A 72,089-nucleotide genomic window follows, 5' to 3' on the forward strand; every position below is an offset into this window, starting at 1 on the left:
AGGAGAACATCCATCACGACATCATTTATTACCTGCACTACAACCGAAATAACATACAAGGACATACATACACATTTTATTTAATTAACACATCTATTAATTCACATATGATATTACCCTAAATAATCTGCATGGCTACAGGAATAAATCACATGGCTGCAGGAATAAATGACTTGGCTGCAGGAATAGACTGGCAAAGGTAGAACATGATTTAATAAGTTCAAGCTTAACATATGGAGTACATATAGTCAACTTCCAATACATTACTACTACTATGCAAACCAAAAGATAACAAAAACTCAAGAGTTCTGAGGATAAAAATATAACAAAGTATCAACTCATCACATAGCGCCCTGGGATAGGACTAGGGCGTGGCGCCCTAGTCCCCAGGGTTTCGCAGTTTTTTGTGCCAAATTTGTATCTCAGACCCTCGGGACCTTAGTTTTAGAAATCCAACCTTCTATCAACACAAGGACCAAGACACCCAACGTCTTGGTCCTGCCAATTCTGCTTTAGTTTCTAGCATCAGGTGCACTTATGAGTCTCTTTTCCAATCCTATTTTTTGTATCTCTGTTTTAGTGTGCACAGAATCTGCATTTTCAGTTCAAGTTTACTTTGTATCTCATCTCCTGCTTAGTCGATTGTTGCATCATATTTTTGCATATCTACTCATCATTTACAACAAAGGAATAGAAACCCTAAGAGATATTCCTTGACTCTCTCTTCCCTACAAGAAGTAGTCAAAGCGAGATATATGCCTAAGCTCTTTTGTATTCCATTGTGTGTACATGAGAGTGGAATTAGGTCTTAGCTATTTGGTTCCATTTTTATGCTCCACACAATGAAGACTATTTTATTTTCATTGTATAGTTCTTTTACTTTTATTTGTCATGTATTAGTACAAGTCATTATATAAATCCTTACATTTAAGTGTAGTAAATTTATAGTCCACTTTGATTGTACATTTGTTCCCTTAAATAATGTTTGATTTTACTTAAGTACCTATTTGTACCTAAATTAGTTTATTTTTAGTACATGTTAAAATTGTAAGTTTCTCTTAAAAATTTTGATAAGCACATGTGCTTGTCATGACATATGTATATGTATCCTAATTTTTGTTTTATTGTCATAGATAATTTTTATATTTCTTGTAATGTTCATGTATATGGTAATATGTAATAGATTCTTGAATGCAAATATATTTATGTATATATGTAGGTGGTCTAGATCATCGATAAATTTCAAACACCCCAATCCCCCACCTCAAAACTCACCGCCTGCATCCTCTGGATCTGATGAGGTTTGTTTGCAAGAAAGGATTAATGAAAACATGAACATTATCCAAGAAAAGATTAATGCAATTCAAAATGAGCCTTTCACCCTCCTCGTCTATTATAGTTTACAACTTCAATACAAGTCACTGTCGATTCAATTTGATGCAGAATTAGATAGCTTTCATGGATGGAGAGGATATATGACAATTTCATGTTGATAGATACTCCTATAAGGAGATCAATGATCTTCACATCACCAAAGCACAATTAGCCCCATTTTTCATTGACCCTAACACCAATCAACCCATTTCTCCTACCAAAAAAAGAATTTCAATTAGGTGGTGTAGGCATCTATAGATAGTTGCACATTTTTGGGAGGAGTGCTGGATGGTATTTGATCATCCATCACATCTTAATTGTGAGATGCCTTTATATTTTTTGAAGAAATTATATGCAAAGTTTGAATTGGGTGTAAAACTCAATTATTTTTTATTTAGATCATTTCAAGGTATTGGTGGTGTCATGCCACAACATAGGCTAGGGGCATGCGTCAATGCAAATCGACCCGTTCCTACTCCACCCATTATCACTCCTCCCACTCTTGTTATTTCCACACCCATCTAGCATTGAGCAATGGTTTCAACCTTAGGATAATTGAGTACCCTCTTGAGTAATCTCACTAAGCAAGCTACCCACATGGTAGTTGCTCCTAGCGCTTCATGGTCCATGCCATGTATTAATGTAAAAATTGTAATTAAATATGTGTAGGCCCTACTCATACTCCAAAATGCACCTACATCAAATGATATCATATCATATGTGGATTTTCTATGTGTTGATGATCACCCCGCATAGGTATACATATATGTCATATATAAATTAAGTATGCTTTGTTAAGTATAAATAGATTAAAAAATTACCTTTTTAATATCAAGAATTTTATATTAAATAACATTTAAAATATTCAAATTGTTTGGTGTACAAATGATGGCCTCAATGACATCAAGAATATTAGATGATCAATTATATTTTGTATTGACACTAGTACAACTTGGCACACCTTTCGAGGTATTTACCAATATGTAGATTGAACTATATAAATTATCATGTTGAATTTTGATAGTTATAAATTAAAAAATTCAAACCTAAGTAATATAATTTAGTCTTGAAAATGTAAAATATTTTTGCTACTCCAAGGCTTGGGTCATGTGGCTTCTATGTCATACTGACCAAAGGGCGCCACAAGTGCAACTCATCCATCAACTATTGAGAATGAGTCATCCATTGTATGTATTTTTTTTAAAACAATATTTACAAATTTGTACAAGTTGAATTCAATAGATTAAACATATGTATTAAATATTTTATTATGTATGTTTGCAAGTTGATACCACTATTAGGACAGGTATTAGTCAAGCTATTGATCAGAACCAATTTTAGGAGTCATCGACGTCATTTCAAGTTATTATTTAGAGAAAATTTTCTATGTGCAATTTGTAGGTCTTTTATATGGATTAACAAAATTGGTACTTGAATATATTTTTTAGTTTAATTTGTACATGCATGTTTTATTTGACCTTGTATACGAGTTAGCTAATGTGACTTTTTTATCTCGATTCTATTGCACCTATTTCTCCTACACAAGATATTATTGAAGGAGATAAGAGACCTCATACAGTAATTTAAATCTTTATTGTTTAATCAATTATAAATAAATTTTAATCAAATTTTAATCACACGTGTGCACATTCTTCTTTATCTTGTACATGATGACACATGTTCTGACTATATAGTACATGTAGACAAGGTTAGTGGAGGTGATTGACTGGTCTCCACTATATACATAAGGTTTGTGTAGTGTGTCATACACTCAACATGGTCGAAGTGCCCAATGGAGTAACCTAATGTCCTAAGTAGAGGCTCATTTAATTAACGACTAGGAATGTAACTCTTGGATGATGCTAACAATATATGTGCACCAAAAGATTCTTAATATTTCTATCATTGCATGAAGGAAATACTAAGGAAAGCGCAACAATGCTGAAAATAAAAATAATATCATACAATAATTGTTGTGAGTTACTTGAAGAGTGACTTAGTAGTGCTTACTAAGATTGAGCACCAAGAGGATAAATTGGGTGATATAATGTTTGAATGAAAAGTAAACGAGAAATACTATTGGTCAAGAATGAAAGATAAGCTAAAATTGCTTGATCCTCTAGAGGGCAAGAAACAAGACCATGATAAAATTTGGTATACTTGGTGCAACTACCAACAAGCTAGATAGAGAATTTATTGCAGATTGGATAAAATCTATATTAACAAAGAACACTTCAGCTTCAACAAAGATGGGGAGGGTAATAGCGTTAGAGTGTCCCCCTATACTCTATCTGATCATCACCCTATTCATGTTGAAATAGTTGTTAATAACTCTAATAGTCTGAATCTAGTTAGAAATGTTAACTTCTTCCTTAACATTAGCCTATTGAATGATGAAGACAACATGTGTACTACTTACATGATAAAGCAACTTAATAAATAGGGCATGTCTAAATCCTTAACTATTAGTAAATGGAACCAAAATTTTAGTAGTTGGAGGATTCTATTTTAAACTATTGGTAAGAAAAAGGATTTATGGGATTGTAGAATACTAGAAGATGAATTAAATGACAATCTCCTCAAGTGTGAATCACAACTCCAAATGGACCCTTCCAATATATAATTAGTGACAACATGACTCTTATAAAGGACTCATTGAGGAAGATTTAGACCAAAAGGATCCAAGGGATGAGGATCAAGGCCATAATGAACCGGTTGCAACAAGGTGACAAAGGGACCAAGTTTTTCTTTAGGGTATTAAGGAAAAAGGAAGTCAAAGAGAAGATCAAAAAGTCTGGGAAAATAATGGACCGAGAGGAAATTAATGAGGCTTTCCTCCATTATTACAAAAACCTATTTTCCGCTTCAGATAATACCTCTAAGTCTCAAAAAGCCAGAGAGCTATGTAGGAAACTTATTCCAAACAAGCTATTAGAAGATGACATAAACTTCCTAATGCAAGATATTACCCTTGAGGAAGTCCAAAAATCCATCAATGTTCTTAACAATGATAAATCACCAGGACTTGATGGGCTCCTAGTAGAATTCTACAAAAAAAAAAGACTTGGATTAGTGAAGATTTGCTTCAAATACACAAAATCTCTTGATAAAGGTTATTTAACAACAACCATAAACAAATGAGTTATTAAATTACTTCCCAAAGATGGTGATAAATCCCTCATCAAGAATTGGATGTTGATCACTCTTTTGAATGTTTCCTATAATATTTTAGCGAAAATTATTGCTCTTAGATTGCTAGATATTCTTCCTAAGTTTGTGAGTAATACACAAACTAATTTTATCGATGATAGGTATATCTTAGAAAATCTTTCGATTGATTGGGAAGCTATGAATTGAGATAAGACCTCCAATCAAAATGTGGCTATGTTTCTACTAGAGCTTAAGAAGGCATATGACAGGGTAGAGTGGAATTTTTTTATCATGATGCTAGAAGGCTTTGGACTCCTTGTCAAGTTCTATCATATGGTTTAAACACTCATGAGAAATTCCTTTGCTCAAATTGAGATTAATGGATCATGTACTAAATAATTTTCCCTATAGAGGTCTATTAGACAAGCCTTGCCTCAAATTTATATGTCATATTATCTGGTACTATTTATTACTTGCTCATAGATTCCTCTATTTCTTTGACATTGAAGTTCATATATCCCTCCCAACAAGGAGGACCTCCTTAACATCTAATTTGTAGATGACACAACCCTTTTCCTTATAATTCTCTATAAAGCCAAATTTGTAATTTAGTTTAGGGGTTCTACTCTTGGATTTTGGATACAACATATCCAAATTTTGAGAAATAAATTCTGTTAGAGATGTCTCATTTTGGGTTTTAGTGAGAATATTCTCACATCGTAAATAAATTTCTTCATGATGCTATTCTTTTCAAGTTAAATAAAATCACTTTTTGTTATTATCTCCATGGTTGAGTGTGCATTGCTTTCAAACTAATATGACAAGGACATTGATGTTGGTCTTCTTGGTTTTTATGAGTTACATTTTTCATTTATTGCATTCATACATGGAATGGTTTAATCTTCTCTAAATGGAATATGGAATAATGTATGTTAATCTTTGGACTTTTAAGAAGAAGAGTAGAATGTATCTATAGTGGGTGTATTTCTATAATGCAATGACACTAGGGTGCCCCTTGGATATGAATTTGTGGTGTTATGAAGAGTCTTTTGCATTGTTTGGTATTTGACTCTGCAACCCAAATGAAGCACCGATCTAGAGAAGCTGCTTGCTCTAAGGTCTAGGTAGACAGTGGATTCAGAAGACAAATCATTTGATAATTTTCTATTTCAATTTTGTTTTCAACTTTTTCTAGTTTTAGGAATTTTATGTTCTCTAAGGCAAACAATGAGATAAATCAAGAACATTGTCAGTTTGAGATTATTTTACACATTTTGGTTTCATGAACGAGAACATATTTGCATGTTGCAAACAATGATATTTTAGTTGTTATTGATGTAAGGGAATACCCCCTAAGTTTGGAAGAGCCTAAAGTGTAGGGGAGATAAGTGAATACAATCTCTCATTCATTGGATAAACCATAATTTGAACCTAGTCATAAGACTTGGCAAACCTTTAGGGTTCAATGGGTGCAACTTTGGAAAACACCAATAGAATGGCAACTCTGTTGGGGGCACAAAAGTTATTTTTTTGGAAGAGTTGGGGAAGTTTATGGTCTGATTTGAAAGGTCGTAAAGCATGTTTGAAAGTTTGAAAGGGGACTCTACTAGAAAGAAGAGCCTAAAGAGGATGATTGCAGATATATTTCCTCATCAAGTGGTGGTGACTTTGAAAATTATTTGAGGCTGCAATATACTTTAGGTACTTGACTTTATTTTTATATTCAAAATAATATAATGAATGGTTTAAATGCTATAAGACATAAAGCATTGAATGTTGATAATATTTGTGGTTACCCAAATGCGATTCCAAACAAAACTAGATAATATTTGCTAGACACAATGGTGAAAGTTCAAAATCGGTTGATAATAATTTTCAAAGGTTTTGTAACTTATGAATGATTTTGAGATAGATCATGAGAATGTTGTTATGAAATTATTTGCACAATCTTTGCAAAGTGATGCTAGGGACTGGATTTTGTTCTTGCCTAAATGTTGCATTTCATCCTGAATGAATTTAGAGTTGATCGAGTTGATAGAGCAGTTTGGTAAAAGGGTAAATACAATTTCATTGTTAAATAATTTAATAAATATACATAATGAGGAAAATGAATTGGTTTCAGCTTTTAACCAAAGGTTTTCCAAAGTAGTCAAAAGCACACCAAATCACATGAGACAAAGTGATGCTTTTGTTTGCTCATTTACCTTGGTGTATTTAATAAGAAGATGAGTTACTTATTTACCAATCTTTTGGGTTTGCAAGGGATATCAAAAATAATTTTTAGTTTGGAATATCAAAAGGCTACATGGCTGAAAGAAGAGGATGCTATAAGGGAACATAGGCAATCAATTAAATCAAACAAGAAGGTATGAGTTTTTTTTATCTCAGATTGTTGATAATGTTGATTTTTAGAATGTTGTTCGCAATCTTCATGTTGCTGATATTGAGGAGAGGTATGACATGGTACATAATGTCCGAGAGGAATTGATGTAAAATGAGCGTGTAAATGACTATGAAAAGAATATAAATTATGACCAATCTATGATGGAAAAGTATGCAGGTATGATAGTTTGTTGGAAGTGAAGTTCAACGGATTCCTTCCTTTGTCGTCAAAACCTTTGGCTCTTTGTCTTTTGTTGTAAAGCTCTTTAAGAGCTTTTTGAATATCATTGTTGTGGTGTATTTTGAAGCTGGTTACAGTTGTGTATGTACAAACCAGAATTGATCATCAATATAATTGATTCCCCTGCTTTAAGGGTGGACATAGGCAATCTATCGAACCATGATAAATTGGGTGTCTCTTTTGTCTCTGTCTGTGAATTCATTGTTCATTTTTCTGCTCTTCTAATTCACTTTAAATCCTAACATAGTTCACATCATAAAATAAAAGATGTGTTTAAAGTTGTGCCTTGCAACAATGTTATCACTGAGGAATTTGATGTATGTATGCATGACAAGTCTAATGTTTTAACTTGTAATAGTAATGGTGTTATAGCTGATTCTGTAGCAGATTTAGAAGCGAATGATGAGGACGTTGATTAAATTGAAAAATCAGATTGAAACATGGAGTTGTTGGATGATGAAATCAATGCTAAGTGTTTCCTTGTTGATGACCACATGCACATTGTAGAAATAGAAGCATTTGACTTCAGTAATGAATGCATCGATGTAAATGAGCATTTTTCATATGTCTATGTTGATGCAACAGTTAATTTTATTGGACATGGTGATTGTGAGTCTTCTGATGATAAGTTATATTCAGATTTATTTGACCATTCATTGGAAACATTCCAAGTTGAAACTGATAATAATTTTTTTGAGCAGATTGTTGAACATGAACAAATGTCATGTTGAGTTTTTTCAGTTTGCAGTTTGTGAATATGATTTTGTTTTTTGTTTAATGATGATTGTCAGCATGCTACAGTTGTAGAAGAAGATGAAATTGAAGACAATTGTGAATTCTCAAGTGAACGGATGAAACAAATAGAAGTAATGCCTATCTATGAGCATTTTGTGTTTAAGATTGATGATGATTGCCAATAGGAGAAATTTTTAGGTGCTAAATTGTAGGGTATGTATGACTCATTTATTTTCATTGTTGTGAAATCGGTATGGGATGTGGATTGTTTACAAAGTGATGATGGGATTTCATTTGATCATTGAATCGAAAGATGAATTTAGTGATCTAATTGGTTTCAAAAGGTTTGGTCTGTTTCTGATTAGTGGGCTAGTGTTTCAGATCTACAAATAAGTGATGTTGTCTCTAGTAAAAAATTTCGGTTATCCCTTATTTGCAAGTTACAATTACATATCCACAATTACAACAATCAATGCAATGGTTCAAAATGGGGTATCATTTTTTATATCAGTAATCAATCAGTCCAGTGGTATGTTTTCAGATTGAGTCAAAGCTCGAATATAGAGCTTATAATGTTTGACAAGGGAAAAGAAAGGTTTTTCATTTTTGGTGGTTTGGGATCACTAAATGAAAATTAAGTGATATTAATTGGGATTTTTTTTAGTCTGGAGTCAATTTGATGTGTTTGACAAATTTGGTGAATTGGTCAACAGGTTCTCGTTGTGTCTATAGGAGGCACACGTCCTTAGATAGAGTCATTGTTGTAAATAGTAAAAAAAATTCCCTCCTTGAAATTTTTTGTCATAACTAATGATCTAGCAAAAAATTCAAATTTTTAAAAAGGGAAATTCACCATATGAGAGAAGCCAAACGACGGACATTAATAAATATTATTTTAATACTTATTATGTTTACAAGTTTACATTACTTGTAATGCTACAAAGTATATATCTTGGGTGAGGGTGGACTAATTTTGTTTCCCAAGCAAAATTTCCATTACCTAGGATTAGGTTTGTGACTAATATTTTCATTTTTACTTATGATGGCCTCATATTTTGTTCGCCATTTCGTAGAGTTAATATTTTATTATTAGCTTATATAGTGTGAGCCCAAACTCATTAAGGATGTAAAATTTGACAATTTGTGGGCCAATAGAAGATCGTAATAAAATATTCTAAGGCATCCAGAGGTATTGGTGGGCCTACTGGATAAAAAGGTTCTTTATAAATTTCAACTTTGCAGTTGCATGGATTCAAAGGGTAGGAATATTATATGCAAATTTTATGTGTGTGTGTGTGTGTGCGTGTGTATGTATATGTATATGTTACACATGAGGTAAGGAAAAAAGGGGTAGGGTGCATGTTAGAAGGAGGCTACATGGTAGAATCAAGGGAGCATGAGAGCCAAAATGGAGGAAGAAAGGGAAAGGGTATGATGCCGTGACCATCGTTGGATCTCATGAAAGGAAGGAAATAAGGATGGTGGGATCCTTAACTCAGATGGCATATAGTAGTTGCACCAAACGATAAGGATAAGGTACGCTATATGGACCGTCGATGCTACGTAATTGGTTCATGAAGAAATGGAAAGGAGTTCGCTGGTTTTGGGTTCAAATAAATGAATAAGGGACAATAAAAATTAACTCCTAAGATAGAGGAACGCCTTTAACATTAAGCTTTAAGCCCAATGATCGATCTGCACATGCAAGCAATAGAAATTTTTTAAATCAGTTTCTAGTGGCACAGTGAAGAGGCAATATGAGCATTGAAAGACTATTCTTTTAAAGCCACAATGTATATATGCATAGTAGTCTTCATTATGGAATCAAGCATGATTATTTTATATTGTTGTGAACTATCACCATTGAACCCGATTTAAAGAAGCTATGCACCAAGTTTATGAAACACGCTAGAATACCAACTAAACTCAAGACATGGTGATGTCAAACCATATGTAGAACCATAGAATATAATCTTGACAAACCAGAGGAATGCAAGGCATTCTTCCTTTGAAACATTAATATTATTTCTTGCATATAGAAACTTCCACTACACCAATCTTCTAGAAACACTAGAACATCTTCATCAATACCAAAACATTCAACATTGTGCATAAATACTCTTTCTTGCATATAGCAACATTTTACTATTCTCACTTCCATATCAATACAAGATAGGTTGACATTAATGAAAAACAGTTACAACAACTCAAGTTTTCAACAATATTCCCCTTTATCATTGATGACAAGACATGTGTACCCTCAGTGGTTAATTGAACACAACCTATATATCTCCTCCCCTTTGAAATCAAAGATAAAGGGTACCATACTGAATCTTCTCCCCCTTTGACATCAAGGACAACAAAAACAACTCTGAATAGTCCTTCCTATAATTGAATTTTTTTTCTCCCAATGAGTATAACACATAAAATATAGCAAGAGACAACATTACTCCCCCTAATAGGGATATACAAAAAATATCATCCTTATCTTCTCCCCTTAGGGCAGAAACAATGTACCAAACTAGAAAACAAAAGTAGAGCCAGATGGCTCCCCCTGATAGATACACCTTTCCTTTTTGTCATCAGATTTTTTGAATATTATCTTTAGTCATTTCTTCCTCTGTTATGCTTGAATGACTTCTAGACTGCTCCATTCCAACAACATCTAAGAGCCCAAATAACTTCTTTGTTTATATGTATGAACAATTCTTTGTAGACTTTTGGAACCTCACAAATGAAGAAAAAAACACAATAATCTTTTCCATGCTAAAAATATCTTTAGCAACATAATATTTTTATTTTGATCTCCCCTTGAAACAATGCATATCCATAAAGGGTGCAAATCCATCCCCACATTTTTCTTCCACTTCTAATTATTTTACCCACATATTTTGCATCTTCTCCTTTTCTATATTGATATCAATCTTCTTTATTGAACCAGTCTTCCCACTTCTTTCTCTACAGAATTTAGAAATGTGTCCAAGTCCTTTATAGTTGTAACATATAGGACTTTTCTAATAAGCACTTTTATGTATTCCAACATCCCTATCTCTTTTGATGCTTCCACTTCTTTTGATAACTCTTTTGCACTCAATGTCTTTATGACCCAAAGTATTACAAGTATAACAAAATCCATTGAAGGGAACCACTATTTGAATTCCTCATTATTCCACTTTTGAACTTATTAGCCTTTATGACAAACTTTCTTAAAAAATGTAACACTGACCATTAAACAATTGAGATTGGATTTGATTTATGCATTCACTAGCTCTATGTCCAATCATATTGCATGAAAAATAGTTTCTATTGAATGTTGATGAGTACTTGATTTGAGTATGAGATCTCCTGGACACATCTTTGTTTCAGATCTAAGGGGAAATAGTTTGACTAGTATTCTTTGCTTCATTTATGACTTCTTCTTTACAAGGTTCATTATGATTATCTTCTACCAAATTCTTGTTAACAAGGTTAGGCATTGGTTTCGTTGTCATACCTACATCCTCGATTTGATTACAAACGTGTGCCAACAAACATTTACCTTCATTATTAGTTTTTACACAGTAAACATTTCCATTAGTTCTTGCACTTTCTACAACCAATCTTTCAGAGATTACCTTTCTAATTTCACATCCAATCCCATGAAATTTGACCTTATACCCTTTGCTACACATTTGATTCAAACTTAATAGATTATGTGTTAGACCTTTAACATTGTTTTGGGTGTAATTTGGAATTAGGATTTCAAGTAGAATAATAAAACCACTAACAAGACAAATTAGCCAACACATTGAAAAAGGGGTGAATCCAATAGATCTAACCACAATCCAATAGATCTAACCACAATCCAAATTTAAAAAGGGCTTACATTTTGATTAGATTCATTGGTTATTTGTTTGTTACCCTCTTTCTTAGTTGAAATTGGAAGGTAATTATGAAATTAAGGAAAACAATGAATAATTAAAGGAAATTGTCAAAAACAAACTGCTACAGATATCCTACAGAGCCACAAAGTAAGATTTGGGCAAAAGTAGATGTTTAGAACCTGTTCCCAAAAGTTTAGCCTGATTTTTTAGGCTAGTTAGTACAGATTCTCCTTAATCCTCCAAATTTTGCTTCATCAAAAGTTGAACCTATTTGTTGTCGTCGAATCTGTTGAGATCCCTCAATACAACTCCTTGACATTCTTCCTACACCCAAAAAGAAAAGGAAAGATGTTGTGGATAGGAGTTTTTCTTAGGTCAAACCCTGGTTTAGGAATTAAACTTTAATATGAAAAGGAAATTACTACACTTGATGCTTTCCTTTTGAGGGAAATGCTAGATCTGAAAAAAAATGCTTGTAATTAAATTATAACTTACAAAGTTTTGTTTGATCCTCATACAAGGGTTTAGCGTTTCATGTAGAATTTCTTCAAAGAAGGTTGATAATGGATGCCATCTTGAATGCATAAACTTGACTTCACTTCTTCTCCAATGCTTTATGAATGATTGATCTTGTTTGCTCACTTGAATTTGCTAGAGTGTAATTCAATTGGCTTAGAGGATTAGGTTTCAAATCAGAGGGGTAGACCTCCTTTTATACTTGACTTCCCAAAAATTGATTGATGACCTTCTTCTCATCCTTGAGGGTTGTGTGGCTAGTTGTATACCTTGAAAAATAGACCCACAATACAACAAATTTATTGATCACCTTCTTTCCATAGAAGAGATTGATGAAGCCCTTATGTGTATGGAAAAAGAAAAAATAATAGGAATTGATGATCTTCTAGTTGAGTTTTATCAAGCTTTTTAGCCTCATATTCATGAAGACTTTTATTATGTGTATCTTGAAGGAATTAAAACTAAAACTTTAGGCCCTATCATTATTCAAGGCTTGATCAAACTTATTCCCAAAGGTAAGGATGAAAATACTATTAATAGATGGCGACCTATAACCCTCCTCAACATTTCATACAAAATTATTGCTAAAGTGCTTGCTTGAAGAATTAAACAAATTACTCATGGCATTGTTCGTCCTAAAACAACCGACTTCTTGGGAAGGAGATGTCATCCTTGATAACTTGATTCTTGCTTGAAAAAATACTAAATGGGCACAACAAACTACCCATGATGCTCTTATTATTAAACTTTATTTTGATAAAGCCTATAATCGTATTCATTGGCTTTTATCTTTAAATGGTTTGGCTTCGGTCACAAATTTTGTGAGAAAGTTTACATGTTATTATTTGATGCTAATGCAAAAGTGGTTGTTAAGGTAGCTCTCTCCTCTCAATTCCCTTTGCAAAAATCTATTCGCTAAGGATATCCTTTTGCCCCATTTTTGTTTGTCCTTGTCATTGATGCTCTTGGCTATCTTTTCCAACATGCTCTATAAAATCAAATAATTCATTTCATCTCTCTTTCGGATAATGCCAAAGTCCTCAACTCCCACTTTGTTGACGATAGCATGCTTTTTATCTAGAACTCAACTAAGGAGGTGACTCACACATTAGACATTCTAGAGGTCTTTTGTACTATTTTTGGTTCTATGTTAGCCATGCATAAGACTGATTTTAGCATGAATCATCCTAGCCCTCAATCTTCTTGGATTCCCAATTATTGGCATGAAGTTAAACATGACTCTATCACTAGATATCTTAGGATCCCCTTTGGCATCGTAATATCTCTTAAGGATGTATTGACATGGTTCATGAATAAAATAAAAAAGAAGTTCATAAATTGGACAAATCAATTTTTATCCATGGCTAGATGAATACAAGTGGCAAACAAAATCCTCCTTGCTAGCCATGTCCACATCTCTTCTTGTTGGCTTCTCTCCAAGAGCTACTATAATAAGTTGACCCATCAAATTAGGAGCTTCCTATGAGCCAAATGGGGAAATAAAAAAGGCCTTCCCACAACCTCATTGAACTATTGCATTCGGCCAAAAGATAAAGGTGGCCTAGGCATTATTGATCCTTATACCCAAGTCATATGCCTTACTACAAAATGGATTGTTAGGGCTTTAGATGATGAGGCTCCTTGGAAATGCATAGTTTGACACCATATCCAATCTACTACTGTCGAATGATCTTGGAGAGCAGTTAGTTGGAATGTTAAACTACTTCTTGCTCTCTTTTTTTAAACCCATGGCTTTGCCCCTTTTAATTCCATTTGGTCTGGTTGTCAAATAAATTCCAGCGAGTTGTCTTGGTTCGATCAAAGCTTGAGTTTTGCTACCTCTTCCATCTGGTGGAATCACTTTTTCAAACAAGATGCCAAACCTCTCGATATAGTTAAGAACCTCAAGGGGAAGTATTTGTTCAAAAAAGGAATTCACATTTTTAATGACCAATAGGATCCTGTTAATTTTAATTGGATGTCCTTGTAGTGCAGGTCAAATCACAGTTCAAGTTGTCCTCTTCTAACAAAAATCCTATTCTAAAAATCCAACAACTGGTGAATCCTTAGCTTTATTGTTTGTTGTCCATCTATTGCCATGACAACTTCTTAAGGGATTGGAAATGGCCCAACATGAGAAGTATCCGATCTTTTCCTCTTAAAATCATTTATAGACAACTTCTTCCAATTGTTTCTTAAGCAACTCAACTCAACTCTAAATTGAAATGCAACCTTAATCGTGCAAAATGGAATAAGTTAATTCATCAAATCTAGAGATTAAAAGCTGATGCTCAGTCACAATTAACAACTTGAAAAGTGCTCCACATCAAAATGCCAATCAATGAGTGCCCCTCCTTCATTTTTCCACCCCCTATTTGCCCCTTTTTCTCTAAAAATGAGTCTATAAAATACGCTTTTTGGTTTTTTGCACATGCTCGCCAACTATGGTGCTTCTTGATTGTCACCCTCCCAACTCTTTTCACTCAAACATGGTCCTGGGAAATTGCACTTCTTGGACGTTCGTCTCGCCATAATGTAATCACCCAAACTCTAAGGCAAGTTATTATTAACTTCATTTGGAGGTTTAGATGCCTTGGTATTTTTTCTTAGCCCTTTTTCCCCCTTCAAGTTGAGGTCTAGATGATTTGTTTGAGCTTGACCCTTCATATTAACATTTTATAGAAGGCTCCTCAGTTAAACTCATACTATGTTGGAATTCTACATAACATTCAAGCTCAAATTAAGAAGTATCAAGAGAATTGCAACGATCCAATTCTGAAGATAGTGCCAATTGCTAGGCTTGGTGACAATAGTGTGCATGCTTATTGAGATTGGTTGGATTTACAGAGGTTGCTAGATCCCTTTTCTTGTTGGCAAGAAGATGATGTTGTTGTTCTTTTTTGCTTACTATAGCTATTGTGATGTTTCCTGTAGCTGCTGATTTTATGTTGTTACTATGCAACATCTTGCTACTTTGTAGTTGCTTTGCAACATCTTGTTGCTTTCAAGTTGTATATGTTACCAGTCTGCAGGAGAACACCAACATTGTTTTTGATAATAAAAGCAGCAAAAAACGAGGGGGCTGACCCATGGGTACAATTAAGAGAACAATGGAAGGACCATTGTCCACAAACAATCAACACAGAAGTAGCCTTTTACCTCTATCAAAAACAAAAACCATCATACGAGAGTTTATCAGCAATAAAATACCACCAGTCAGAGTATACTTCCAGTGCCACGCAGAGCTATAAGCATTAAAATATAAACATAAGCCGAAACTAGACCTATCCAGCCTACTACACCGCATAGACAAAAAACTTCTCCACATGCAGAAATTTAATTCTTTTTCCCACAGCTCTTCTTGGGGAGCAGCTTCTTAGCCCATTCCTTAGTGAGGAACTTGAACAGGCCTTTAAAGTCCTCGTCCTCCTTGCCTTTGCCTTTGTCCGCGCTATCCTGCAAAAGGCACAGAGTAGTGGTCGAACATCTCATGACATTCAGAGCGAATTTAGACAAATCATGCATCTTGGACTCCGTCGCATCCAGTCTGCTCGTAATCACCTGCAAGTTGTCAGAGAGGGCTTCTATCTTTTTCCCAAGCTCTGCCAGGTTGGGATCTTCTTCCTTCACACTACTGGCCTCTTCAACAACTAGCAATTTCTCGATCCTGGAGGTCGGGGAAGGGAAATTGTTGCCTATTATTGTTTGCCGAATAACAAATATTTTAGTTTTTTAATATTGTAATTTCTTTTTCTTTATCTAATGAAAAAAATGATTCTTAATTTATTTATTGTATATCTTGTTTATAATGATTAGTATCATAAGATCCTAATTTTTAACTATCATCTCACTAATATTTTTATAAATCTATTATTAATATTAATAAATTATAGAAAAATACTTCATTTTATACATTAATCATTATATTTTGTCAAACTAAACTAAGTTCAAAATATAAGAGAAACTTCTCAAGTGCATAAAATATTCAGCATTATTCATGGACTATGGAAATGTGATAGATCTAAGCATTATTCATGCCAACAAAAATGTCACAAATTGATATATATATTTTTTTCATATGGCAACACCCTTTCTAAAATAAAAAAAGTCGCATACAAATGCACTCATATTTTTTTGGTAAGAAAAACCAAAAATTTGAAGTAAAAAATGATTAATTTTTTATTTTTACTTTTGTTATTTTGTTAATTATTTAAAAGAGAGATTTTTATTTTATCTTTATCTTGATTTTTTATTTTATTTTTATAAAATTCGTTGGAACAGGAAAAAAATCAAACTCGTGAGATGGACCTAAAAAAATAATTGAAATGCCCTGACCCCAAAAAGTCATAACAGATTGATACTATAAACAAATTTTATTTTAAAAAATTAAATTAAGATATAAAATTTACATTGAACCGCTCTAAGTCGGCAACAGACACGGGACTAAAAATTTAAAGAGATTGTCTGATAAGAGAAAAGACTGAAATTACGATTGGAAAATAGATACATATAATTAAAGATTCTGCCCAAAACATTTTTAAATATTATCATTAACATCATAGCTCTCGTCTGCAATCGAGCTTTCTTCAGTTGTCTGTATCATAAAATTTCATCATGACGATAGGTAGCTCTTGTTTATCACGCAGTGTACACCCACCTCTTGAGAATTGGGAATTGTGGCATAGAGAAATAAATTCAATTGAACAGCAAGCTCTCAGTGCTTGGCTTCAAAACAAAAATCTTCTGAGTTAAACATCATGGAATGGGTTTTCTGGGTTGTAGCTCTAGTTTCAGCTGGTTTAGGATTACTTCTCTTAAAGGTTGCAAGAGATATATGGTGGACACCACTGCAAATTAAAAAGTACTTTGAAGCCCAAGGGATTGGAGGTCCTCCATATAAGCTACTCTATGGAAATGCTCCTGATATTGTTAAAATGGCCGCAGAGGAGAGTTCTAAGCCGTCATTGTCTGGACACAATATAACTCCTCGAGTTCTTCCTGCCTTTCATCAATGGGGGAAAATCTACGGTTTACATATTCTTTCCATTGAAAACTTTGAATTTTTGAGTTCTAAGTGGGGAGTGTCTCTGGGTGCAATCATAGTAAAAGGGGGGAAAACATGAAAAGATCATGAATTTAAAATAATATTTGAAGGAAGTTCTTTATATCATTGTTTTCGGGAAATTTTTTAGCCCGAACATGTTTCAATTGGTTTTTTGAATGGCGTGTATTTCATTTTTTAAAATTAAACTATCATTGGAGTGGTAGATAAGAAGAGGAGGATCTGAATCACCCAATTTATTAGGCGTGCATTTATCTGTAATACAGGTAAGGATTATGTTTACTGGTTTGGGACTGAACCCAGACTTTTTCTTCCTCACCCCGAGCTTGTGAAGGAGGTATTATCCAACAAGTTTGGGCACTACGAAAAAATTAAATTTGCGCAAGCGGGAGCCCAGGGACTTCCAGGTTTAGAAGGGGAGGAATGGGCAAAGCATAGAAGAATCCTTAACCCCGCTTTTCACATGGAGGCCTTGAAGGTAACCTTGTAATTTCACAATCCTCAGAAGTTGAATAAATATAAGATCTATAGGAACTGAATAGTGCTCAATCATAAAGCTTATAGAAGATATAGGATTACTTAGTTGACATGTTTTAAGGTTTACAGGTAGAGGTATTTTTTTCAATGTGTCAAATTATGTTAGCAATATATTGTGTAATTTTTGAGTTAAATTTATTAATTTATATTTTATGAATTGTGATTTACACAAATTTATTTATTACAAAAATGAATGGTTCAAGTCATAGTAGTGTTGGAATGATGACTTCTTAGAAAGTCTCATATTTTATTCGTGAACATCACCACTAATGAACCATTCATTCTTATGAGTTTGTTCAATCACAAATCAGTACTCATAATGAACCATTCATTCTCATGAAAAATGAATTGAAAGAAATAAATTTGTTCAACGACAAGTCAGTACTCATAAATGAACTTTTTCCTTGTGCTTAATCTTTATGTGATTTGTACGCTGAAAGTCTGAGTGCTTTCACTTTTATCCTTACTGTTGTAGACGTGGTACTTTTGAAATCTGATTTTCTTCTGCCAAGAAATTACATTATGTCTTAACTCATATAATACATCTACCATGTCAGGGCATGATTCCCTTGATTGCAGAGTCTGGCACCAATATGTGCAGAGAATGGAGAAATTTAATATCTTCAGGTGCCAATGAAATTGACGTTTTCAAAGAGTTTTCTGTTCTCACATCAGACGTTATTTCACGAACAGCATTTGGAAGCAGCTACGCAGAGGGAAACTACATTTTCCGTTTACAGGCCCAACAAATCTTCCTGATCTTCGAAAGAATTCGCAGAGTTTATATCCCAGGTTCCAGGTAACATGATTTAGCCTTATTCTGACTGTAAAGTTTGTTTTAGAAAGTAACTGTTGCAAGGTATTTGCTAGCAATATTTTCTTAGGATGCTAAAACTTGTGGTTGTTTTCGTTGCATTTCCATTATACTTAATTTCTCAGAAAAGTTACACAAAAAGCTGTAAACAGAGATTTTCTTTTTCATATGGTTATCGCAAGGCTTATACTTTTTATTGCATTGGCTTCAAGAAAATTCCCAAATGATATATTTTTTTTTGATAATATTAAAGAGAGTTCTTGTTGAAATTATAGCTAGCTCGGATTATGTTTCAAATTTAAATGTTGCATGAATGCAATTCAAATTTGGTGTATAACTTGTGCGATTAAATTACTATTGGACTGGGCCCAAAATCACACCAAGTAACTTGTGATTAAGTTAAATGTAAGGGAGACTCATAATGTAACTTGTAATTGAATCCAGCCCCAAATGAAATGTGTGATATGCAATTATTTATATAACTTGTAATCAAATTATTGGGTTGGGCTCAGTTGGAAAATGTAACTTGATTTGGGTGCCAAACTTGTCAAAAGGAAAATAATATGAAGAAGTCGGCCTAATGAGGCTAGGCCGACCTATGTAAGAGGATTGAGTCTTGTATATAACAAGACTCAATCATGGCAATCAGATATATACATTCAATCAATCATTCCTAGCAATCAAATATTCTGCCCTAGCGAATATCCTCTCTGCTCTTCTTCAACAAATTGGTCTTCACAAAATCAACGAATTGCTTCATAACAGCTGGGCGAATTTGTATGCCAGACTAGGCTGTAGATCTCCTTCACATATGTGCTAAATATTGTGCATGTTTTCAAGCTCCATTTCAGTTTGGATCTGTGCATCTTCAGGTAGCAAACTTATTGGCAGATTTGTTGGGTGATATCAAGCTGTGACAATCATCTACATTACAGCCGAAACCCTGCCTGTGCATCTTCAGATTAGGGTCTGCACATAAAGGAATTCATATTGACAAAGCACTAAGAGTCTTATCAGATAAGTGATCTAATCCTTATGTAATTGTAATTTGCTCATACTAAAGGGTTTTGATCTGGATCTTTGATGCTGGGTTTTTCCTCCAAGAGGGAGGTTTTCTCAGGGTATATTGTGTTTTGTGTCTCCTGTATGTTTACATTTAAGTTAATTTCCGAGTTTACTTAAATCTGATCACTAAAACTAACATGGTATCAGAGCCATGTTCCTTCTATGAGGCCTAACAACTTGAAGGAAGAACTTGTATTTCTTCTTTTGCAAATTAGGGCTGAAGAAGTCTACGATGAATCAGAAAGTTCAACAACAATGTCTGCTTGACAAATTGAAGGCATCGATGGGACGATAGCAAGAATAAGATTTCGGGTGTTCTCATTCCTCTATTCTCAATTGTAGGGTCCACTTGGTTTGGAGATTTGCATCTGATTGCCTTATTGTTATTGGTGTCTTAACTAGTGCACAAGGTTCTCTTGCTTGTTAACTACTTCATTTGAGGGTGCTTTCATATGTCGGTTTGTGCACTTGTTTTCAGATCTTAGTATTCCTTTTATTCCTTTAAGGGTTGCATAACTATCTTCCTAGGGTTTGTAACAATCACCCTAGTTCGAGCTTTGTTCTTGTGTTAAGAATTTGTTCTAATCCAGTTTGAATTATTGAAGTTAGTATATGGTTATGCCCTACTCTCTATTTTGAGTATGTTTATCTCTCAACCTATTTGATGTGGTTTGCTATGAATATGTAATGATCCGAATTGATGAATTGATCTAAATACATCCTTGGCACTTAAGATTTCAGCATATGTATTCAGATATAAAACTAGGAGTATTTTGATGGATATAACAGCAAGCACAAATAGGAAGATTGAAAGATGAATAAATTTATAGGAGATTCAGAAATATGGAACTTTAGTTGAAAACATATACTGTCCTCTAATCATTGGTGTGGTAGGCATGTAAAGGTAAGATGCCTTAGTCATCCTATTTAGTATCTATGCCCAAAGATGACCTTACTATCTTCTTCTGATGATACTTGCTGCATAGTTCTGATGCATTATATTCTATCTAAATCTTGAAATGCTTAATAGTCTTGCTGCTCTGGCATTACATACTATCTTGGTGTGTCTCCTAACATCATACAGACTGTACTCTTTGTTCTATAATAAGGTTGGCATGTAGACTGGGACTGTGTAACACTTTGTTCTCTTTAGCTCTTCATAAAAACTCTCATGTTCTTTGTTATACATTTATTATAACCTTACTCTGCTCCTCGTGTAGAGGATTGCTTTTAGCTTTAATGCATTTTTTGTCATGGCTTTCACTATCCTCACATAATATTCATTGTGATATTATCTCTTCAATTTGAACATATTGCCTATTACATATTTTTTTGAAGTAAGTATCTTCTTGATGATGAAACCTAAGATGAATGAGGTATCTAACTTATTGAAGTTGTCTTTTGATCATACGCTTGTGCTCAACTACAATGTGTATCCTTTTGAGTGGTTGATACTCATATCTGATTTTACGCATTTGGTGGAAAGACAATTTGGCTTATATACCTTGCTTATGGATTTTGTAAAATGTTAGATTGTCAAGATTTTCTGAAGTCATACACTTGCCTTAGTTTTCTGATATGATCAGGCACAACTAACTCTCTGTTATTCAACTATGGAAAACAATTTTACATTTAAAAAAATGTATGATTGAAGTTGATCTTAGACTGGCAATATCCTTTTGAGCAATCTTGGCATATGTTGTCAATGGTGGAAGTCTAGTCAATAAAGAGATAAGTTATTTTACATGTTAATTCATTCTATTGGGATATTTAATCATGTTGATGCTTCTCTTCAAGATATTCTTGAATTACCATGCCTTCAAGCTTAAGAGGGAGCTTGGTTTCTTCACTTGAAGGTATGCCATGATCATAATGATTGTGCTATGGGTCCATTTCGTAAAAGCGAAGTAAGGAAAAAATTGGCATTTCTCATCTTTGATTTATGGTAACTTATGTTGGCTGCCTTCCTTGATTGATTCTTATATTATGCAATCTTCATGAGACTTGGTTACCACAATTTTATATTAAGAATCAAGAGGGAGTTCCATATGGAAGTTTTTGAGAAAATATGAAGCTAGATGTGTAGCTCATAGTTATAAGGAAACATTTGCTCTTGTTACTAGATATACTAATATTAGAACCATTATAGCTAATGCTGTAGGTTGGAAGTTGGATATAAAGACTGTTTTTTTAATGTTGTTTATATTGGATAACTAGAAGGTTATGAGATTCAAGATAGAGAATCTCGTGTGTGTAGATTAAAGAAAAACTCTTTACGGCCTCAAGCAAGCTTTTTGAGCTTGGTATGAGAAGATTGACAAGTATTTGATTAGTTTAGGATCTTGCAAGAATGATGTTGATTCTAACTTTTACTTTAAATTATTTTTTTGGTGAAATGCTAATTTTGGATGATTTATTTCTAACTAGTGAAAATAGTCTCATCTCTACATGAAGAAAGAATTAGCTTCAGAGTTTGAAATGAAGGACTTAGGCTTAATGTATTACTTTCTAGGGTTAGAAGTATGGCAAGATCTAATGAAATGATGGATTGCGAACCTATGTCTACTCCTATGGAAACTAACTTGAAGAAATTGAGTTCATTTTTTGTAGATCCATCAAAGTACAGACAGTTGATTGGATCCTTGATGCATTTGTTATCATCCAGTTTATGAACAAACCAAAGCATGTTTATCTTGCTGCAGCCAAGCATATTCTGAGATATTTGCCAGGAACAGTTGGCTACAGGCTGAAGTATCCAATCAACACTGTCATCACCTTAGAAGGCTACCTAGATTTTGATTGGGCAGGAAGTGTTAGAACACTTCAGGAATTTGCTTCAACTTGAGTTCTTCTCTAATCTCTTGGGCTAGCAGGAATCAGTCCTTAGTTGCATTGAGCACTGCTGAAGCTGAGTACATTGTGAAGCAGTGTGGCCTCAAAAAGCTTCTTGCTAGGTTGTTTGGGCAACCTTGGGAACCCTCAGTGATTAATTGTAACAATTAGAATTTTATTGAGATGTTTGTTAATCTTGTGTTTCAGGACATATCAAAACATGTGAAAACTCATTATCACTATGTTCATGATATGGTACAGAAAGGTGCCATTCAGCTGAATATGTCAGCATCGATGAGCAAATTGCAGTTGTTCTCGCCAAGCCTCGTGTTCAAGTGAAGTTTGTGTGCTTTAGAAAGAGACTTGGAATTGTGGAGAGCACAGCCTTGGCTGAGAGGGAGTCTCAGTCCTAGTGATGCATTAAATTGCATCTTCCACCCTCTGTGGGCAATGCAAGGTGGAGTCACCCTTTGCGGGCAATGCAAGGTGACATTGGATCTTTCTCTTGGAGAAGGTTGAGGTGAAAGACCTCCTCCACCCTCTGCGGGCAATGCAAGGTGGATCCACCCTTTGCGAAAAGCAAGGTGGTAGGTTATTCTTCTTAGTAGAGAAGTTTTGAGGTGTAAGACCTCCTCTCACCCTCGGCGGGCAATGCAAGATGGATATCATGAACGAAGTTCATGATGTATATTTGTATATTCTTCTTGCAGGTGTGCACTCATCCTCAACAGGCAATGTAAGATGAATTTCATGGAAAAGTCCATGATGCATGACTACACAACGACTTGGATAGTTGGTTGAATCCTCCCTAGCTAAGAGGGAGTGTTGAAATTATAGCTAGCTCGGATTATGTTTCAAATTTAAATGTTGCATGAATGCAATTCATTTTGGTGTATAACTTGTGCGATTAAATTACTATTGGGCTAGGCCAAAAATCACACCATGTAACTTGTGATTAAGTTAAATGTAAGGGAGACTCATAATGTAACTTGTAATTGAGTCTAGCCCAAAATGAAATGTGTGATATGCAATTATTTATATAACTTGTAATCAAATTATTGGGTTGGGCCCAGTTGGAAAATGTAACTTGATTTGGGTGCCAAACTTGTCAAAAGGAAAATAATATGAAGAAGTCGGCCTAATGAGGCTAGGCCGACCTATGTATAAGAGGATTAACAAGACTCAATCATGGCAATCGGATATATACATTCAATCAATCATTCCTAGCAATCAAATATTTTGCCCTAGCGAATATCTTCTCTGCTCTTCTTCAGCAAATTGGTCTTCACAAAATCAACGAATTGCTTCATAACAACTAGGTGAATTTGTATGCCAGACCAGGCTGTAGATCTCCTTCACATATGTACTAAATATTGTGCATGTCAAGCTCCATTTCAGTTCGGATCTGTGCATCTTCAGGTAGCAAACTTATTGGCAGATTTGTTGGGTGATATCAAGCTGTGACAATCATCTACATTACAGCCGAAACCCTGCCTGTGCATCTTTAGATTAGGGTCTGCACATAAAGGAATTCATATTGACAAAGCACTGCCCTAGATTGGGAGTCTTATCAGATAAGTGATCTGATCCTTATTGTAATTGTAATTTGTTCATACTAAAGGGTTTTGATCTGGATCTTTGATGTTGAGTTTTTCCTCCAAGAGGAAGGTTTTCCCAAGGTATATTGTATTTTGTGTCTCGCGTGTTTACATTTAAGTTAATTTCTGAGTTTACTTAAATCTGATCACTAAAACTAACAGTTCTATTGGAGCTCTCACCTATAAACTTCAAAAAAGCTTAATACAATACCATAATAGTCACATTGATCGAGCAAATTAAAATGAGGTACAAAAAACACTCAGACATGGGTGACTGCTAGAGATGAAACCATAAAGAAGAAAACCAAAAAAGTATAGTGAAAAAACCGAGCAAAGCAAAGTGCAGACAAAATACAAAAAATAGGGCTAGGAAGCCCGTGAAACTTCTTGACCTTTCACACCATGTGCTGAGCTGCCAGAATAACCATCCACATCCGATGCCACCACCCAACCCTTGCTGCCACTACTATAGATACCAGTTTTGCGACTTTAGAGCCATAATACTTTGACATGGCTTCGAATTAACACCATGAATCATTTCCTCATGGCTTTGAAAATAATTTGGCAATGGAAGACTCTGTAGCTTCTTGTGTTTGCACATTAAACATAGCTTCAACTGAACCTCCCTTGTCACCACCACTCATCTTCCTCTTTCCTCTTGTGCCAACTCGAGTACTACCAATAGTGGATGATGTAAGCAAAGATGATTGTGCACTTGCAAAAGAAGGTGCTAACATTGCCATACCTTGTTTTCCCATTTCCGCCTCTATGTGAAATCTATGGCACTCTATCTTCTCCTCTTCTTTTAGTGCTGGACAAACTTTAACTCCGTGGCATGTTACACGCAAAAAATGAGACCTTACCCTTGTGTAGATGCCTCTAAAATCTATCAAGCAAACACAACGATTCCACATCCTACTCCCCCTGATTTTTTTTTGCTTTTGATCCTTAGGTGTAACATATTGGAGCAAAGGTTTTTTCTTGTTGAAAGAGCCCTTGGCATATTTTCCATAATTTTTGAAGGGCACTTAAATAGTTTTGGTTGCTGTATACTACTACCTTCAACACTTGCATTTTTATTTCCACCACACACTTCCACTTCATTCTCACTACTACTATAACCTTCACTGCTACTCATTTTTTTGATATTGAATGCAACTTTAAACTGAAAAAATGCAAAAAAAAATAAAAATTAGACATTTCATGCTTCGAGCTTTGAAAAAAATTGGAAAAAAAAATGAAAGAATGAAACTTACCTCTTTCAAGCTTCAAGCAAGATAGTTGCCCTAGATTGAGCCTCTTTTCCTTCTATCCCCTATTGCTTCTCCTCTTTGAATGGCTTGCTTCAAATCCTCTTGCTGCTCCACTTTTTTCCTCTCACACAAATGAAATGAGTCAAAATGTTTTACCTAGTCACCTTTAGGGTGAGTTGGGACGTAGGGGCCCACAAAGTAATAAAGAAAATGCTTTTTTTAAAACTTAAATGAGTTTTTTTTTAAATTGGCCCCTTGACGCTAAGGACATCAGTCCTCCCAAGGACGTTTGGGGCATGTCCTAGATGTAACCTGTCGTCCCCAGGATGACCATATGTCCCCAACATCAAGGGGTGCCGTCCTTGGGTTTTTGGGAAGTCTCCTGTAAAAATGCCTGGTCGAGGATAGGGCAGGGACGTCCCCGAGTCATCTTCGCGTCCTCGAGATGAGGACAAGGTTTTTAGGCCCAGGAACACATCCCCGGGTAACGCAACTTATTTTGTAACAACACTACAAGAATTGTAAAAGGAATTCTTTGTGATCATATTGTGCAATAATATTTTGAATTAATGAAGTTGTTAGCAATGTAATGACTAGGAAATTTATGCTATGATAATTATTTACTATATCTTTTCAAAACAATTGAAAAACCAAATCAGAACAACTAGCATGCAAATTGTTTGACGAAATGTTTGAACACAAAAACTATGAAAATCGCAAAATTTTGGTTTAAATATTTGGCCTATCATATTACAGTTGAATTCTTTGGTTGCTTGGAATGGTGAACCCATTGGTCACTGTAAAATTAAAGCCCTCAAAGTCCTCGGCTCTTAAGCCCAACTTAGCTATCAAATCCTCATCAATGAAGTTGTGGGTTGCTCCGCTACTAATCAAAATTGTCACCCTTCATCCCTGCAAGACTCCTATAACTTGGAGAAGATGATATCTAGGTGCTTCTTAAAGTGTTGCAAGTTTATCTCTTGAAGCATCTCCCCCTTCTCCTCATGCTCCAACTCGTCTGCTACAATCTTAGGCTCAGACTCCTCAACTTTAGAATCCTCATTGGGTGCTACTTCAATGTAGTGTACTTGTCCCTTCCCCAAGCATCTATGGCTTAGCTCCCATGGCTCTTTGTATGTGAAACACAACTTCTTCCTTCAAAGATCATTCTTATACACTTCCATCTTGCTTGGCTTAGGAGGTAGTGCCCTTGGTTGCAAGACATCCTTGTGAAAATGTCTCCCATGTGTTCCAAACGATGCATTCATAGGGTAGGACTTGCTCTTGGTTGTAGTATCTTCCAAACTCAAGGTCCTGCAGATATCCTCCTACGTAGATGTAGGCTCAAGCCCTAACCAAGCCTTGAAGGTACTCAAATATTCTCTCAATGAACAGGAACATAAGTCTCATCTTCGTAATATCTGTCACCATGAACAAAACTCACTAGAATTCTGCTATGTAGTCTTGTACCGAAACATGTTGTCTCAAGCGTGTCAACTCTTTGAAGTGAGCCTCAAGATCCTTCCTATCAAACCTTTCTATGAACCTCCGTGTGAAACTAGTATATGTCACAACATTGCGGTTTCATAATCTGTGATGCCAACACTCATGTTGTACCATTCAAATGAAGAATAGCAAATTTAATAGCTTCATCTTCCATCATAGGGCTAAGGAAAAGATTTGTATCTAGCTTTTGGACCCAAGCCCGTGCAGTGACCTTCCCTAAGCCATGAAAAGTTGAGAGAGTAAACTTACTCACCTTTATTGGAGATCTTTGTTAAATTGTTGTATGAGCTGTCTCCTCTCAATCCACTTGCATTATTTAATTGTAAAAATGGAATTTGATGCCTTAACTTGAGATCAAGTTGTGAATAGGCCTCTATACTTGCATTGAAATCATTTTCTATAGGATTCAGCTCTTCTTCTTCATATGTCGGCACAACTCTAGGCAAGATTGAAGGCTTTGTTGGTCTGGGATCTCTGCTGTTCTAATTTTCAGACCCATTCTTATTTAGATTGCTACCCTTTGTGCCTTTGTTTTGTGCAGAACTAATAGAATTGTGATGCCGGAGCATCCAGGTGGACGTGTTATCCACATCACCCAAAAATAGAATTTGGTTTAATTTGGATTTTAGTTTCTTGTTTTGTTTGGTGTTTTCCTTTGCAGGTGGAGGTTAAATTTCTTTATCTTGAACTGTTCCAGATTTGTAATGGCAGAACCTTATTTGGTGTATTTCTTGAAGTGGAGGCTGTGTGGCAGGTGGCGGCTCATTTAAAACTGTTGTGCGACTAATTTTGGTGGCTGCGTATACCTTTTGAGGGAGCCAGCTCATGTGTCAGCAAGGGAAATGTATCAATGAATGGTGGCGGCTCATGGAAGGCAAAAAGGCAATGCATAACATAGTAACGACGGCATATGAATTAAAGGCGGCACATATGTCTGGAAAGGCAACGCATAGTGTAAGAGGGAAGAAGTGTCTATTTTTGTTTTGAAAAATATTTTGCTGTGAATCCTCACTGCAGAGGAAGCTACACATCGGGAGAAGTAGCATAGGAAGTATATGATAGAGAGAGCTGATTTAAGGAAGAGAGAGATGTTACCCCTTTATAGTGTGTGTAAACAAATTTGAATTCAATGGAATCGGTAATTTATTCTATAAATTATCATTTGTGTGTGATGGTGTCATTCTTCCGTAGTGCCTTTATTTAAAATTTCAAAGTAATAGATTTGTTTTGGTTTTGGCTGCAACCCCTCTTTGTCTGATAAGACTCAGAGGTTTTATTTTGCACTAAGTGGTATCAGAGCAGGTTCATTGTGTTGAGAAGAAGACCTGTAGGTAACATGGCCCAAAGAGGATGGGGTCGAAGAAGAAGAAGAACCAAAGGTGAGGAGCTTGAGCTTGCAGAGGCATTAGAGGTCTTATTGCATGAATTGGCGCCATGGAAATGGCTCAAAGAAGAGGAGTCCGTGCAGAGGACATTAGTGACAATGAAGAAGAACAAGTCATTGAGGGAGTTGAAGAAGTACAACAATCTAGATTGGATCTTGGAGAGGAAAGACTCCTCAGAGCCCTCACTAAAGTGAGCACTAAGCCTCGGGTTGATCCTCCAACGTACAAAGGGGGATTGAACGCTGAAGAATTGCTGGATTGGATCAGTGAAATGGATAAATATTTTGAGTTTGAGAACTTTGAAGAGGAGCATAAAGTTAAGTTTGCCCGCTGACAAAGGGCGAAACATGCACCCCTTTGCTGCAACTCAAACTCATAACATAAAATGTAGCTACAAATACTCAAACACAAAACACATGCATAAAATACAGAATATAGTCATTTTGCTTCCATTCAACACTGTAATTACAATAGTGAAACACAAATTATTCATAACAAATCAACACAAGATCACCCTCTTGACCTCTCAAAGGCCTACCAACTCCTCAAAGCATTTCCTCTTCCCTCCACTCTCACTTTGTGAAGTGTCGATGTCCCTCCACTATGCTGTTTCAATCATTTTCATCTACATTCTTTTCTCCATGACCTTTTCATTTCCAAGAATTCTCCCCTTAATATTTCTCTTTGCTGCTTTCACTTGGGTCACTGCCCCCTCTCCTTATTTTCCACACAGCCCTTCTCATTCACTTCCTTCGAACATTCTATCCACCCCACTCTCTGCAGCCACACAAATTTCCCCTTTTACTAAGGGTTGCTGCCTACTCTCTCCTCCCTACCTTGCAATTCCATCTTTTCTCCTTTAGTATATTCAGCCCCATCCATATTCCTTAACGCATATCCCAATTTTATTCTGTATTTGGTCATCCCACAAATAGTTGATGCTCAGCCAACATTTATTGCCTCTTAAATTTTTCAGTGACCGTTATTCTTAATATTCTCCAACAGCCATTTCAACAAACCTATTTCTTGAGGCATTCTGTCAACAGTTACGTGCCAGGCCTATGCTTCCATATTTGGATATATACTGACATAGCATTCTAAATATTATACCTGACAAAATTTCCCACTTTGTCATGCATTGGTGGCAGTCCAAACACTATTTCAAAGCTCCCATTTTGGCACGGACTGGAAGGATGCTCTTGCACCACCTGCACCAAGTTGAATGGCCACACATCCCTATGGTGGGATCATGTGCAAACGGATAGACAGCGAAGAGGGAAAGATAAAATTCGATCATGGGATTGGATGGTAACAAAGCTTAAGTCCAAATTCTTGCCGCAAAACTATGAAATTAGTCTATTCAAGAAGATGCAAAACTTGAAGCAAAAGGAGAGCAGTGTGTCGGAATACACCGAGGAGTTTTGTCGACTAAACATATGAGCTGGTCATGTTGAAGAGGATGCTAAGCAAGTTTCCCGATAATTGAATAGACTGTGCGTATCCATCCAAGATGAGATAAGCATGGTTAATGTGCATAGTGTGGAAGAAGCATATCAATTTGCTTTGAAGGCAGAGGAGAAGCTCAATAGGAAGCAACTAAGTAACTCTTGGGGTAGAGGCAGATTTTCATGTGGAAGAGGACAGTCAAGCAGTGATAGAGGTTCCACAAGCAAATAGGAGGAAACAGGCACTTCAAGTGCAAGCACGCAAGGAGGAAGGGGAAGAGGAGATTTCCTAGAGCAAAAGAGGGCTATTCCCGTGGAAGGGGATCATTTGGAAGAGGTAGAGGAAGGAGTTTCAGCGGTACTTGTTACCAATGTGTGGAAACGGGACATCGAACGTTTAAGTGTCCACAAATCCAATATGATGGGGGAAAAGGAAAGGAGGCAAGAGTGCATGTAGTAGAAGCTGAAAATGAAAAGGAGAATCCACCAAAGCATGGAGAAGACCCTAAAGATGGAGAATCATTGATGTTGCAAAGAGTTTTGTTGAATCTCGAAAAGGAGAAGCCGAAACCAACCCAAAGGCAAAATTTGTTCCGAACAAGATGCAAGGTGAATGGCAAATGTTGTAGAGTCATTGTGGACAATAGAGTATTGATAATATTGTGTTTGAAGAAATGGTGAGTAAGCTGAAATTGAAAAGTACTAAGCATCCCAACCCATATAGAGTCTCGTGGTTGCAAAAGGAGCATCAGTTGTTGGTGAATGAACAATGTTTGGTGAGTTTTCAGATTAGGAATTATAAAGATGAAGTCATGTGTGACATAATGCCAATGGATGCATGTCATATTCTTTTGGGCAGACCGTGGCAATTTGATAGACAAGCTGTTCATAATGGCCAGTTGAACACATACACAATCAAGAAAGATGGAAAAGAGTATCTCTTAAATCCAATGAAGAATAGTGAAGACGAGGGTGAAGATAAATCAAAAGTATGTTTGGTTTCCGGAAAGCAATTTTTGAGGGACTTCAAGAAGGAGGAAGCATGTTTTTGTATTGTTCCTAAATCAGCTACAGTTGGGACAGCGAAGGAGGAAGATGAAATACCAAAGGAAATCCAAGAGATATTGGGGGAGTATGTTGAAATTTTGATGGAGTTGCCTGATGGGTTACCACCGATGAGAAGCATCAACCATTGTATGGATTTGATTCCTGGTGCGAGTTTGCCAAACAAGGCACCATATAGAATGTTGCCCAAAGGAGAATGAGGAGATAAACAAACAAGTGCAAGAGTTGCTTGACAAGGGTTTGATTAAAGAAAGTTTGAGTCCGTGTGCGGTTCTAGTGGTTTTGGCACCAGAGAAAGATGGAGGTTGGCGAACGTGTACCGATTCAAGAGCAATAAATAAGATAACCATCAAGTATCGGTTTCCATTGCCGTGAATGGATGATCTTATGGACTGGTTGAGTGGAGCTAGATACTTCACTAAGATCGATTTGAAGAGTGGTTATCATCAAATAAGGATAAGAGAAGGTGACGAATGGAAGACCGCATTCAAGACCAAGGATGGATTATATGAATGGTTGGTGATGCCGTTTGGACTGTTTGGATTGACAAATGCCCCAAGCACTTTCATGAGATTGATGAATGAAGTTTTGAAGCCATATCTTGGTAAGTTTGTGATTGTATATTTAGATGATATTTTGATATTTAGTAGGACTAAAGAAGAACATTTACATCATGTTAGAGCTGTTCTACAAAGGCTGAAAGAAGAAAAAATGATGGTGAATTTGAAGAAGTGTAGTTTTATGACAGAAGAGTCTAGCAATGGTCTAAAAATGGACTCCGAAAAAGTGAAAGCAATAGTTGATTGGCCTTCCCCAAGTAGTAAGTTCGAAGCAAGAAGTTTTCACGGTTTGACAAGCTTCTATAGGAAGTTTATTAGAAATTGCCGTGGGATATGTGCACCAATCACCAAAACAATGAGAGGAGATAAAAGAGAATTTGTTTGGACAACAATAGCTGAAAAGAGTTTCAACATCCTGAAAGAGAAGGTGACGGAGCAGCCCGTGTTAGCACTTCCTAATTTTGAAAAAGTGTTTCAGGTTGATTGTGATGCAAGTGGGACAACGGTAGGGGGAGTTCTAAGTCAAGAAGGAAGACCCATAGCTTACTTCAACTAGAAGCTCAATGAGGCAAAGACAAAATACTTTGTGTATGATCAAGAGTTCTACGCAATTGTACAAGCACTCAAGAAGAGGAGGCATTACTGATAGTTCTGATACTTAATGTAAAGTATAGATGATAATAGCTAACAAGATGAGATGGGGGGGGTGAATCATACAAACTTAAACTTCCATAAAATCAACATATTCAACCTCGGTAACTTATACTTCAGCAACATAACCAAAAACTGCTAAACATGCAAACTCATAAACACATAATCATCATAACACTCATAACACTAGATTTAACGTGGAAACTCAAATAGGGAAAAACCACTGTGGGATTTCGGACCCACCAAGAAATATACTCTTCTAGAGTATGCTCGGTTAAAAGCAAATCCTGTTAAAGATTACAAACACATTGCTAGATGTGACCCGGTTAAGGGATTTCCCTCAGATCTGTTAGGATCTTCACTTTGTTAGAAGTGACCTTGTCAAAGGATTTCAAACACTTATTTAGAATGTTACCTTGCTAGAGGGTTTACAAATAAGACTGTAAGTCTACTCGGTTAAGAGATTTTTTTTTACTTACAAAATAACAGTAATAAAAATCTATCTGCAACTTCACATCTAAAATGCTAAACCAGATTCTTATTTGCTCAAAACAATCTAGTCATAGGACTTATCTTGTCCCTCTGTTGGGCTCTCTACTCTGTTACTCAAACAGGTCTTCAAGCTTCTATGCTCGGTAATCACTATGTAGCATTCCTGTGCTTACACTTGCCCACATACATTGTTTATTAACAATTCCTTATTTATAAACAATTGCTAACCGCTAAATCTCCTTGATCACATTTCTCATGATCAATCTTAGCCATCAGATCTTCAAACTTGACCAGGTTTAATGTATCCTTCCGATCTGAAAACATTTTACCTTGCCTCGGGACTTGCATTCCTATCTTGGAACTTGCACAAGGTTATTGCCGTTCAATCTGTGGTGTAGATCTTCTTGCCGATTTTCCTTTGCCATAGATCCTTAACAAACTTCATGCACGACATACCAATCATTTATACATCTCCAGCTAATCATTGTCCTTCATTAAATAATGCTTGTATTCATCCAATGCGCACTGTCATAACTCGGTTGCAACTCAGTAAATACTAAACTTTACTCGGTAGACATTTTGCCTTCATTAACCGATATCAATAACCTTAGGGTTTACCGACTAGGTTCCTTAGGGTTTACCGACTAGGTTCTTTACTTGGTGACATAGTATAGTATTAACCTTACAATCAACAACATTTGTAGGATATCAAAACAATCTAAACATCATGATCTCATCATTGTCTAACTTGGTAATAGTTGCCCATTGAATAACTTATTCCTCCTCTTTATTCATCACATTCTTTCTGTGTCTTTTACCAACATCTTAATTCTCTTCAAATCAATCTTCTCAAGATATGGCAACATCATACTGAATCAAATAATCAATTTCTGGACATCAATGACAAAATAATGTTATAAAGATAGTTATCATCCTTCTTCAGTTATATCAATAATCTTCAACAACCTTCTCAATATCCTTATTGAATATCAACAATCTCCTGATATTGAAATGCCAACAATCTTTCTTACTGTAATGCCAACAATTACTTGTTACCAAAGGAGTTCGTGTTGTACATCGATCACTGTGCATTGCACTTTATCAATAGCCAGGGTAAGTTGAGTCAAAGGCATGTGAAATGGGTTGAGTTTCTTTGAAATTTTCCTTTTGTTTTGAAACATTAAAGTGGCAAATCAAATAGAGTTGCAGATGCATTAATTAGGTGTTTGTTATTAAATGAGTTAAGAGTAAGTGTTGCTGGTTTTGATCATATGGGAGAGTTATATGAAGAAGATGTAGATTTTAAGGAAGCATGGACAACGTGCAAGAATCCAGTAGGGGTTGGTAGAACTCCATGGTTGGAGTATTTCATACAAGAAAATTTATTGTTCAAGGGAAAGAGGTTGTGCATACCTTGAGGTTTGATGAGGGAGAACTTGATGAAGGAGAAACATAGTGGAGGTTTGGGTGGACATTTTGGAGCGGACAAGACATTAGCACAGCTGAGTGAATGTTACTATTGGTTGGGGGTGAGTGCAGATGTAAAAACAATGGTGGAGAGTTGCCAGATATGTCAGCATGCCAAAGGAGTAAAACAAAATACTAGATTATACCGGCCATTGCCAAGATCAAGGAGACCATCGGAATGCATTAGCATAGATTTTGTTTTAGGGCTGCCACGAACACAAAGAGGTAATGATCCTATTTTTGTTGTAGTGGATAGATTTCCAAAAATGGCTCATTTTATACCATGTTGAAAGTGTAGTGATGCTTCTCATATAGCTTCATTGTTCTTCAAGGAGATGGTTTGGTTGCATGGCTTGCCAAAAAGTATTATTTCAGATTATAATTAAAGATTATAATTAAAGATTATAATTAAAGATTATAATTAAAGAATTATAATTAAAGATTATAATTAAAGAATTATAATTAAAGAATATAATTAAAGATTATAATTAAAGATTATAATTAAAGATTATAATTAAAGATTATAATTAAAGAATTATAATTAAAGATTATAATTAAAGATTATAATTAAAGATTATAATTAAAGATTATAATCCATACCATCCTCAAACTAATGGTCAAACGGAAGTTGTGAACCGAAGTTTGGGTAATCTCTTGAGATGCTTGGTTGGAGATAAACCAACTCAATGGGATTTGATTTTGGCACAAGAAGAATTTGCATACAATAAATCTGTTAATCGAAGTGTAGGGAAGAGTCCATTCCAAGTTGTGTATGGGTACAGCCCAAGGGTAGTTGATGAGTTGAGGGATAGTGCTAATTTGAGTAGAAAAAGTGTTGTAATAGAAGACTTTGCAGAGTATATTCATGATTTGCACAAAGAAGTGAAAAGGGCCTTAGAAAAGAGTGCCATGAAGTACAAGGAAGATGCTGATAAATACAGAAGAGTGCAGGAATTTGAAGTTGGAGAGCTGGTTATGGCACATTTGCGAAAAGAAAGGTTCCCACAAGGGACCTACAACAAGCTAAAAAGCAAGAAGATTGACCCGTGCAAGGTTGTAGGGAAGTTTTCATCAAATGCTTATGAGATTGAACTTCCAGTTGGAGTAGATTTTTCACCAATATTCAATGTAGCAGATTTGTATAAGTACTGTGAAGTTGAGTCAAGTGGACAACAAGATTTACTTCCAGATTTGCCGGATGCATCGAAATGGGCAGATCAATTGCCGGAGAAGAAATCTGAAGGCATGACCAAATTATTGATTCATGCATAGCGAAGAAGACAAGGAGAAAGGAGTAATGGGAGTATCTAGTTTGTTGGAAGAACCATGCAACTGATGAGGCTTCTTGGGTCAGTGCTTCAGAATTGGAGAAGTTCGGGATTATGGTCCCATCATAGCAGAAATGTTCATGAACTCTACACCCATGAAACATTTTTTTATACCCGCGGTGTTTGATGCCGGAGCATTCGGGTGGATGAGTTATCCCCATTACCATCACCCAAAAATAGGATTTGGTTTAATTTGGATTTCAGTTTCTTGTTTTGTTTGGTGTTTTCCTTTGCAGGCGGAGGTTACATTTCTTTATCTTGGACTGTTCCAGATTTGTAACAACAAACCTTATTTGGTGTATTTCTTGAAGTGGAGGCTGCGTGGCAGAGGGTGGCTCATTTAAACCTAGGTTACCGGGTTTGCCTCTGGGCCCCCCTGGTACGGGTCCGGGTTCGACCAAGTCCATGGTATGGGTCCGGTTTGACCTGGGTTCGACCAGGGTTCGAAAAACCCAGAGTGAGTTCGACCCTAGTCGAACCCAGTTGAAGCCGAGTCGAACCCAGTCGAACCCGGGCGGACCCAGTCGAACCTGGGCAGCCCGTAAAGTAAAAAAACAATGCAAATTTAATTTTTTTTTCAATTCCGCCTTGTAAAAAGTGAAAGTTATAACCTAAAATTGACTTCTAAAACATTTTATTGACTCATTTCACCTCATTTGTGTTGCAAACAAAAGTTTTATGAGAGCAGGTTGAAGAAAGGGTGAACAAAATTTGGCTTCCGAGATCAAAGAGGAGTTGAAGACTGATTTTTGAAGCTTCAACAAGTGTTGCAGCATCATTTCCATACATTTTCAAGCTTCCATTGGCTGCAAGAGGTAGGTTTTTAAACATTTTTTTCCAACTATTTTTGTTTCACAAATTGTCAAACATGAAACTTGAATTTTTTTTCATTATTTAGTTTTTGTTTTTGAATATATTTATATTATTTCTTGCCATAGGAACTAGAATGGCATCTACATCTTCCTCCATTGGCAATGAACAAATAATTGCAAAACAAAGAAATGATCCAAATTCTCCCTTATGGAAATATGTGGACATTATAAAACAACTTTCGGGAGGTGGGGGATTCCGTTGGAAATGCCATGGATGTGATATTGAACGTATAGTTCATATTATTGGGTGGTAGGCCATTTGTGTGGAATAAAAAAAGAGGTATCAAAAAATGCCCTGGAAAAAATGGTAAACCTATACCAGATGAGACAGTGATGAAATATATTAGGGAGCATGAGGCGACAGAAGAGAGGGAAGCCCGTAGATTGAACCAAACCGCACCAAAGAAAACAAAGGGAATGCAAGGCCCTTCTAATCCCACTATTGTAGTAGAAGACCACTCCTTCTTTGCCACAAATGAACCTCAAAGTGAACCACCCTTGACACGTAAAAGAACAAAGGGGCCTTTAGAAACCACATTCCAAAATGAGAGTAGAGACAATGTTGATGAAGATATAGTAAGGTGCATTTATGCAAATGGGTTGTCATTCAATGTTGTTCGCTCCCCATATTGGAAGCAAATGATAAAAAGTGTTAATGAGGCTCCAAAAGGGTATAAGGGCCCCGGTTATGAGAAGGTACATGGAACATTATTGGAGAAAGAGGTGAAGAGGGTTGAAGATGCATTGAAACCCATAAGGGATTCATGGGTTGAGACAGGTGTAACAATTGTTTCAGATGGGTGGAAAGATGCTAAAAACCGTCCCTTGATCAATGTCATAGCGGTGTCCCCTAAAGGGGCAATGTTTTTGAGAGCTGTGGATTGTGAGGGCCAAATAAAAGATGGCCAATTTATTGCAGAAATTCTCATCTCTGCCATTGAGTTTGTGGGATCCTGCAATGTTGTCCAAGTCATAACGGACAATGCAAAAAATTGTAGAGCTGCTGGTTTGTTGGTTGAGCAATGCTATGAACACATCTTTTGGACACCTTGTGCGGTACATTCACTCAATCTTATGCTACAAAGGATTGGGCAAAAAATAAAATGGATCAGAGATGTGTATGCAGAGGCTGAGGACATCCAGATGTTCATCACAAACCACCACATGTCTCAAGGGATTTTTAGAACCTATTCGAATTTGGAACTATTGAAGGTAAGTAAAATAGTAATTTAATTTTACATTTTCTGATTTTTTTTTAATTTTCAATGTTCATAATATCATTGTGTAAGCTATATTGTGTATTCTTCTTTAAAGTTTGGCTTTATTTTTTAATCATTTGGCATTAATTTGTGTTATAGGTTGCTGAGACCCATTTTGCATCAAACACAATCGTCTTAAGACGACTTGTGAAAGTTAGAGTGGCACTATGCAATATGGTGATCAGCACCAATTGGACTGTACGGAAGCAAAGTAGCATTGAGAGGGCAGAAAAAATTAGGGATAGAATATTGAGTGAGAAATGGTGGGATCTTCTTACATATCTCCTAAGTATCACTAAGCCCATCATGAGCATGTTTTGCTATACAAACATGGATAGGCCTTGCATAGGTGAGATTTATGATGGCATTGACTCAATGCTTGAAAAAATAAAGGTCACTCACTATAAATAAAAAAGAGAATGATCCTCAGGAGAAATTCTTCAAAGAACTGGAAGTAATTATTGTAGAAAGGTGGAATAAGATGACCACTCCTTTGCACCTTTTTGCCTATGCCTTGACACCTAAGTACTATAGCAATCAGTTTCTTGATAAACCAGGAAGGATTCCACCATGGAGAGATCTAGAAGTATCTGATGGGTACAAGGCAGCATTTCTTAGACTATATTCCGATGATGATTTGCGAGATGTTGTTACAAATGAGTTCATAGAATTCGCAAATGGGAATGGTCTAAGTGTTGATGCACTTCGTCATAGATCCAAGAAGGATGCTCATAGCACATGCTTCCAACACCTACAACCCCTCGCTATAAAAGTTTTATCACAAGTAAGTTTAATTAATTAAAATTTTAAATTTACAAGTTTTAGTTTATTTATAGTTTACTTTGTCTTCATAGGTTGCTAGTAATTTTATTTTTATTAATGTATAACTTTAATTGTTTACTTTGTCTTCATAGGTTGCTAGTTCATTTGCTTCAGAAAGAAATTGGAGCACATACTCTTTCATCCACTTTGTAAAGCGCAATAGGCTGCTATCAAAAAGAGCGGAGAATTTAGTATATGTGCATTCCAACCTACGTCTTCTTTCACACAAACAACATGACTACACACAAGGGGAAACAAAGATGTGGGATATAGAGCTAGAGCATACTGATTTGGATGCTCTTGCTTCTCAGCTTCTTGCATTGACACTTGATGACTCGGAAATTGAGCCAACTTATAGTACAAGTGCAAGTGGCATTGGCTCATCTAATGTCAATGTCAATGAGGAGGAGGAGGAGGAGGAGGATGAATTAGATGATCCATTTGATGATTAAACTTTAAGTTTATATTGTTGAAAGTTGAAACAATGATACTTGAATATTTTGTCATTTTGATATTAAACTTGATGTATATGATGCTATTATGGTATGATCATGATGCTATGATTACAAGTTTATCTTTGTTTTGTTGTTTATATGATGCTATGTGACATGCAAATTTTAATTCATGCTTATAGGCTTCACAAATATCAATATATATATATAAAATTTACATGTTTTTGTACTAACGAACCCAAACCCCTTTTCAAAATTTTGCCGTATCGGCGTACCAGGTTCTTCGAACTCGAACCCGAACCCGAACCGGCAACCTAGTTTAAAACTGTCGTGTGCCTAATTTTGGTGGCTGCATATACCTTCTAAGGGAGCCAGCTCATGTGTCAGCAAGGGAAATGCATCAGTGAATAGTGGCGGCTCATTGAAGGCAAAAAGGCAACGCATAACACAGTAAGGGCGGCATATGAATTAAAGGCAACACATATGTTTGGAAAGGCAGCGTACAATGTAAGAGGGAAGAAGAGTCTTTTTTTTGTTTTGAAAAGTATTTTTCTGTGAATCCTCACTGCAGAGGAAGCTACGCATTGGGAGAAGTAGCATAGGAAATATATGATAGAGAGAGCTGATTCAAGGAAGAGAGAGATGTTGCCCCTTTAGATAGTGTGTGTAAACAAATTTGAATTCAATGGAATCGGTAATTTATTTTGTAAATTGTTGTCTGTGTGTGATGGTGTCTTTCTTCCGTAGTGCCTTTATTTAAAACTTCAAAGTAATAGATTTGTTTTGGTTTTGGCTGCAACCGCTCTCTGTCTGATAAGACTCAGAGGTTTTGTTTTGCACTAAATTGTTTGCATTGTTTATATTCTGCAACATTTGAAGGAGTATTTGTGTTGTTTGCTCCTGCTATTTTGCCATTTGCTCTTGCATCTATGCTATTTGTTGTTGGATTTGTATGAAAGCATTCCAGTTCTTAAGCCCAATCTGACATCTTGCCTCTTTCTTTACTTCCAGACCCTGACTGCTATGACTCATTCTCTGATTTCTTCCTCTCTTTCTCCAAAGCTTTCTGATCCCTTTGGCTCAGCTGCATATATGAAGTTTACCCAGCAGGTTGGCAGGACTGCCTGCTGTGGTACCTATGTAATAACCTGTTGTGACGTATTCACACATCGCCCCATTGCAAATGGGACCCCTGCTTTTTGCTTTCTAGGTTTTTTCAGGGTTTTGCCTGTTAGCCTTTGCAGGATGAGTGTGTCAGGGGGGATCGTTGGATAGCCGACTCTGCTTGAGCTAGGATGGGTCAGTGGATGCTCCAAGTTAGGGTTTCTTTCAGGGTCTTCTTTAGGCTTGGTTTTGCTGGTGGTGTCCTGTTTGAGTTCGAGGAAGTCAGTGAGTGGTTGAACAAATTTGGCTAAGACATCGAAGGAATGAATCAAAGATCAAGACAAAGGTAGAGTCAAGTGGAAAAGGAGGTGAATTAAGCCCAAAATGAAGATTTCGCTCCTGACCCTTCCAAAGGGTCCAGAGCGAAATCCAATTTTCCTCCACTTTGCTCCGGGATATGACCAAAGTTATAGACTTTCGAGGCATAATTGAGAGGGTTTGATGCAACTTTGCCTTAGAGAAGAGATTTTAGACCTTAGGATGATGAAAGCTAGCCTTAAAAGACGATTTCGCTCTTGACCCTTCCAAAGGGTCCAAAGTGAAATCTTCCCTTTTTGCCTTCCTTTGGCCTTAAAACCTAGTCTGACGTTGCCTGGACCAAGTTGGGTGATAGATTATCTTGATAGTGAGAGGAGGAAGTTGATTTGATCAAGTTTGGGGGAGAATGAGGTGAACCTAAGTGAGAAGCTAACCAAGAACATGATTTTCGCTCCTGACCCTTCCAAAGGGTCTAGAGCGAAAATCCTTGAGGACCTCAGTTTCTTCCTTGTCTAGGTCAAGTTCGTAGTTCCTTAGGCATGTATAAGGGTGTTTTGACATGTTCTAGCCTTAGGAGATGAGTAAAGGTGAAAAGAATGAAGGATTCTAGCCTAAAGGGTGAATTTCGCTCCTGACCCTTCCAAAGGGTCTAGAGCGAAATTCTTAAAAGCACTCATTTTTCCTTTAGCCAGAGTCAGGACCAAGGTGGAAATGAAAGGAAAGTAATCTATGTTTGCCCCCCAAAGAGGATGAGAGTTGGAAAAGTCAAGGATCAAACCCAAAACATGATTTTCGCTCCTGACCCTTCCAAAGGGTCCAGAGCGAAAATCTTTGTAGCTCTTATTTTCCTCCTTATTTTGGCTAAGCTTTGGCATGATGGAGAAGGAATTAGTATGTTTTGGCCCTGAGAGGGAGTGGGATGCTTTGGAAGATCAAGATTTTAGTTTAAAAGAGAATTTCGCTCTTGACCCTTCCAAAGGGTACAGAGCGAAATTCACTATAAACCTCATTTGCTACTTGATTTTGGCATCAATCTTTGTTCCTTAGGTGAAAAATGATCCAAGTTTGCCTCTTGAGGTGGTTTGAAGTTTGAAAAGTGAGTGATCAAGCCTAAACTAAGATTTCCGCTCCTGACCCTTCCAAAGGGTCCAGAGCGAAAATCCTCCTAAGGCTCATTTCCTCCCTAGTTTGACCAAATTTTGATTTGCAAGGCATCTTGAAAGGAAGGATGGACATCTTTTGCCATTGCAAATGTTTGAGAGCATTGAAAAATGAAGGATTTTGAGCCAAATAGTGAATTTCGCTCCTGACCCTTCCAAAGGGTCCAGAGCGAAATTCCTAAAAAAACCTATTTTTCCATTGGAGGAGGTCAAGTCCTTGGTTTTTTGTGGCATGGATGGAAGTGGGATAGTATGTCGTTTCCTCTTGAGGTGGTTTGGAGTTGGAGAAATGAAAAATCAAGCTCAAATCATGATTTTCGCTCCTGACCCTTCCAAAGGGTCCAGAGCGAAAATCTTCTTAGACCTCTTTCCCTTCCTTGTTCGACCAAATTTTGATGTCCAAGGCATGTTGAAAGGGAGAATGAACATGTTGTGGCCTTTGGGAATGTTTGAAAGAGTTGAGGAATGAGTGTTTTAGCTAAGGAAGGAAATTTCGCTCCTGACCCTTCCAAAGGGTCTAGAGCGAAATTCCTTACAAGCCTATATTTTTAACCTTGCTTGAGCTTAGACCTTGTTCCTAAGGCGAAGAGAGAGGAGATTTTACCTTGCAAAGAAGAGGGGGAATTGAAAGAATGATGATTTTGGTCTAGAAAGGGAAATTCGTTCCTGACCCTTCCAAAGGGTCTAGGGCGAAATTGTGCAAAACCTATCTCTTCCCTTAGTTTCATGCCAAATCTATTGTGGATCATGATTAAAGAAGGCCTTAGGAATGACTCCAAATTGCCAATGATTATCAAGATTGAAGGAATTGAGCCAAATGATGAAAATTGCTCTTGACCCTTCCAGAGGGTCCAGGGTGAAAATTCTTCAACCACCTATTTTCCCTTGGGAGGGCTTGATCGCGATGAATGCCTAAACAGCTAGACTTCAGACTCTATCAATTCATGTTTGCGGGAGTAATCTTAAAGAATTTTTTTCACCCTCCTCTCGCGCTCAACAGAATTGGCACTAGAAGGAGGGCTGATCATTGTCAAGCCGCGATCAGTGGAACTTATCAAGTCATATATAGAAAAGATATCCAGAGCTTTTTACCCTCCTCCGCACTCAACAGAATTGGCGCTAGAAGGAGGGCATGATCGCGATAAACGCCTGAACAACTCAACAAAATTAGCAGTGCCTGACAGCGAATGCGAACTCTTGAATACAAGGAAGATCAATGGAAAGCCGTCTTCAACGTCTTCAACGCTCAACGAAAGTGATATAGAGAAGGAAGGTGATCGTTGGGTCATCAGTTGGACTTGCGAAAAGAAGGAAGCAAGCTGGAACCAATTGAGTGTTCAAGTTAAATCTGAGATATTCTAGATCTCTTTTATTCCAGAAAATCCAAAAAAAAGTGAAAAACCAAAAATCCAAAAAAAATAAAAAAAATAGAAAATCCAAAAAATCAAAAAATCAAAAAGAAAAGATTTCTCGATGGAGCGACAACAGTTTCACGATGAGCAACAAGTTGATTTTCCTCAACTTTGGTGGAGATTGGATACATAGCTTTATCCTCGCAGATTGTCCAAGTTTGCAAGACCAGGGCAGTGTCGAGTCCATGAGACAAAGGAACATGATGAAATGCATTGCTTGAAGTACTTATCAAGGATGGAATTGCCAACGCAAGAAAAAATCTTCTTTTGGGATGTCCCTAGGCTAGAAACAGAAGAAGGCAGCTTTAGTGTCCCAGAGAGCAAGTATCCTCTTCTAAGCTTCTTGTGGATGATTGAGAGTCAGCTCATTTTGAATGGTGAAATGCGTTTAGAAAACACATTACTACCATTGTGGTGTAGAATTCACAACTTACCTCACTTTGAATTTACTTGCTTAGTATGTGAAATAGCCATCAATCAAGTCAGAAACCAATTTGGGATGCCAACTTTGTCCAAGGAAGAATGTATTGTGAATAGATCTTGGGGTGCACATCTCGCAGCTGAATTCAGTAGAACCTATGAAAAGGACATTGCTCCAGCACTTGATTGTGAGAAGGATCAGTTGTACGTTGATGACACAAATGCACCCGAGGAACAATGTATTACAGTAGATAGCTCGCCATGCCTTGCACCTGAAAAGGAATACCATGAAACAAAAGTTGAAGAAGCAGTTGAGAATACTCAAGTAGTGATAAAGGAAGATCCAAGAGCTGAACAAGCAATCAAAGAATAAAAGGAATCGTTCCTTGAGGAATTTTCATTCATGCTACAAAAAGAGATCCTTGAGATTGAATTGCAAGAGGTTTCAAATAACATCAATGAAGAAGACAATCAAGTTGAGATGTTGAACAAAGAGCTACAAATCATCATAACTGAGCTCAGATATGAAGGACAATTCGAGGAGGCACTCAAGGACGTCCTCACTCATGATATTTGAAGGGGCGTTGAAAGATCTTGTAGAGGAAACACAAATGAAATCACAGCCAATTTTTTTTCAAGATAAGCAAGTTACTGTGAGTGATATGATCCATCATCAACTCCGACCTCCCGAGACTATGCTTGAAGATGAGACATCAGCTGGGATTATCTTTGATCAACTAGAGGAAATGTTTGAGGCTCAATCCATCAGGGAGTGCTTGGTTTTTGAAGATAAGCTAACAAAATTTCATGAAGATGCTTGGTTTATGCAAGATGTCTCAGTGAAAACAGAGAATCTTGAGCTATTCAAAGGGGCGCTGAGCTTCTTTCAAGAAGAACTTCCAAATCAGGACCAACATACTGCAAATGCTCGTGGAATGGTTCATCATCAATGGCGACCTCTTGAAGCGGTTGGTGACCTCACTTCTGACAATACAGTTCCGTCTGAGCCTGAAATATGTCAGGTTGTCTCTTTCCCTAATCCTAGCCTTGAAAGTTATTATGATTTTGATTATGGGGATTTTGGGAAAACAACTTGCATCTGGATTGATCATGGTCCTAACGAATTACCTCAGTTGATCATTTTGAGTAAAAATTTACTTGAGTATGAGAAATGCATAGTGAGAGTTTGCTTTTTTGTGTTTAAGGATGAATTTGCCCGACTGAGAACCATCACGTTTGCCATGCTCCTGTTGCACAACTTGAGAAATCATGTGAAGTCATGTATATATTTTGCTTCTTTGAGTCGTGTTGAGTCTGGGAGTCTTGTATATAGGTTTAGAATAGGCTTTCCTTTTGTGTGTTTTAGGCTAGAGGTCTTTTGAGCCTTGTTCTTAATTTGCTTTGAGTCATTTGAGTCAGGATCCTGAGTGGCTTAGGTAGTTTAGTTGTTTGCTTTCTTTAGTTAGCTTTTGGTTTGCTCTAGCTTAGCTTGCTTTGGGTCGGTTGGTTGTCGTTTGCTTTAGTTTAGGTGTCTTGAGTAGAAGCCTCCATTCGTGAGAAAGGTGTCTGTGTTGTTGCTAACACATTGGCTACATCCTCGATCTTATGTTAGGCTCATTTCTTAGATATCTATTCATGAAGTGCTCGGAATCCGAGGTTGTTCCTCCCCAGCTTTATCATCTGATCAGGACCTGTATTTGACTTGGAAGGGAATCATTTTCTGTATCTTGATGCCGACATCTGTTGATTACTATATCTTCGCACATTAATAGACTCTGAGTCATTATGGTTTTCAAGCAAAGTTGTGATTGGTGAAAAATCTAAAATCTGCTTCAGTGCCACCGCAATCCTCAAACCCTAGTAAGCTTCACTGCTTACGAGCCAAAGGAATTGACGGAGTGAAAAAGCAATATCAAAAGGAAAAAAATGAGAAATGAAAGAGAAAAATCAAGAAAAAATGAAATGAAATGAAATATCAAAATAGGCTAATGGGAATATGCGAGTAACTCCATCGGGGCTATGGATGCCTGGCTGGCAATGGAGCAATGTTCGTGAGCTTGCAGCGATAACCTCGTCGGGACTATAGACGTCTGACTGGCAGCGAGGCTCTATCCAGGATGCTTATGAAGTTCAGATATACTACATAGCTGATCACAGGAGAACCTGAAGGTCATAGTTGTCTTGTCGAGAGGAATGAACACACTTGCACACACCTGGGTAATCAAAGACTAAGTGTCTAGATCTGGTTAAAGGTTTTCCTTCCACTTTGAATGAATTTTCTAATCTCTTGATAAGCTAGTGTGAATTTTTCGAAGATTCTAAGTGTCAATTGAGTCTTTATCTCTGAAATGTTCAGGAACATTTATTCAAGGTGGCGCTAGATGTTGTGATGTATTCACACATCGCCCCATTGCAAATGGGACCCTTTCTTTTTGCTTTCTAGGGTTTGCTTTCTAGGTTTTTTAAGGGTTTTGCCTATTAGCCTTTGCAGGATGAGTGTTGTCAGGGGGGATCGTTGGATAGCTGGCTCTGCTTGAGCTAGGATGGGTCAGTGGATGCTCCAAGTTAGGGTTTCTTTCAGGGTCTTCTTTAGGCTTGGTTTTGCTGGTGGTGTCCCGTTTGAGTTCGAGGAAGTCAGTGAGTGGTTGAACAAATTTGGCTAAGACATCGAAGGAATGAATCAAAGATCAAGACAAAGGTAGATTCAAGTGGAAAAGGAGGTGAATTAAGCCCAAAATGAAGATTTTGCTCCTGACCCTTCCAAAGGGTCCAGAGGGAAATCCAATTTTCCTCCACTTTGCTCCGAGATATGACCAAAGTTATAGACTTTCGAGGCATAATTGAGAGGGTTTGATGCAACTTTGCCTTAGAGAAGAGATTTTAGACCTTAGGATGATGAAAGTTAGCCTTAAAAGAGGATTTCACTCCTGACCCTCCCAAAGGGTCCAAAGTGAAATCTTCCCTTTTTGCCTTCCTTTGGCCTTAAAACCTAGTCTGACCTTGCCTGGATCAAGTTGGGTGATAGATTATCTTGATAGTGAGAGGAGGAAGTTGATTTGATCAAGTTTGGGGGAGAATGAGGTGAACCTAAGTGAGAAGCTAGCCAAGAACATGATTTTCGCTCCTGACCCTTCCAAAGGGTCTAGAGCGAAAATCCTTGAGGACCTCAGTTTCTTCCTTGTCTAGGTCAAGTTCGTAGTTCCTTAGGCATGTATAAGGGTGTTTTGACATGTTCTAGCCTTAGGAGATGAGTAAAGGCGAAAAGAATGAAGGATTCTAGCCTAAAGGGTGAATTTCGCTCCTGACCCTTCCAAAGGGTCCAGAGCGAAATTCTTAAAAACACTCATTTTTCCTTTAGCCAGAATCAGGACTAAGGTGGAAATGAAAGGAAAGTAATCTATGTTTGCCCCCCAAAGAGGATGAGAATTGGAAAAGTCAAGGATCAAACCCAAAACATGATTTTCGCTCCTGACCCTTTCAAAGGGTCTAGAGCAAAAATCTTTGTAGCTCTTATTTTCCTCCTTATTTTGGCTAAGCTTTGGCATGATGGAGAAGGAATTAGTATGTTTTGGCCCTGAGAGGGAGTGGGATGCTTTGGAAGATCAAGATTTTAGCCTAAAAGAGAATTTCGCTCCTGACCCTTCCAAAGGGTCCAGAGCGAAATTCACTATAAACCTCATTTGCTACTTGATTTTGGCATCAATCCTTGTTCCTTAGGTGAAAAATGATCTAAGTTTGCCTCTTGAGGTGGTTTGAAGTTTGAAAAGTGAGTGATCAAGCCTAAACTAAGATTTTCGCTCCTGGCCCTTCCAAAGGGTCCAGAGCGAAAATCCTCCTAAGGCTCATTTCCTCCCTAGTTTGACCAAATTTTGATTTGCAAGGCATCTTGAAAGGAGGGATGGACATCTTTTTCCATTGCAAATGTTTGAAAGCATTGAAAAATGAAGGATTTTGAGCCAAATAGTGAATTTCGCTCCTGACCCTTCCAAAGGGTCCAGAGCGGAATTCCTAAAAACACCTATTTTTCCATTGGAGGAGGTCAAGTCCTTGGTTTTTTGTGGCATGGATGGAAGTGGGATAGTATTTCTTTGCCTCTTGAAGTGGTTTGGAGTTGGAGAAATGTAAAATCAAGCTCAAATCATTATTTTTGCTCTTGACCCTTCCAAAGGGTCTAGAGCGAAAATCTTCTTAGACCTCTTTCCCTTCCTTGTTCGACCAAATTTTGATGTCCAAGGCATGTTGAAAGGGAGAATGAACATGTTGTGGCCTTTGGGAATGTTTGAAAGAGTTGAGGAATGAGTGTTTTAGCTAAGGATGGAAATTTCGCTCTTGACCCTTCCAAAGGGTCCAGAGCGAAATTCCTTACAAGCCTATATTTTTAACCTTGCTTGAGCTTAGACCTCGTTACTAAGGCGAAGAGAGAGGAGATTTTACCTTGCAAAGAAGAGGGGGATTGAAAGAATGATGATTTTGGTCTAGAAAGGGAAATTCGCTCCTGACCCTTCTAGAGGGTCCTGGGCGAAATTGTGCAAAACCTATCTCTTCCCTTAGTTTCATGCCAAATCTAGTGTGGATCATGATTGAAGAAGGCCTTAGGAATGACTCCAAATTGCCAATGATTATCAAGATTGAAGGAATTAAGCCAAATGATGAAAATCGCTCCTGACCCTTCCGAAGGATCCAGGGCGAAAATTCTTCAACCACCTATTTTCCCTTGCAAAATCAAGTCAAACTTGGGTTGGATGTGAGAGGAGAAGTGATTTCTATCCCTTTGAGGTGAATTCAACTTGAAATGATGGAGGAATGAGCCTAAATTAAGAAATTTGCTCCTGACCCTCCCAGAGGGTCCAGGGTGAAATTTCACCAAAACCACCTTTTTTCCAAATTTGTGACAAGACAATTGCAAACTAAAGTGAATTGGGATGGAAGAAGTCTTTATGAGTAACTTCAAGTTGCTAGGAAAGATTGAAATTGAAGGAATTGAGCCAAATCAAGAATTTTGCTCCTAACCCTTCCAAAGGGTCCAGAGCGAAATTCTAAAATCCACCTATTCCTTTCACATTTAGACCAAGCTAGGCCTGGAAAAAGATGATAGAAGCCCTTGAGATTGCCCTTGAATGGATTTTGGTCTCCAAAAATGATGATTTTGGGCTAGAGGAAGAAATTAGCTCCTGACCCTTCCAAAGGGTCTAGAGCAAAAAACACTAAAACCATCCTTTTCTCCAAATTTTGTGCTAAGTTAGGCCTGGACTAGGGTGAGAAAAACTATTCGGAATACCTTGGAAAGATGTTTGACCATCAGAAGTGTGAATTTTGAGCTAAAATGAGAATTTTGCTCCTGACCCTTCCAAAGGGTCCAAAGCGAAATTCTGGATAGGTTTTGTCCCTGGCTAGGTTTTTGAGCGAATTTGACTTTTTAGGCCTTGTGAAGATCAAACAAAATGTTACAATCATGGGAGAGGGATCTAAGGATGGGATTCCAAGTATAGAAAGTGAAAGAAATGGAGTTGAGTGAGGGAAAACAAGCATAGAGAGAATTTCGCTCCTGACCCTTCCAAAGGGTCCAGAGCGAAATTCATCTAAATCACTATTTCCCCTTTGTGTCAAGACAAGATTTTGATTCCTAAGGCATGAAAAGACTGGAGGGAGGTTATTTAAGCCTTGCAAGATGAATTGAGGTAAAAGAAGTGTAGAATGAAGCCTAAAGAAGGAATTTCGCTCTTGACCCTTCCAGAGGGTCCAGGGCGAAATTCCCATTATCACCTAATTTGCCCATGTGAGAAACTAAAAGGATGGATCCCTAGACTTTGTTGGACTAAAACAAGCATATGCTCACCTTCTGGAGGATTTTGAAGTCAAAAAATGGAGTAATTGAGGCCTAACCAAGAAAATTCGCTCCTAACCCTTCCAGAGGGTCCCGGGCGAAATCTTTTGAAACTCCTATTTTTTTACCTTGTTTGGGCCAGGCGAGGAGCTAATTGTGAGGTAATGTTGAAAAGAGGTCTAAATTGGCCAGGAATGCAAAATTCGCTCTTGACCCTTCCAGAGGGTCCAGGGCGAAATTCTAATAGGGCCTGTCCCTGGGGAGAATCTTGAGCAAGCTTCATTTTGATGTCTTCTTGTTGATGATTTAAGGTATAAAATTCTATGTTAAAATGAGTTTATTATATGACCTTAATCATCTTTTGGTTTGTTTTGCAGATGAAAGAAGACCAGGCCAGGGCAGGGACGACCTCTTCCAGTCCAGCATCATCAAGGATGACCTTCTCAGGTCCAACATCATCAAGGACGATCTCTTCCAGTCCAACATTTGAAGGAAAGGTGCACCATCCATCCTGCACATCAAAGACAAAGGAGGTTAAAGCAAGGGTCCATTAGAGAAGCAGATAGTTTCAGAAGAGTTAATTAAAGTTAGCTTCTCAGCATCATCAAATTGAACATCAACCAAGTTGCAAGTGTCTGACAAGGTGGCGTCCCAGTCATCATTCTTCCAGCTAGGTTGGTCCACCTCAGCGTGTCCAGATTCAATGTACTTGACTCATTGGGGATGACACAAACTTCGATGTACCTACCCCGGTTATCCATTGGTTGAATATTCCAGAGAAGACGGGTGTCCAAATAATGCAATTATTTCGTTGGCCAGAATTGAGTTTGTTGTAACAAACCCTAATTAGGGTTTTCATTGTAAAATCTCGGTCATTGATCTCAAATTGATCTAAGCCATTGAATTGTATTGTGGGCACTATATAAGCCCTAGCTCCTAATTTGTAAAGGCTAATAGTTAGTCAGTAGTTAGAAGGTGAATAGTTAGAAATAGTGAATAGTCAGTTGATAGAATAGCAATTAGAGTAGAATGGAAAGAGAAGGCAAAGATTGTTGCCAAGATGTTGTTGTAAAAGACTTGTAAAACTTCATTGAAGAAATGGTGAAATCTATGGGTCGATTCAACAATTTGCATGGTCTCTATACTTCTCAGATTCGATTTCATGTTATTAGATGAATGGAAGAAATGTGTTTGATTGATGCTGAAATTCGTATATCCATACTAGCAGTTTGTTGATTGCAGACTTGCCTTGTGTAGTCAACTGGGAATCATTCAGTTTAAGCTTAACTTCAATTGTCGCATCTTCACTGATATGCATCAGCCTGATGGTGTCTATGCTTGTAGTGATGATCTGAACATCATAAAGTTTTCCTCCGAAGATCGCACTAACCTTGTGGAGATGGTCTGGGATGTCAAAACAAGACTTAGTTATAATTTCATCAAAGGTTATTCATTGCTCCTACATTCTTAGCGTCAAAATTAGATCCTTTCCTCGCCCTCATCCTTTTCCTTTTTTTTTCAAAATCTAGACTAGTGAAATCCTATGTTCTAGTAATATTCAAAGCGAATCAGACGCTCAGTCATCAAGTGTAAGTCCCCTTGTGATTCCAGCAAAATCACATCATACCACAGAGAGCTTATCCACGAGTAGAGAACCTACATACAAGAACCTTGGAGTTGCCTCGACTGATCCTTCGGCGAGATCTTCAGTAGTCAGAAAACTTTGCTCAAGAGAGGATAAGGTACCTTTAGGTATTTTATTCTGTGTTCGCATGTGCATGAAAAACACATCAACATAACCCTAACAGAAATTTCAACTTCTAATTGCAAACTATAACTCAAAAAATTAGCAGACAGATCTGTAAATGATGGAGGATGCACAGTGAAATAACAAAGTAATGAACAATTGGAAATTCAATGGCAATTGGAAAATATTTTTCTATTTCAGATCTTACAAATCATGTACTTATATAAGGTGATCTGCCTAGTGAACAATAGGACCCTTTTCTTCCCTGAACCCATTCTCTTTCCTGAATTAGAAAGTGGTTGCAGGGTTCCCTGCTGGCTGGAATGTAAAACTGGGTTCCTATGTGCCTATATTGATGACAGAACTCTTCATAGTCACCCTGTTAGGTTCTGATCTGAAATATGCCATTGAAATGGATAGTGGCACAGAAGGGTCTGTAACCTGTCACCACATATTACCTTCTCCTATGATGATCTGGGCGCTCAAGAGACCATGGAACATCTACTTGGTGATTGGAAACTTCAGATGTGATCTTGATTCTACCTGCTTAGACCCTTGTCTGGTTACCCTGAGGTATGGAACCCTCAGGAAATCACCTAACTCACCTACAATGACAATCTTCCTCCCTCAAAGTGGTGATCAGTGTGGTTATGCACGGTTCTTGATTTCCAAATGAGGCTTTGCAGGGCTTGCGCTGGCTTCTGAGCACTAAACTCTAACTGATTCCATGGTATTTTTCTGTGATATAGTTTTCCATGTTAATCTGCAAGCAAGAACATCTGATTGTGGATAAATTTACATATATTGAGTGAAATACACACCTTAAAGGAAAGCAGGATTCAAAATTAAAAAGATTATATTCAAGGTCTTAATGCATTCTATCCTCTTCCTTCCAAATTGAAAGGCTTGGAACCATTTCTTTTTAAATGCCTTGTCCAATTTTTGTTTTCTTTTTTCTAGCTTGATGTTCATGTACTTGTTTATTGCTAAAACATGCAGTATATTGTTAAATTCATTGTGGAATGTTTGCTTAATATTTGTTATTAGTTATTGTATGCATGCAATAATTAAATAGAGAAATACCTCAGCGTGATGTGAAGGCATTGTAGGAAGTCTGTCCATAACACAGAGACACCTAGTTGGAGTCCATATAGTCAGAGACCTAGCTAGTGAAAGTAGTATGTAGACATCTGTATGAATCGCTTATTCCATTAATATGCTATATCACTTCACGTCCCAGCAAGTATTCGTGCAGTCAAAACTGGTCCAAACAGTATAGTCGTACTTAAGTTTTCCATATATTTGGGTAAGGAGGGAGTTTCAGCTCCCGTGTTCAGGATTAGGAACACTGAAATCCTCGCTTCTTCTAGGTAATGCACTTGATTCACTATTTTCTGATGTGTGGTGCTTATAATGATGTGATGAATGAGTGAAGTTGCACGAGAGCTCTTTAATTGTATAAATGGTATAGTCATGATCATACAGCTTTGACTATAGGAGGAAGGTCCTTGTGGAAGGATTGACTGCCAATGAGCAGGTATATAGTCATGCAACTCTCTAATGCCATATTGTCTACATATTTTACTTCTATTTGAACATGATTGTCCTGCAGCAGAATCATTTTGTTGTCATCTTTGAGCTAAATGCTTGTTGTACTGAGTTTTTTTGGATGGAGTTGCCGGACGACTTGTGGTGTTATTCATTTTCTTGTTCTGTAAATACAGATGACCACCTTATCTTGAGATAGTTTATTGCTTCTAGAAAAACAGTCCCTTATATGAGAGCAGAAAATCAAATCTCCCTAAGCAATCGACTGTAACTTCCAATCTCATTCCTTTTAGTGATTAAGAAGTCCATTTGCAATCTAGTCTATTTTTATCATTTATGGAGAACTTTGTATATAAAACAGCTAAGACACCATTTTGCGATTTCTTTATTCTGTATGGTTACTGTGTAGATTTCTTACCATATTAAGATGTTCATATTCCTATTTATGTGGTTTTGTCTTCTATGTTTTACTTTTGGTTTCAAGAGTTTGTCCTTCAAAGCCACTGTTACAAGAAAATCATTATAGTGTGCAAGGTGCAACTTCTTTTAGGGGTATTCAGAATTCAATCAGGATTAATTGCCAATGAATATTTGTCCTCAAGCTAATTCCTACTTGAGGCATTGGCAACTTGATGACATCTAAATAGGGTATTAATAAAGTGGAACCAGAGCATAGAATTATAACATAGCAGAGTTGGCATTGGAATAGCGTAGTCCCAGACTCCCAGAGCATAGATTTTAACATATTGGAGTTTACTTGGTGCAACGTGGCATCTGAGTCTGAACATTGTGTATGAGAAGGACGTTTGAATTTGAATACATGGATGAAGAGTTTCTGTTCTGGACACTATTAATATCTACAAGGATGGTTAGCATAAAAATCTTGTCATTGGAGCCATAAATTTATGGGTAGTGACAAAATGTCTTTGATGAAGGGCTGCCATGCTCTTTAGATACCAACACGCATATGTAAATGTCAAATTTAGACAAGGTTTTTCTGCACCCATATTGTTTTGATGAAGGGCTGTTATGCCCTTTAGATACTAACATGCATATGCAAATGTCAAATTTAGACAAGGTTTGCTGCACCTTTTGGAGATGGTGCATATGTGATTGCAATTGGTGCTAGGTGGCTCTTGCTTTTCCTTTTCTTTTCAGTTTTCATAAATGGTTGGAGTTCTTTTCATAAAGGGAATTTAAGATTCGTGGCACAAAATGATTTGACGTTATCCATATTTTATTATTAACTCTAATCAAATCTTTCTTTTCTAATTGTGTAAAGATGCAAGCAAGCCAGAGATATTCATTGATGAACCATGAAAAAGGTTTTATGCCTGTTGATATCTCAGGGAACTTTGTAAATTTGAACTTTCAAGGAGATTATTTGTCTGACTTTGATTGTCCTGTATAATGGCTGTGAAGATTGAATTCTAAGAATAAATTCTGATAACAGGTTTCTTCCTACAAAAGATAATAGGCTTGGATGGTGGTTGGATAGAGAAATCAAAAGATGTATATTGCAGGTGATTGAAGGCAGGGAGAGGAATGCTGGCATTGGAAATTCAAGTGACTATGGTACAGATTTACTGGGACTAATGATGAACTCCAACAAGAAGCAGGGTGGAGGAAAGCTGCAGGATAACATGAGCATGACCATAGATGACATAATTGCTGAATGCCAAATTTTTTATATAGCTGGACAGGAAACTACAACAATCCTCTTGACATGGACCATGGTCTTGTTGGGAATGCATCAAGACTGGCAAGATCGAGCACGCAGGGAGGTGTTAGAAGTATGTGGGAAAAATGAGTTTCCGAATGCTGATGCTGTAAATGGCCTAAAGATTGTAAGAATGCATACTGTTAACCTTCCCCAGATTTCAACTTTTCCAATGATTCTGTAAAAGAGGTTTTGTTTCCATAACATTAAGTTAGGAACTAGTTGAAATGTGGTGATAAATAGCAGAGGAAGTTATCCAAATAGTTTGTGTTTTCCAGATATTGAACTATTCATTGAAAGCGTAATAAAAAACTTTGTTTTGTAGATAAAAATATGTTGTACCCTTGTTATTGCAGATGGGAATGATATTCAACGAATCCTTGCGACTGTATCCACCTATAGTGGCATTGAACCGACAACCAGTAAAGCCAATGAAGCTTGGAAAAGTCTCAATTCCTGCAGGTACTCAACTTCAAATTCCAATACTTGCAATGCACCACGATCCCTTGCTGTGGGGCAATGATGTCCATGAGTTCAATCCAGAAAGATTCAGCCAGGGAATTTCAAAAGCTGCTAAACATCCAATGGCATTCATGCCATTTTCTTTAGGTCCACGGATTTGCATTGGTCAAAATTTTGCATTATTAGAGGCCAAAGTAGTATTGGCCATGATTCTGCAACGCTTTTCCTTTGTGATTTCACCTCATTACATCCATGCACCTGTTCATTCATTCTCTCTTAAGCCCAAATATGGAGCTCAGGTCATCCTCCACATGAATTAAATTTAACTACAAAGAATCCTGAGTAAACATTTCACATTCTGAACTGATACAAGTTAAGTATGTAGTATATCAGGAGACTGTTTGATATAAAGTATGGTAAAATACTAATATTTGTGTCTGATGGCTTTGATATATTGCTAAAATGTAAATTTGGTACTGTATGTAATTATGTTATGACTTTGATCAAATCATACTGTATGATTATATCTTTAAAATATTAGTCACATGATTATTGTTGCAATCCCCAAGAGCCTGTTTTGACCTTGTCACATTTGGCTCATCCTCATCATCAAATCTGCATTGAAATTATATAACGATTCAAGTCAATCTTCATTATGAAATTTATTTATAGTCAAAGCAAAATGTTGTTAGTTCACCTTGAGCTCAAGGTTTTAAGTGTTTTTTTAAATGTAATTTTAACTTGCATAACCAAAAACAGCAATTGTCTTCACATAGATGAAAAATACGGCACATAATATCTGAAGATTGCATCTAATTAAATATGGATAATTTGTTTAAAGACAGTTTATGATGTAAGGCAGCCACACCTTGCACTTCACTGCATTGAAAAGAGTATTTCCTATAACTTAGTTTGAAGAGAACAATGTAACATTTCTCGGCTATTCCATGAAAGCAGCCTTGATTTTGTATTTATAGCCATCTGGTTACTAATTCTACCGAGGATTAATGCTAGTTTTCCTTTCTATATTCAACCAAGTTTCCAGTCATTTAGGTATTACTTTTCATAGAACTTTTTCAACCAAGAATACTATGTAGTTTATATTTTGTTCTCAACCCATAAAAATTGTTCAAATGGAAATGTCTAAATCTACCACAAATGTATAGATTGTACTTTGACGTTCTCAACCCACAAAAACTGTTCAAAGAAAAATGTATAAAGCTATCAGTCGAGAATGTTAAGTTGTAGCCTGTCCTCTATTTTTTAAACACATTTAATCATTAAAGAAATACTTGTATTTTTATCTCCATTGCAGAAGGTATAATTTTGGCCCATGCGAGTGATAAGAATTCTCTTATATGGTGTTTTAGTCCATTTTTGTACCATGTATAAAAATCCTAGAACAATTTGGTATACAGACAGGGTATTCGAGGCCATGTTTGGTTATAGCTCCTTCGAGTCTTTATGTTTCCCTTCATCTTCAATTGATTGTTCCTCTTGCATGTAAGACAACTAAATTTTTTTTTTTTGATTGGTAAAGGCAGAGCCAAATTTATATTAATTAGTGTAAATACATAGGTTTGTCACTGAATTACAAGACATTCAAAAAACCCCTGCTCTTAGAGAGCACAGAGATCCCACTAAAACCTGAAAACCTTTAAACTTATGGTTTAGCCATTTTTCTAAACCATCAAAGGTTTAATAGTCTAGGAAAAGAAAACACACTATTAACGATAATGTCTGATTTCCGACTACCTAGATACAGAGTTTTTGAACATAAAATTAAAACCTAATAAAAATATACATGTATAATTGCATATCTAGTAATCAAAATGAGGTATCCACAGAAAGCCTAGCTTGAGGAGGGAATGTCGGGTTGTTGCAGCTGATTCCTAGGATGGCCTTGGCCTCTGCTTGCTGAAGGGCCCCGGCCACGACCCATGCTCCCTTGACCTCTGCTCGACCCACCTCTGCAACTCTGTTCTGGTTTTGGCTCTGCTTCTGCAGCAATCAAAGGTAGGAATCCATTCAGCCTTGCAAATTGGAATAGAATCTCCTCTTTCCCTTGAGCTTGTGGGTCTTCACCTAAAAATCGCCATTTGAGGTAGCTCAGCCTTGCACTAGCGAACGCTCTGTGCCTATTCAATTCTTTACCCTTCAGGTCTAGTAGGAATGGGTAATAATTGATAAGTTCTCCGTGGGCATTAAAGAGGATTCGGTCGCTAGGTCTGGGCGCACCTGAGTCATGGAGGGCCTTGTTCAATACTTCTTGGAGTTCTTGAAGAATTTCCACTGGGAAGAGTTCCCTGGTAAGATTCCAAACCATTTGCTTGGGTAGCTTTTGGTCCAGCAAAGACGTCACGAATCTGGAAGAGATACTGGTGTTATCTCTTGGGTATTCATCTCTGCTCAAATGTGCACTACCCAGAATCAATTTGATAGCTAGAAGAACTGGAGGGTTTGAATAGATAAGGAGATGTTTGAGTCTCAAATCCGATATCTTCCTGAAAGAAACCTGGCGAGTAGAGGCACTTAGTGATATGGGGGTGTCTGCACCGAAGCAAGAGACAGGCCTAGGATAAACACTCATAATGAAACCGAACGGGGGCTCAGAAGACATGGTAACCGAGAACAAGGGCATGCAAGAAGAGAAACTAGAGATGAAACCGGAGGATGCTGAAAGAAAATAAGGAAGCGAAAAGAGGACGCTTCTGCAGGAAGGCAGGCGCATGACTCGACAAGCAATAATGGGAATTAGAGAGCAATAAAGGCTCGCGCGAAGGTGGCGGAGATTAAATGCCCAAATCAAGCCAAATCTACTCAAGTGCGGAGGGAAAGATTAGCTTGCGGACAGCTCATGAAAAGGACTAAGCGGTGGCGCTCACTAGCTAGAGCATAGTGAGTCCCGTTTTTATGTTGCCGATTTGTCTACTAGGCTAAACCGGACCCACCTTGCGTCCCAAGGTTAACTGAATGGTTTATTTGAAAAAGAAAATGACCGTTGGGGTCAACCACCAAAAGGAGGGCGGGTAAGGAATATTTAAATTTGATTTTTGCAGTCCGCCAATCTACTGGCAAGCAGCATCTTGAACCTTATCTGATCAAGTCTTGTTAGCTTGCTCAATCTAGATTAACAATTGGCTAAAAGCTCTGAGACCACCAGTGAACAAAAGTGCCTTGAGCTGCTACTTTTGATAAGGCATCTGCCTCTTCATTTGCTTCTCTGTAAATATGTTTTGCCTCGAAGTGTTCAAGACTGTTCAGGTTTTCTAGTATTCTTTCCAATAGAGCTTGAAGCCTCCAATTGGGGATTATCTTCTTCCTTATAGCATTAATTGCTATCTCTGAGTCTCCTTCCACTGAAACATTTTTGATGCCATGGTTGATGCAGTCTTTCAAGCCTAATAGTAAAGCGGTAAACTCTGCTATGTTATTGGTGTCTGGAGGGATTGGTTTTGCCGTTTTCTCGATGATTGCTCCTGTTTGATCTCTGATAACATAGCTTATTTCGGAGGGGCCAGGATTGCCTTTGGAAGCCCCATCAAAATTTAGTTTCACCCAATCTGGCTTCGGGGGGGACCAGATTGCATCTTTCCTTTTATTGGTTTTATGGCAAGAAAGTGAGGGGATAATGATTCCTTGCCATTTTTGACTAATTTTCTTATCCCATGAAGAGAAAACTTTAGGCTGATTCAGAGAGAAGGTTGTTCTGCTATTGATTGAATCCAATATTGCCGATTCTATTGAATTTAGAATTGATTCCTGATTTCTAGCTTTGCCTTCAAATAGCCTGTGATTCCTTTCTTTCCATATTTCCCAAATTAAGCATGATGGAGCAATTTCCATAATTTGGCTTAGCGAGCTCTCCTTTGTATGCAGAGGCCAACTCTGGAATAGAGGCTTAATTTCATTCGGCAAGGCTAGGATCAGTTCCAATTTTGCACAGAGCCATCTCCAACATTTGGAGGCAAAGGGGCAATTCAAGAGGAGATGATCCACTGACTCCGATTGGGCTTTGCAAAGTATACATCTTGAAGGTCCTTCATAACCCATTCTTGTAAACTTGTCTGCAGTTAGAATTTTAATTTGGATTGCCAATCATGCAAAGATGCCCACTTTCCGTATGACTTTGGAGCTCCAAAACATCTTCAGAGGGATATTGTGGTGGTTGTGCTCTATAGGGCTGACCAGAATTCTGTATCCATCCTTTGAGTTATACTGTCCTGTTTTGGAAGGCTCCCAAATGAGAGAATCTTCCCCTCTTCTGGGGTTGATGTTTCTCGCCTCTAAGTGACCTAAGAGTTCTTCTAGATCCTCCCTTGGAATCGGCAGGCCCTCCATTGATTTCCACTTCCAGCTTTGTGGGTTCGGTATATCTACCTGTATGCGGGAAAAGCGGGTCGATAGAACTCAATATGTGAAAATATGTTCCAAAATACCTGTCCACACACACACACAGGACTTCTTGGTGCAAGCTATGGAGTAATGAAGTATTACTCAGCTTCCCAAGGTTGGTCCCATGGTTCTCTATCTTACAATGTCCCTCAAACCAATGTTTTTGCTCTCAGATCACTGAGCAAAATGGTTTAGGGATGGCAAATGTAAGAACGAGGGATGCTTTGATAGATTTTAGAATGAAATGCATCCTAAGCTATGCATGATTCTAGAAATGCAATAAACTAGATGATAAGATGACAAGGTTAGTAAACAAACTATCCTAGCATGATATATTAGTCTATGATTGAGCTAAATGATAAAGAAAGTATTCTAAACATGCATATTTAGACTAGTTCCTGATTTAAAAGAGAGGCTAAAATGATGAGCATATATAAAATGAAAGCTTGAATGTATTTGAGCATAAGTATGATACTACAAATTTGGAGGATGATTCAAAATGGAGGAATGAGAGCTCTATTTATAGCAAAAACAGGGCAATGGATGGTCAGGATTGAAAGAGTTGATCAAGGGTTGAGTTTGAAAGTTGGGGATCCATGTTTGCAATTTGCACCAATGAAATGGTGACAAGTGTCAACATAGGGTTGGGTTGAGAGAAGGGGTTGGAGACATTAAATGCCTGAGAAGACCTTAGGGTTATCTAGAAGGTAAGGGTCAAGCTTAAGTTAGGATTACCTACTGGATTAAGAGTTAATCCAAAGATAAACCTTTGTGCAAATGATTAAGAGATAATCATGGTCAAAGCATTAAATGCTTGATGAGACCCTTGGGTTGGATGAAGGTTGAGTTAAAAGAAATTCTTTAACCATGTAGGAGGGTTTGAGTTAACCATTAATGGTTATGAAGACTTTGGGGAATTAAGTGGTTGAAGGCTTGAAGCCTTTAATGGTTATCAAAGACTTTGAGGAATTAAGTGGTTGAAGGTTTGAAGCCTTTAATGGTTATCAAAGACTTTGAGGGTTTGAGAAGTGACCTCCCCTTGCTTAGGGATGTGACAAAGTTTAGAAGATGGGTTAGGCTAATTAGAAGTGATTAGAAGAGTCTAGAATGTATTAGAAAGGGGTTTAGGAAGGCAAGTGGGAGATGTAGGATTTTGCAAGTGGATGGAGGGATAATAGGATTTAATTGAATTAAATGATTTATTCAATTTGGTTGCAATTAAATAAATTAGATTTATTTAATTTAAGATAACTATTTAATTAAATTTGAATTTAATTAAAAGTGGATAGGGGGGATTTAATTGAATAAAATGATTTATTCATTAAATGGGTATAGTGAATTTAATTTAAATAAATTGAGTAATTTACTTAATTAAATAGAGGAATGTGGATAATTTAATTAAATTGGATTTAATTAAATAGAGAAATGAACATAAAATATTCATTTAGGAATATGGTCATTTTTATACGTCTACACTACCATTTCCAGATAGTCTCTAACTCTGACTCCCCAATTCTGTTTGAACCAGTTTTCTGTGGCAGGGGTATGAATTATATTTGCCAAGGGTGGATAACCACCCCAAGAGTCTTCCCAGAATAGGCTTGTTGAACCATCATGAATATTCCAAGAGATCGAGTTTGAGATCAGGTTTCTACAAGAGATGATGAAGTTCCATATTCTTGATCCTTTAGGGAATGTCCCTGTTCTGAGGATGTTAAGATGATTCTGATCTGGGAGATACTTTGTTGCTAGCATTCTGACCCAAGAGGCATTTGGGTTTTTGATGAATTTCCATACTAGTTTAGTCCCCAAGGCTATATTTTGTAATTTAAAATCCTTGATGCCTAAGCCACCCATTGGTTTGGGCTTAATAATTTTGCCCCAGGCTATTAGCGCGATCTTATGCTTCTCTTCCGTGTTTTGCCAAAAGAAATCTCTCATCTTCTTGATAATGTAGGTATTGCCACTAGATTTTAAGGATAAAATCGGAGATCACTGCTTGGATCATGACTAATCTTCCCGCCCAAGACAACCATTTGCCCTTCCAGGCATTTGCACTTCTTTCAACTTTTATTTTTAGTGGATCCCAGAGTTTGGAGTTCCTTAAACCTCTGTCTATTGGAATGCCCAAATAAGTACATGGAAGGCTTCCTTCTTTGCAATTTAAAATTCTAAAAATTATGGTCTGAAGTGAAATTGATGTTGTGAAGAAGAAAACTTTAGTTTTGTCCTTGTTTCTTAGTTGGCCTGAAGCCCTACCATACATCTCTAGAATCTGATTTAGATGACTAGCTTCCTTAACATTTGCTGTCCCCAATATGAGATTGTCATCTGCAAACTGCTGATGGGTAGCTACAAAGTCTTTAGTTATTTTGACTCCCTCTAACTTTTGATTGACATGACTAGCTTTAATGGCTCTTCCCAGAGCCTCCCCCATTATTATGTACAAAAAGGGAGAGAGGGGGTCCCCTTGCCTAATGCCCCTTGAGGAAGAGAAAAAACCCGTTGGCTTTCCATTAACCAGTATTGAAAATTTGGGCGTTGAGATGCACTCAAATACCGAATTTATCCATTGCTTATCAAAGCCAAAGGCTTGCATGATTTTACAAAGGAAACGCCAATCTACACTATCATAAGCTTTTGTGATGTCTAGCTTTATTATCATACCTGGCCTGTTTGTGCTTTGGAGGGTATGGATTGCTTCTTGTGCTACAATCACTCCATCAAGAATTGATCGGCCCGGTACAAACCATGTCTGTTCTTCTGAAATGATGTTGTTCATGAGAGGCTTCATTCTGTTAGTCATGACTTTTGAGAGAATTTTGTAGACTGTGTTGCATAGAGAAATAAGCCTATAATCTCCAAGGTTTTCTGCCTTCTCCTTCTTTGGAATGAGTGCTATAAAAATATTATTTACCTCCTTGAGTATTTTCCCTGACCTTCTTGAACACTCTAAGGCTTTTGAGAGTTCCTGTCCTAAGATATGCCAGCATTTCTTATAGAAATCTGTAGGGAAGCCATTCGGCCCTGGTGCCTTACCAGAGGGAAGTTGGTTTAGAGCTTGGAGAACTACTTCCATTTTTATTTTCCCATTTAAAATCTGATTCTGTTCCTCTGATATAATCTTGGGGATCCCAGACAGCAGCTTCTTCTGATCCTGAAGATGGGATCCTTCAGTGTTATTCAAGAGATTGAAGTAGTAGGAGATAATCTCCTCTTTTATCACCTACGGGTCCTTTGAAGTTTGGTTGTTTCTGATTTGTAGTTTAGATATCCAATTCTTGCTTCCTCTGATTTTTGTTACGTTATGAAAGAACTTAGTGTTTTTGTCCGCCAATTCTCTTTTGATTTTTGCTTCCAAAAGATTTCTTCTTCAGAGAGGACATCCTCGTACTCCAGTAGGAGGGATCTTTCCTGCTGAAAAGATTCTTGATCCATGCCCGCCTTGATAATCCTATCATTTAGGGCTGCTAATTGCTCTTCTATGAGTCTTTTTGATGAGAAGATGTTTTTGAAGTGATGGGAGTTCCATTGAAGCAATTTCTGTTTGACTAGTTTTAGCTTTGCAATGAAACAAAAAAGTTTTGAGCCCTCAAAGGATTCTTCCTTCCACCATTTTTCTATCATTATAAGAAAATTTGGCTCTTTCATCCACATATTTTCAAATCTGAAAGGGGTCTTGGTTGATCCCTAAGTGCCTTGTAAGGAGAGCAGAATGGGATAGTGGTCTGAGCCTGAGCAAGAGAGAACATTGCAGTGTGGGGTGAACAGAAAAAGCGTAAGATCCCCTTGCCAAAAAAATCTGTCTATTTTTTTTGCTATATTGCTAAAGCCTTTTTTTTGGTTAGTCCATGTGTAGGTGTCTCCTGAATCTATTTCCAAGAGGCCATTCCTCTCAATCCAACTATTAAAATCCTGCTGAGCACTCCCTAAGCGAGTGATACCTCCCCTCTTATCTGACGCACTCCTGATAGTGTTAAAGTCACCCCCAATAAAGACTTGTTCCTCAGATAGGGTGGTCAATACTCCATCTAGAGAAGACCATGTCTGTCTCTTTTTGGAAGGGGCCACTGGGCCATATACATTGATTATGAAGAAAGAAATATTCGACTGCAGGTGAGTGATTTTAACAAGCATCCAGTCCTTATTAGATGCGATACCTTCAACTTTAATTTGAGAAGACTTCCAAATTATCATTAGTCCTCCCGAGGTACCTTCTGATGCTACTGTAGTTTCCAAAGAAGCTTGAAACGAGGAACTTATCCCATTCCCAAAGGCAACTGCTAGCTTCTCTTCCAGTTTAGTTTCTTGTAGTAGGATTATATCTGCACTGACCAAAAGAATCTGTCTTTTGATCACCCTCTGTTTGTTAGGGGCGTTGAGTCCCCTAACATTCCAAGATAAAATTTTCATTGTTTTTCAGGAAGGGGATGTCCCTTCCCTACTTTCCAAAGATCCAATAGTTTGGATTGATTTTCCGCCATTCCATCCTGGGATCTGACCTCTATGAAAGACTTTCGACCCTTCTTGGGTGGGGATGAGCCAAAATCCGGCTTCTCCAAGCCCTCTTGATTTCGATGAATCCCTAGCTTTCTTTTCTCCTTGATCTGTGAGTAGAGCACTGCCAAGGGGGTGTCCAATATTGCATCTTGATCCTCCTCTCCTATCATGGTGTTCTGCAGAAGGTTCTGAGCATCCTGATCCAAAGGCAAATCCAGTACGCTTGATTCAAACGGCGGGGATAGCAGGGAAGGGAAAGGAATTTCCGAAGATAGGTTGAGAAGGGGCTTGTGAAGAAGGCAGTCCGAGAAGGGGGAAATTTCTCCCTCTGGAAGGGAAGTCTCTTCATTATCCTCGATGTCTGCTTTAAGGTCCTTTTCAATAACCTCCTCCTCTTGCAATATTTTCGCAAGGTGAATATTTTTGGATTTTGTGGATTTGGCTGTGCGAGAAGATCCCCTTAAATTCTTGGGCCTGATGCTGCTTTTCCTTTTATAGGCTTTAGATGGAGGTTGGGAAAAGATGTTGAAAGCTCCTTTGCTCAAAGCTGGGGTTTTTTTTTGCCCGAACGGACTCCTAACAGCCTTTTGGGAATGAGGCTTGGCAATCAGAGATAAAATGAGATGAGGGCAAGGACCCGGGGAGGGATGGGAAGCCAGAGGAGCTTGGCTAGGGGGCGGGGAAGCCAGGCTTGGAAGCTTGTTTCTCAAACTCGGACAAGAGGAGGGGGAATGAAAGACAAGGGGATCTGGAGCCACAGTTGAAACCAGGGGAGGAGAAGAGACATTACCAAAAGACTGGCGAAAGGGCTTTGAAAGTGCTTGGACCGGTATCTCGACTTCTGATTCCAGGGCAGCATCCCGCTCCAAGGTTCTCTTTTGAGGAGTTGAGCTCGCGAATTGTTCTGAGTGCTGAAGAGGGATATTGATGACTCCAATAGACGTTGCCAAAGAGCTATTATTGACTATTTGGTTTCTCAATAAGCATTTGCCAAGAACTACTTTACCCAATCTAGTCACTTTTTGCTTCCATCTGCCCAACTCTGAAATGATCTCAATCTCACTGTAGAAGCCTTTGGACAGGTCAATCTCGACATAAATATTTGCTATATCCCCATTCTGACCTTCAAAGAAGTCTGCTTCAATCCCTACTAGAAATCCAAGGGCATCCCCTATCTTCAGGAGTGATTCCGGACACCAGAACTCAGATGGAAGGCTACTAGGGATAACCAGATAGGAGTTTTCTCGAATCTGTGTTGTGCTGGACCGAACCCTGGTTTCCAATCCAGGAAATGGAATGTGGAGCCTTGAAAGAACAAGGGACTACCCTTGGTGATTGCTTTCTTTAGTGCCGCATCCACACATTCTATGAACAAGAAATCATTCTGCATTTGTCTCACTGCTATAAGTTCTGGAAAAGATGATTTCCACCAATCCACGATATCTTTGCTTGTCCCACCAGTGTCACACCATTTCGCAAAGAAAGCATTCTCCTTGAAGTGGACAAGCGAAGGGTTTAGAGATTTCGAAGGAAGCACAAAGAGTTTGCTTCCCATTGATTTTCTGAACCATTTCTGGTCCTTGCTCACAAACCCTTGTTGGTTGGGCCCTGAGGGGAAGGCCTTTCTAGAGTCCTTGGCTCCCAGACCTTTGTTAGGCGGACCTAAAGTGCTCCAATCCTTGATAGGCCACCCTGTTGTTGGAGGAGGGCAGTTTTGTTGTCTTTGTCGCCTAGGCTGCATCTTGGAGTACAAAGGTTGTTTGGTAGTAATAAATCTCTTCTTATGGGTTGCAATAGGAATACAATTTGATCCTGTCACAACCTTTTTTGCCCAGAAGTCTAGGTTTTGGAACTCCTTAGTGGCATTTTGCCGAGGATACCTAGGGCAGTGGTTAACCGGGCTCTGAGACCACGGTCGATTTCGATACCCCAATCTTTGGTGCTGCTGAAGGGAAATGAGTCCACGAGAAGTCCAGCCATGGTTTCTCAGAGGTCCAATTCCGCGGGAGGTCCAGCCATCTTTTTTTGGCTCTTCATCTCCACCATATTAAAATTTACTACCTTTTAAAAAAAACTGCAACCTCATATTTATAATGGTTTTACGATGTTGTTGCAAACTGCAATGTCCCCACTTTGAAATATAATTTAATAATAAATAAAAATAATAATAAAATTAAAATATAAAAGAATAAAATAAAAATTAAATTAAAATGTAACTAAATATAATTAAAATATGATTAAAGTAAATGAATGGTCAAAATGCGATAAGTTGTGTCCCCCCCAAATATGAGGTATAAAAGGGAGAAGAAAACTCATTTGAAGGAGGGATAATTTGGGAATAAGAAGTGCAGATCTGATTTAAATTAGAAGTGCAGATGTGATTGTGAAAGGTTGTAAATTGTGTCCTTTTCAAAGGGCAGAAATAATGAAGATTTGCACTCTTTCAAAGGGTGCTAATGGTGAAAGGGTGTATCTCTTGCCAAAGGGCATACATGATGAACATGATGAACAGGTGTGACCTCTCCCTCACATTGAGAGATGTAAAGGAAAGGAATCAAAAGCCTCCAGTGATATCACTATGGATTAGATTAGGTCAGAACTGTTATTAAGTTACAACCAGTAATATCCTTGTTCTTGGTGGTATGCATGGGGATGTGCTTAATATGTATGCCTGATAATGTTCTTATGCAGAATTTAATAGTAATATTAATATAGACTACAATGTGTATGACAGTGATACTTAATTTCACATATATTCATAATACAAAAGATACTAGCAAGTAGCATATTCATAGCCCAATTAATCATTTCTATTGCCCCCACTATAAGAAGAGGCGTGATGTTGTTAGGGAGAGGCGGGGTAAATCCATCCCAAATTAGGTGAACCCCAAGGGTGGTCTAGACAGATATTCCAGATATTCCTGAAACCTCAGTCCAATTATGGAGGTGGTGTTTGTGGTATTTGTTGTGTGGTCTAGTTGATTTTTTTAGTTTGTTAAGTTGCTTGGCAATAGTTTTTTAGTCATTAGCCTCTGCTTATAAGAGGATAGGACTTTGGATCTCCGACTGAAGCTCATTGTTCATTGTCAAGGTTAGGTTTGATCAAGTTTGGAGATTCTCATTAAGTCTTGAAAGTTGAGTCAATAGATTTATTGTTGGGAATTAGTGTTCACATAGATATTAAAATTAGTATCTGAAGTCTAATAAACATTAAGTTGTTGAAAAACAATTTAATATTATTAGTGTGATCAGTTAGAATAATAATGTGTGCTAAAATAAAAGTGAATTGTTATTACAGCTCACGTAATTATTATTGATTGTTATAGTTTGGTTTATTTGTTTTTGAGTTGATTAAACTCCCGCAAAGAAGCAAATGTCGTCATTGAGTCGCGAATAATCGCGAATCGCCGGAAATGCCGATGTTTTCCCCAAAGTCGGGCCAAAAAATCGTTGATTATCAGTCAACGACTTTAGCCGATTAATTGCAGGTAGAATTCTGCAAAATCGTGTTTAAATCGCGTTTAAAAATTGCGAAATATCTGCTCCGCTAAAAAAAATGACATAAACCCTAAAAATCACCTGTGAAAATAGGCTGATTCTGGGTATAGTTTGCATGGAATCAGTTAGGGTTCGAAATTTGTCTTTGGATTTTTTGCCGGACATTTTGACCTCTGCAAAACCTTAATGACTTTCTGTATCGCTGAAAATTGAAACCTTAAATATTTTTGTTTGCATTCTGAGTAAGAGCCTCACCTTGTCTCGCTGTTTCACCTGGGAATTATAAGTAAAAATTTGGAAATAACGTTTCTGCCACTGATAAAGCTCGAGAATAAACTTTCCGTGGTTTCCTTATTTTTGGTAACTTTATATTATCGAGAACTTTAAATTAAAATCTAAACTCTAATTTAAAAACTATGACATCTAATTTGGGGATTATAAATTTTATATATTTATTAAAAAAATTATAAGCCACAATGCTTACATTCATTTATATTATTATTTACTATATATTTAATATATAATTATAAATAATTTAATAATTAACATTATAAAATAGTTTGTAAATTAAAATTATTATGTATTATATTAATGTGTCATTTATTAAATTATATAGAATAATTATATAATTTAATAAAATTGTAAATTAGAAATATAAATAATTTAAAAATTAAAAATCAAAAATTTGTATCTTTATAGACCATTAATAAATGTAAATGTAATAATATTTATTTTTAATTTATAATGTATATTATTTAATTTTTAATATATAATTAATACATATAAAATAATTTGTAAATTAAAATTATTATATATTGTATTAGTGTGTCATTTATTAAACTATATAGATAATTATATAATTTAATAAAATTGTAAATAGAAATAGAAATAATTTAAAAATTATAAATTAAAAATTCGTATCTTTATAGACCATTAATAAATGTAAATAAAATAATATTTATTTTAAATTTATAATGTATATTATTTAATTTTTAATATATAATTAATATATATAACATAATTTATAAATTAAAATTATTATATATTATATTAGTGTGTCATTTATTTAACTATATAGAATAATTATATAATTTAATAAAATTGTAAAATAGAAATATAAATAATTTATAAATTATAAATTATAAATCAAGCAGGACGTATTAATTTGTGTTTTATTTTTTGCAGTTTCTATTTGTCTCAACCCTTTTTTCAATATTTATCAAAGCCTTGTTGGTCATCTTCTCCATGCCAGGGTAAGATAAATTAATGATTTCCTTCTAGGGGTCGTTTTTCTACCCTTTGGAGAAAGATTTCCTTCTAGGGGTTTTTTTCCACCTTTTGGAGAATGGTTGAAACCAAGTATTGAATGATGAAGTTTGTTTCAAGGGAGTGTGAAATTGGAAAGTTTCTTTGTGGGGGTCAATTTTCCACGCCTAAGGAAAATGTACAAGTAAAGGTGAAAAGGAAGAGTGGATTTTCCTTGTCAACCATGAACTTCCACCTTTTGACAAGTTGGAAATCTAAACTTCCTAGTTTCCTTGTGGCCGTCGAATTTCCACTCGTAGAGATCAAGTGTTGAATGAAAAATGAAGAAGAGTAAAATTTCCTAATTTCTTTGTACCCGTCGAATTTCCACTCCTCGAGATTGAACGTTAAATGAAAAATGAAAGAGAAGTGGGATCTTCCTTGTTAGAATTGAAAATTGGAATTCCTTGTGGAGGTTGATTTTCTACTCTAAGAAAAAAAATTACAAGGCAAAATAAGGTGAAAAAGTGGAATTTCCTTGTAGACCACAAAATTCCACCCTTTGTTTGAAAATGAAATTTCCTTGTGTGGTTTGATTTTCCACTCTCCAAAGCAAGTTGATGAACAATGCAAGTAAAATGGAATGAAGAAGGATAAAAAACAAGGAAATCAAAATCTTCTTTCTATGTAGCGATTTCTCATCCTTCCTTGTCTAGTGTGATTTTCCACTCAACTTCTTGGTGCTTGGTGAATGATCACAAGGAAGCTAGACGTGTAACATGCTCCCTTAATATCAAGATTTCCACCCTATCTTCGAATTTCCACCCTTTGGTGTTGAATTTCAAAGAAATTATGAAATGAAAGAGGGGAGTCTGTTGTGAGGGAATGCCAAAGGAAATAAAATGAAAGAATTAGAATCTATTTATCAAAATTGAAGAACAAAATTAGAGGCAATTGTCGAGATAAAGAGAGGGTTGATTGAAGATCAAAACCCATATCGTTTTAAGGCCTCTCAATTTTGAAGTAAGTTATAGGTTTGGTGGATTAGCACTTCCAGATTTGAGGCCATAATTAGACTTTCTCAAGTGTTGAAAATTAGGTTTTTAGGCCAAGTTTATGGAGTTTCATGTTCAAATCTTGTAATTTCATGGTTCCATTTTTAAATTAAGCATTGAAAGTGTTGAATTTTGATTTTAGAGATTTATTTGAAATTTATAAGTGAAAATTAGAACTTAAGTGATTTTGGAATTTGCAACTGGTTCTTCATTCTTAGGCTTAGTCTTGACATTTAAAGCATTTCAATTATTATTCATCTTCAAAATTGAAGTTTAGTAATTTCAAGTTTCCTACAAGTAGATGTCAAGATCAAAGGTAGGAGGAAGTGCAAGGAAAATAAAAGGATGGATAAAGAATGATGACCGATGAAGGATAATGACTCACAACTTCAAAAGGAAAGACAAAATCAACACATTCCAGATGATGGCAATCAAATAAAGAGATATCTCAACATTGCAAAGAGAACAAAGTCAAGAACGACATAAAAATCATATCAAGGAAAGAAGACAACAAAGAAGAATTCCAAGAATGGAAATGAAATGCAATTGCAAAGACTTCTTTGAGAATGGGAAGAAATATTACAAGGCATGAAAGATTCCCGAACATGAAAATGTAAAGATGAAATACAAGGAAATTGCTAGAAGGTATTTTCTGAAAAGATAAACATGTTGAGGTGGCACCCACTGATCACTTGTCCAATCAAAGAGTTCCAAGTCAACCAAGTCCAGATACAATGAACCTGACTCGTCCAAAGGAGGAGGAAGTGACACATGGCACTTCCTTGAAAATATTATTTTACATACCTAACCTCATCATTCATTGGTTGGAATTTAAGATGAACATGTGTCCAAATCAATGTAATTTTCTCATTGGTCAAGAAAAAGAGTTTGTTGTAAGAAACCCTAATTAGGGTTTGTATTGTAATCTTGGCCATTGATTTAAGAATCAATTTGAGGCTTCAAATTGCATTGAGACCTCTATATAAGGCTCAAACCTCTCAGTTGTAAATGTTAATAGATAGGCAATAGTTAATAGTTAGTAGCATAAAAAATTAGAAGTAACAATAGGGTAGGAGGAAAGGAGATTGTTGCCAAGACTTGTTGTAATAAACATACTTTCTTCACTAAAGTTATGATGGATTTTTGTGTGCTATTTCAACTTGTTGCATAGTCTCTACTTCTCATAGCATATATCTTAATTAGCTGAATGAAAGACATTATTGTTGATGAATGGTGAACCTATGTTCATATCATTTAGAGTTTGTTGATTGCAAATTGCAGTGCGTGGTCAAAGTGAACTTTATTAAAAGCTTAACTTCAATCATTGTATGCTCATTGTTCATAATGTTGGTGTACATGGGTGATATGAAAATCATTCGTTCATCCTTAGGAGATTACACCTCCTTTGTGTAGTCGTCCCCATATGGTGAAGCAAAGCTTGGTTTGGTTGCACCTAATCAATAGTCATTTCTTACTTTCTTAGGAATAGAGTAGATCACATATCCCTTGTTTCCTTTTATCTTTTATTTTCTAAGTAGTCAAGTTAGTTTCAAATTTCTAGTAGAGTTCAAGCAAAACCTAAGTCCCCTTGTGATTATAGCAAAATCATATCATAAACACTGAGTCTATCTCAAGCAATTAAGTCACATAGTTCGCATTAACCTTGGAGTGATCTCATTTGATCGTGTTGTATAGCATATGATATTTCTTTGTTCAAGAGAGGATAGAATACCTTGGAATTTTATTCTATGTTCGAGGTGCATAAAAAATACATCAATAGAATTGGCGCTAAAAGGAGGGGATGATCATCATGAATACGTGAACAACTAAACTCCAAAACATATCAATTTATATTTGCATGAGTAATCTCAAGTCTTTTCTCCTCTGCGTTGAAAAAAATTAACACACGAATGCGGACTCTTGAACATGTGAACAATTGATCGTCGAAGCCTATCAGTTCATGTGGAGAATTAGTGGAGAGTCATTTTCTACGCTCGACAAAATTACCACAAGAAGGAAGATGAAAAACACTAGATCATCAACCGGATTTGCAAAGAGAAAGGAAGCAATTCACAATCAAATCAATCATAGGCTGGAACAAGTTTGGGATTTCAAATGTTGATTCGGAGATTTGTTAGATCTCTTTCAAGTTGAAAAATCCAAAAACAAAAGTGAAAATTATGAAAAACAAAACAAAAAATCAAAAAGATTTCTTAATGGATGGGCAATAGTTTTTCACCATTTATGTGATCAACAAGTTGATATACTTCAACTTTGGTAGCCTTTGAATGCACAACTTAATCCAAAAAGCTTGTCTGAATTCTCAACACCAAGGCAGTGTAGAATCCATGAGACGAATGAACGCAACGAGTTGCATTTCTTGACTTTCTTGTCAAGGGTGGAGCTAGCATTACAAGGAATTTTTTTCTTTTGGGATATTCCCAAGCCGAAAGTGTTGGTAGAACTTGATAATTGCAATGCTTCTCAATGTAATGGTGAATTCACAAGATTTAGAGGGTTGATTGAAAATCAGTTGAGTCTTGATGAGTAGTTACGTTTAGAGAGTATGTTGCTACCTTGGTGGTGCAGGATTCACAACGAACCACATTTGGAATTCACTTTATCCTTATGTCAAGTGGTTATCAACCAAGCTAGATATCAATATGGATTACTAGAATCATCAGATGAGTGCATCATAAACAAAATTTGGAGTGCATACCTTGCTGCTCATAAGTATAGAAGAACACAAGAACAAGAATTGCCACATCATATGATGGTGAAGAAGATGAGTTGCAAGAAGATGGTATAATTGAGCTTGATGATCAATGTGTAGCAATGAATGATAGCTTTGCATACCTCACACTTAAGGAAGTTGAGGAAACAAAAGAAGATATACAAGAAAATAACATAGTGGAAAGTGAAGATCAATGTGTAGAAGTGTCAAAGAATGAGGTC

The 72,089-nt window shown here is 36.9% G+C and overlaps 1 protein-coding gene across 1 annotated transcript; it reads left to right on the forward strand.

The window, feature by feature from the left end:
- The first annotated feature begins 16,702 nt into the window (after positions 1-16,702).
- On the forward strand, positions 16,703-54,941 carry LOC131038747 (cytochrome P450 734A1). The gene is made up of 5 exons (XM_057971282.2): positions 16,703-17,289; positions 17,590-17,801; positions 18,418-18,659; positions 53,713-54,106; positions 54,336-54,941. The coding sequence occupies exons 1-5, from the start codon at positions 17,019-17,021 to the stop codon at positions 54,759-54,761; spliced, it is 1,545 nt and encodes a 514-aa protein (XP_057827265.2). The 5' UTR covers positions 16,703-17,018; the 3' UTR covers positions 54,762-54,941.
- The last annotated feature ends 17,148 nt before the right edge of the window (positions 54,942-72,089 follow it).

The sequence above is a fragment of the Cryptomeria japonica genome, chromosome 3, assembly GCF_030272615.1.
Source record: "Cryptomeria japonica chromosome 3, Sugi_1.0, whole genome shotgun sequence".
NCBI lineage: Eukaryota > Viridiplantae > Streptophyta > Pinopsida > Cupressales > Cupressaceae > Cryptomeria > Cryptomeria japonica.

Excerpts from the sequence above, each read along its gene's own strand:
- LOC131038747 (XM_057971282.2), top strand. The coding sequence starts at position 17,019 with ATGGAATGGGTTTTCTGGGTTGTAGCTCTAGTTTCAGCTGGTTTAGGA. Across the intron at positions 18,660-53,712 it reads GTTTATATCCCAGGTTCCAG|GTTTCTTCCTACAAAAGATA; the intron begins GTAACATGATTT and ends TTCTGATAACAG. Across the intron at positions 54,107-54,335 it reads CTGTAAATGGCCTAAAGATT|ATGGGAATGATATTCAACGA; the intron begins GTAAGAATGCAT and ends TTGTTATTGCAG.